Genomic DNA, 72,089 nt, shown 5'->3' with positions numbered 1-72,089 from the left:
CTGCTTTTCCATCCAAAGCCACAGGCTCACTCTCAACACTTTCCTTATGGCTTGGAGACAGGAAACCAACCAAGCATGTTTCTTTCTCTGTGTGCCAGGTCAGGTACTTCTTTCTGCTCTCCTTCGATGAATAAATAAAACAGAGCACAATGCTTTCTAGCACTCCTCCTGCCACATTCCTGTATATGAATATTCTGGTCCTGAAAACAGATCTGCTAAATATCAATATTAATTATCACAGCCACAAAATTCCTCCTCACGCCCTTTCTTCCTTTTGGGCTCAGCCCTGAAGTGGCATCCTGCTGTACCTGAAAAGGAAGGGCCTTGGGGGTTAGTAGACATAGATTCAGAACTCAGCTTTGTCACTTAACTAGAATCATTATTTCTGTTGTTACTGTAGGTAGACTCTCACTGTCTTCAATTATTAAAAAAAAAAAAAAAGATGCTTTGAGTATAAAGCAGATTTCTACTGATTGCTCATTCTATTACTTTTCCTATCACAATGAGGTAGAGGAACGGTCTTTGTTGTTCTTTTATGTGTTTCTTCATAGAAACTTGATTCTATGCCCTGACTGCTATCAGTACCATTTAGTAATTGAAAGAAGCTTTGAGTGAATAAGATCACTGGCCAAAGTGACAACATCTGAGCCAGGAATAATAGTTCAGAATCATATTATTAAGTGTTGCAGATCCCTTGCTTTATCTTGTAGGTAATAAATACACAGTTAGTAAAGGTGTTTAAGTATTTCTTAGTATCAATGATACATTAACATTGGAGAGGGAATAGATCTTTCATGTTCTTTTCTTTTGATCTTGGATACTGGAAGCATCAGGAGTAGAGGCCAAGGATGATTGGAAGGGCACTGAAGTGAGAGGTAGGCTGGAAAGCTGAAAGTACCATTTAGTTTGTCCTTGTATTTTCTCCTTTAATATTCCTCGGCAGGCTCCCCTGCTCAGAGGATCTGGTGTAGTAGTGCATGAACCGGGTACTCAAAAGTTTCATCATGCTTTCCATCCATGGCAGTGAGCACAGTCCCTCCTACAGAAGTTGCCTTTCAGTGAGCTGCTCTCTCACCTTCTGATAAAAACTTACTAATGCTTCTCTATAAATGATTGACACTTGACAGATAATAAATACCCTGTGTCAGTCACTACTCTAAGCACTGGGTCTAAATCAGTTGTTATTGTTGTTCAGTTGCTAAGTTGAGTCCAACTCTTTGCAACCTCATGGACTGAAGCATGCCAGGCTTCCCTGTTGTTCACTATCAGCCATTCAAATTCATGTCCATTGAGTCGGTGATGCCATCCAACAATCTCATCCTCTGTTGTCCCCTTCTCCTCTTGCCCTCTATCTTTCCCAGTGTCAGGTTCTTTTCCAATGAGCCAGCTCTTCACATCAGGTGGCAAAAGTATTGGAGATTCAGCTTTAGCATCAGTCCTTCTAATGAATATCCGGGTTGATTTCCCTTAGGATTGACTGGCTTAATCTCCTTGCAGTCCACAGGAATCTCTATAGAGTCTTAACAAGGTCATTAAGATTCCTGACCTTAGGGGGCTTTCATTCTAGTTAAAGGATAGTAGTATATAGACAAATAAATGAACAACATAATTCTAGAGAGTTGCTAAGTTGCTACTAAGAAATTAAGTAGTAGAATGAGTAGGTGAGATTGAGAGGCAATCAGGGACTGGGATTTACAGTCTTGTATGTGCGTGTGTGTGTGTGTGTGTGTGTGTGTGCACTCAGTTCTGTCCGACTCTTTCTGCCCCATGGACTGTAGCCTGCCAAGCTCCTCCGCCCATGGAATTTCCCAGGGATTGAACCCTCATTTACTACATCTCTTACATTCGTAGGTTGGGTTCTTTACCACTAGTGCCACCTAGGAAGCCCTCTAGTCTTGTGCTATTCTGTGCTTAGTCATGTCCAATTCTTTGCAACCCCATGGACTGTAACCTGCCAGGCTTCTCTGTCCATGGGGATTCTGCAGGCAAGAATACTGGAGTGGGTTGCCATGCTCTCCTCCAGGGGAACTTCCCAACCCAGAACTGAATCGGGGTCTCCTGCATTGCAGGCAGATTCTTTACTATCTAAGCTACCCAGGAAGCTCAGTCTTATAGTCTTGTAGTCCATAGCAATAATATTGATTATATTCTAAATGACATAGAAATCCATGGGAGGATATAAGCAGACTATTGGTGTCAACTGATTTGCATTTTTAAAAGATTACCTGAAGAGTGACTTTATGAAACACTGAGAATAAGGGGGTAGTATTATATATAACAAGAAGCAGGGCAGCTTTTTAACAAAGCACATTAATTCAGAGAAACACATTTCCTAACAGTGATATATATAATAAAGTGAGATATCTATGGATTAAACATTTGGAAGCAAAAAGGCCTCTTAGAGACACAGGAAGAGAATTGTTACTGAAAGCAGGGGTCCTGTTGCTTGCTGCTCAAAAGTCAATAAAGTGATGATGTTGATGGAAAGGAAAGTTTGCTTTATTTCAGAGGCCAGAAACTAGTGTGGGATGGGACAGGGAGGGCAGACTCCTGTCCAAAGGCTGACTTCCCCCCTCTGACAATCAGTGAGCAAGATCTTTTATAGGTGAAGGGAGGGGGTTACGTGCAGTAACAGTCAGCTCTGACACTCATCTTGAAATCGGTCATGCAGTAGTCTGATCAGCATCATCTTGATTATTTTAAGTACAATTAATCTTCAGTTCCAGGATCATTTTTTTCCTAATTTTTGAGGCCAGTTCTCAGAATTATAGCAGCTTATGTCATGGCTACAGTCTGGTCATCATGTAGTTAACTTCTTCCATTTGGTAGGGATTTTAGTATTTAAAAGTCAGCTCACAGGATATGGCTCAGAATGTTATCTATAAGCCCTTAAGGAGAAAATGGTCCTTGACTATGCTTAATGATTAAACTATTATTATTTAGTCTTGTTGGACTGTTTTCCTTTGTTTCTCCATTTCCTCACTTCTCTGATTAAATTTATTCTTTGGCTAAAGTTTTTCCACAGATAAAGGGCAGGCTGAGGACATAGCAGGGAAGGACTATAGGGCCTTGCTGTGTTTCAGTGTGAGACAGTCAAATGTCCCCTAAGCCCACTTCTCAGAGGAGCCCTACACAAAGAAGACGCAGAAATGTTTCCTTTCCTGAGACCACGCTGCTCACCTCTAGAGAAGGTCCTCTTCTCCAACTTCTACTACAGAGTTCTATCACACGACTGTCCCAAGGGAGCTGGTCCACTGGGATGCACAGCAGACGGTAGCAAACTATCATCTTCCTTTGGCTACTGTGTTTCCCTTCATTTGTTAACAGTGCGTATTTCATTTATGTATCAAGAGATAAGAAAAAGAAATTGGATGACTACTGAAGTAAGAGTAAGGGACATCTAGTTTTAGTAAATTCAGTTTGTCTTAGAAGGTGGTAGAGAGTACATTATAGAAAGATCTGAAGAGCTGTTAAAGGTTTCATTCATTTTTAAATTAACTGACTCATTCATTCATTCTGCAGTTATATACTGTGATTTTACTCTGGATTGAACACGCATCAACAATGAGGACTCAGAGATGAAAATGACACAGTCCTTACTCTTGCTGGGGTTGTACTTTAGTGGAAAGATGTGCAGTAAAGGTAAATCTCACCTGAAGAAAGGTTTGGGACTTTGTCCCTGGCTCCTGGGTGTTAACCTCTAGGCCTTAATAGTATTCTGCACAATAAGAGATTCTGTTTACATGGAGACCTTTGGCCATGACAGATAGCCTAGGACAACAGTGTGATTTATAGGTATCAGTTCTACCTTTGAAGAGACAAGAGACTAAAGTCAGTCATGCAGGTGGTCATCTTGGTCTATGCAGCTGACCTCCAGTAAAAAACTCTGGACCTCAAGGCTTGGCTAATCCTCTCTGGCAATACTCTGGGCTGGGGGAAGAAAATGCTGTCTATATGACTTGCCTGGGAAAGGACAACTGGAAGCTTATACCTGGAACTCTTCTGTACACTGTGCCATATGCTTTATCCCATTGCTTGTTTTAATTTGTATCCTTTTGTTGCAATAAACCATAACTCTGAATATAATGACTTTCCTTAGTTATGTAAATCCTTTTAGCAAATCATTGAGTCTGAGGGTGGTTTTGGAGAATGACTGAACTCTCAGAACAGACATAAGTGGTTGATTACAGGGCAGTTATTAATAGAGCAAAAGATACATACTGTAGGGTCTAGAGGAAAGTCACATAACCTATCCTTTGTGGTTCAAGAGAAATTTAGTAGAACAAAAATATTAAGTGAATCTTAAATATGGGTAAGAAAGGGGGAAAGTTATTCCAGGTAGGTGAAAAAGTCAAAATTGATGTGGGGGAAGGACATGGAAAATGAAGGAATTTCAAGTGGTTCAATATAATTTGTAAGTTGCTATTGGGTATAGAAAAGATGATTCAAGAATAAGAGAGAGCAATAGTAAGGATCTTAGACATATTTTGCCACATACCTATAGGAAGTTATTCTATGACATTAAGAATGGAAGTGGCATAATGATACTGCACTCTAGCTAGAGTATTACTAGCAGCATTGGAGGGTAAATGCTTGAGACAAGGAGATCATTCAAGAGGACATGACAATATTTTAGGCTAGAATGATGAAGTCTTGGATAAGGGTCATGGGTATAGAAGGGAGGCAAGGATTCAAGAAAGATTTAAGTTAAGGAAGCAACATATCTGAAATTCTGATGAATTAGAGTTGGAGAAGGCACGTTTATGGGCAAAAAGAAGTTCAGCTTTAGAAGTTTTGATTTTTTAGCACCAGTGGGACCCAAAGTGGAAATGTGTAATGGCCCCTGAACACAAGAATGAGGAAGCCAGACAAGTGGCCTAACGTGCAAAGGGATTTGGCTTCAAAAAGTATGAATTTTATTAAGTATTTCAAAGATACGATGAAATAATGGGCCTTCAGTATTACACATCCAACATCTCTGTCAAAAATGGCTGTGGAGTGAATAGAATGCAGTTATTTGAAAAGTGTGATATATTGTCATTGCTGGTGATGAGGTAGATCTCAACTACAACTAGCAATGAAACTAGCAGATTTTTTTTGGAATTCTGTTCACAAGGGACCAGATGATAAAACAAGAATGACTCGGGGAAGATTTATCCCCATAACTAGCAAAGTAAAATTCACACTGCAGTCTGTGCTGTTGCTGGTATATGGCTGTTATCTTATATCCTGATCTCTCTCTCTGATAACTAATGAGTTTACCCCTAATATTCTAACAAATTCCCAATTAAGGAGAGAGTGTACTATGGGGAAGAATGCTGTACTGGTGGGTCTTCAATGAACAACTCTTACTGATTGAATGATTTAATCTAAAAACCTTCTCATGCCATGAATTCTACTCTTTCAGTCTATGATTTGACTATGGGCATCATTGCTTTTGTTATCCAATTATGTTTTGTATACTTGTGATTCAGCTGAACTTAACATGTGACTCTATTTAATTCTTGCAATACAATGCCCAAACTCTTTCTTAAACCCCACTGTACAATCCCGAACCCAGTCTGGACAATTCACAGAAGCCTGAACCTTTATGTGGTCCAGTTAGGATGCTAGTCCTAGCACATACTTCCTTTTTGACCTGTACCCTTACTAAATATGAGGTTGGCCAAAAAGTTCATTCAGGTTTTTCTGTAAAACATTATGGAAAAACTTGAATGAACTTTTTGACTAACTCAATGCTTATCAGCTAAAAGAAATTCAAGCCAAATAATTACTGAGATCTCTTCTAATCTGTCATCCTATGACTCAAGGAAAAGAAGCGGTAACATTGGAGCCAATCCATGAAAGAGAAATTGAAGTTCATCAGAAAGAAAAGGGATACAATGATTTTGAAAGGAGGAGCATCAGGTTGATGGAATGTAAGCAACAATACATGAATTATAGGTGAGAGGCAGTGGGACTGGATGATTGAACCTAAATAAAGGGTGAGTGTGAGATGAATGGAGACATGAGGGACTTGGGACTTGGAACAATAATGCTGCCAAAGACACAAATAGGAACCAAAATTCCCACACCAAGGCATGGTCAACAGTCTAAGATGTCAATGCTGGGAACTGCACAAAAGACTAAAGAGAGGCCTCCCAAGATATTTCACATCAAGTAGTCTTGCAGTCAAATAAGCTCAGGAAACAGGCATTCATTATCTCCCTCCTGAAAATGTAGAATGTAGTTTAACATTTTAAAGACATAAAGAATTTCCGCCGTGAGAAAACCATCAACTTTGTTTAGCTCAGCATCTCTCCAATTATTCAGCCTTGGAATACTCTGTATTTGCATTCCATGAATGATCACACTCAGACTTGTGCTAGTTTAGTGCAGTGGAGAGCATTATCTAAGGCTGAGTCGAGGTCATCAGAAATGTTGAAAGGCAGAGTATGGGCTCAGGTGTGAGGGTGGAGAAGGGTCGTTGTCTAGCTGTTCGGGGTTTTCTCTCAAAGGCAAACCCTTTAAGAGGGGAGCCCATCTAAGTGGGTTTCTTCCAAAAAATAAAAAGATTTGATTCTAAACCCTCATTCCCTTTATCTTCTCAGGGAAGTAGTGACAGTTTAGGAGCCCATAGATAAAAAGAAAGTGGCATCAGCTGTTTAAAGAAAAGGCTTGTTGAGTTTAAAGCGGCAGGTGGAGTCCAGACAAACACACCTCAAGCCAACTTAGGTAGCCCAAGAAGAGAAGCTGTTTTTTTCAAAGTTATAAAGTTTGCTGGCCTTTCTCTGTGCCATGCGCTAACATAACAGGTTTGACTCACCAGGAGATGACGCATATAGCACAGGGAGTTTGAAAAAGCACTGCTTAAACTTGCTAAGAAATGCTGATTTTAAGAACAGCTGGAATATTGCTTTTTGATCCTCGACCATCAGCCCAGCAAGGACAAGAGATGTTTTGATGAAGAACAAAAAAATAAAATAAAATAAAAATAAAAATACTTCATGGGGCAAATAAATCTAGTGAATATTGACAGCACTGGGGAAAACTACTTGACTAAAAATAATTCTTTTGTGTGGAAGTAAAGGTGGCACCATCACCGCAGGAATCTGGAGATGCATATTGTATGAAGAGACCATTTCAAAGTGTCTTTTTCCATTGACATTTTAAAGAAATATTTTTAACCTGCTCTTGTAGAATCTAGTATTCATGCTTCATCATCAACCACTGCAACAACAGGTTGAAGTTGAACATTATCTATCTGGTGACTCAAACATGGATAGGGACTACTTCTGTTGGCTGCATGAAGCAAATGTGGTTAGAAACAAACAGATAATAATGACATTTGTGAGCAGATATTGAACTAATTACTGGGGAGGGGGAAGTGGAGCTTGAAAAAGATGCTGCCATAGATTTATTGAACCCCTACAATGTGTAAACTTCCTGGACAGACTCAAAGGTAATAATTTGGTAGGGAATTTAATTTCTATACTTCGAGTTCAAACAAGGGGTGGGGATTCATTGAATGAAGCACAGAAGAATCCCATATAACCCAAGGGCAGAAAACAAAGTATAAGTCAGCTTAAGAACTGGAAAATTACTAGGAACAAAATCAACAGCTCTATATAGCCTCAGTCTCTCGGTGCACTCAGTCTATAGTCTTTGTTCTATAACACTGGCTGGCACATAATTTGGCCTTGTAATGGTACTGATTCCAGCCTTGGCTTCACACAAATTGTTAGGTCAGGGGAGAATGTGTCACAGTCTCTCAGTTTAAATTCTCTCTTCAGAGAAAATCCAATGATTGGTGGACAAAAAATAGACTGGAGGACTTTGGTCTAGGAGTCTCTCCTCCAGAGGGCAAGGGCTTACTTGCTTGTGTGCCTATATAGGATACGGGTGCTTGGTCCTTCTTTGTACTATGGAAGGGCTAGGTTTTTAAGAAGAGATGTGGATGAGCTAGACCATTGAATATGTCTAGTCTACTTAACCTTGGAAAACATGTTTAGATGAGACAAGAAGGCGAAAAATGGCAAGGAGATATATGCTAATTGCTAAACAACAGATAACATCCTCTGGGATGCAGATGTGAATTTAATCTTGGATTTGGAAAGGAAAAATCAAATACAGATAGAAACAGTAATAGAGCATTTTGGACAGAAGAAATGGTATCTGGTCATATAGATGGTAGTGAATCAAGAATCTTAATGGAAGGGTGATTCATTTAATTAAAAATATTTTTGGAGAAGTTTCTTTGTTCTACACAATATATGAATATCACATTTGTTTGACATATTTATTGAGCATCTACTGTGTGTCAGGCATCATTCCAGGTGCTAGAAATGCAGGAGCAAAACAAAGCCTTTTTCTCCGAAGTCTTATATTTTAGTAAAGGAAGACAGAATGAAATAATTTTCCAGGTGCTACTGAGTGGTAGATAATGATTAGTTAATAAACAATTAACATAAGTGTGAATAAACAGTTTTACTTCCTCCATGAAGCTGAACCTTAATTACTTCTAGAAATCTGGGTTTGTATCTTCATTTTCTTTTTATAGATTAGAGAGGATGACATTTTCTGAAAATTCCAGTAAGAAAAAAAAAAAAAACTTTTAATAATCTTGTTAGGGTCATGACTATTCCTTCTCTCTCTCAAACCAAACACTGCAGTCAGAAGAATAAGGTTCAAGTACCTAACTCTCTGTAGTGTCTACAGTCATGTGCGTGTCTCTCAACTACTTGTTGTGGCCTGGGAGATTTTGCTAGCTCATCCAACTTTACTAAATCTTCTAAATGCTGGAGTACTCCATGATTCAGTCCTGGGGCCCACCTCTAATTTCCAGTTACATTTTCCCCATATGTAATGTCATTCAGTTTGAGGGTTTTTAATAATGTCTTGATGTTGCTGACTCCAGAGCTTCTTACCCATCCTTTTATGTCACGCTCGTGTATCCTTTAACTCTATTACTTTTGGGACATCTTAAACATGGGTCCAAAGTTGTACTCTTGGGATAACTACCACATCTGTTTCATCATTTTTTTCCTCCCAGCATAAATAAGCTGTCACAATTTCTACCCTAATAGCTTGGCAAAATTAAGGATATAGCCTTGGTTTCTACTCTATGTGATCTTTCTTCCCACCACCAATCCACTAGGAAGTCTTGTTTCCTATACCTTCAAAGTATACCTTGAATTCATCAACTGCTATCTAACACTAATGCCCCATCCTATGCAAAGCCACAGTCATTTCTAAAATGGGATATTGCTACAACTATCTAATTGTTCCCTCTGACTGATGACAGAAGAATCATCAGGTCATATCATTTCTGTATTTTCAATTTGCCATCATTTTCCTATGACACTCAGAATGAAATCCAAATCCTTTACCCAGGTTTACAAAGATTGACAGCATTTGTTAGGTACACAGTATTGATCAGGAAGGAACATTACTGTATTGGACAAGGAAAACTCATCAACATGAGTTAGTAGAAAAAACAAAAAGTAGATTCATAGGAAAATGGACTCTTCTACAACCTGTTGTAAAAGAGCTAAAAAATAATAAGAAATTGCAGAATGTTTACATTCCTCTCACCACAGAGTGCAGATTGACCAATTAAATCTGGGTTATCTGCAAAGGTTGAACTGCTCATGCTCCACATCTCGTTGCCTTGGTGATGGAGTACCTGCATAATGATATTTCTGCAAGAAAGAGAAAAGCCACATGCAAATTCAAGGTGGATCAAAACATGGTCTATTTAGCTACACTTTAGAGGAAGATATATGGAAAAGTTCATAGAGGTTCTGCATCCAAAAAAAAATAGATAAAGAGGGAAATAATGTAATTTATAGATTAACTGGGGCTTTAACAGCCCTACCACTGACCTTAGTCATAGGTACTACATACACACTAAAATTTTTGAGTATCTCTGTTGCAATTCTGTTCCTTTCTGATCTATTGCTAAATGAAATTAAACCTTGGGAAACAGTACCCAAGCTTGTATATCTTTGTTTATGAGCTTGTATATCTTTCAGATTCCATTGCTTACCCTTTTCAGGATAACAATATCATGTTTTCTTCAAAGCAGGCCACTACTGAATATAAAAAGGGCTGCTATTAAAATTACATTAAGACAACAGGTACAAAATTGGATCATCCTGGGGAAAAAAGGATACACATATGGTCCCCTGGTTATTCTTCGCTTTGGTTACTATGCTTCAAGCACACTTGCTTTCGTCTGATTCTTCAGACATATATTCATTCTTGTCTTGGGTACTTGCAGCAACGGTTCCATTCTCTTTGAACACTCTTCTTCCAGACTGTACACTGAAAGAAGCTTTTTGACATTTATGCCTCAGTTTAAAGTCACCTTTAAAGAAGGCCCTCACTTTAGTTTCCGTGGCTGCATGCTAAGTCCATTCACTCATCTGACTCTTTGCGACCCTATGAACTGTAGCCCACCAGGCTCCTCTGTCCATGGGATTCTCCAGACAAGAATACTGAGCTGGGTTGCCATGACCTCTTCCAGGGGATATCCCTGACCCAGGGATTAAATCTGCATATCCTGTAACTCCTGCATTGCAGCCAGATTCTTTACTGTTGGCCACTTGGAGAGCCCTCACTTTATCCCAAACTAAAATATATTGAGTCATTCTTCACATCAATTTTTCTGTGATAGGCTTATCATATATTGATTTTTTTCATATTTCTTTTCTAGTTTGGTGAATATATCTCCAAACTACAGAACAAATTCCTTAAGGGAACAGTCCCACAAGGGTAAGCTACCAGAATAGTAGGCTCTTAATTAATGTTTGTAGGATTAATGACAGAGAAGGCAATGGCACCCCACTCCAGTACTCTTGCCTGGAAAATCCCATGGATGGAGGAGCCTGGTAGGCTGCAGTCCATGGGGTCACTAAGAGTCGGACACGACTGAACGACTTCACTTTCACTTTTTCCGTTTCATGCACTGGAGAAGGAAATGGCAACCCACTCCAGTGTTCTTGCCTGGAGAATCCCAGGGGCAGGAGAGCCCGGTGGGCTGACGTCTATGGGGTCACACAGAGTCGGACACGACTGAAGTGACTTAGCAGCAGCAGCAGCAGGATTAATGAATGAATAAATAAAACCAAGTAGATATCATGTCGAGTTATATTTAAAATGATTATTTATAATTGGTTCATGGTTCTTAGGTTTAGTACTCATATATCAGTTTATGCTGCAAATCTCTATTCCTTTCCTGGTTTTTGATATTATGGCAGTATTTTGTTATTGTTGTTGTTTATATTTTCCCTGAATTTATCTTAAGTATTTGTTTCCAAGGAAGAACATGTTTTTCATCTTTTTCATACCTTGCATGTTTTTTATTTTCCTCCCAGAAGAAATAAAGCTTCGGTTCAATTCAGTTCAGTCGCTCAGTCATGTCCGACTCTGCAACCCCATGAAATTGCAGCACGCCAGGCCTCCCTGTCCATCACCAACTCCCACAGTTCACTCAGACTCACGTCCATCGAGTCAGTGAGGCCATCCAGCTATCTCATCCTCTGTCGTCCCCTTTTCCTCCTGCTCCCAATCCCTCCCAGCATCAGAGTCTTTTCCAATGAGTCAACTCTTCCCAAGAGGTGGCCAAAGTACTGGAGTTTCAGCTTTAGCATCATTCCTTCCAAAGAAATCCCAGGGCTGATCTCCTTCAGAATGGACTGGTTGGATCTCCTTGCAGTCCAAGGGACTCTCAAGAGTCTTCTCCAACACCACAGTTCAAAAGCATCAATTCTTCAGTGCTCAGCCTTCTTCACAGTCTAACTCTCACATCCATACATGACCACAGGAAAAACCATAGCCTTGACTAGACGGACCTTTGTTGGCAAAGTGATGTCTTTGCTTTTGAACATGCTATCTAGGTTGGACATAACTTTCCTTCCAAGGAGTAAGCGTCTTTTAATTTCATGGCTGCAGTCACCATCTTCAGTGATTTTGGAGCCCCCCAAAATAAAGTCTGACACTGTTTCCACTGTTTCCCCATCTATTTCCCATGAAGTGATGGGACCGGATGCCATGATCTTCATTTTCTGAATCTTAAGCTTTAAGCCAACTTTTTCACTCTCCACTTTCACCTTCATCAAGAGGCTTTTGAGTTCCTCTTCACTTTCTGCCATAAGGGTGGTGTCATCTGCATATCTGAGGTTATTTATATTTCTCCCGGCAATCTTGATTCCAGCTTGTGCTTCCTCCAGCCCAGCATTTCTCATGATGTACTCTGCATATAAGTTAAATGAACAGGGTGACAATATACAGCCTTGACATACTCCTTTTCCTATTTGGAACCAGTCTGTTGTTCCATGTCCAGTTCTAACTGTTGCTTCCTGACCTGCATAGAGATTTCTCAAGAGGCAGGTCAGGTGGTCTGGTATTCCCATCTCTTTCAGAATTTTCCACAGTTTATTGTGATCCACACAGTCAAAGGCTTTGGCATAGTCAATAAAGCAGAAATAAAGCTTAGTTGAGTATAAAAACTCAGTAGGGTTCATTGTCTTCTTTTCTCTACTTTTCTTGTTTTTATTAATTTTTAAATTAATTTTTACTGAAGTATAGTTGCTTTTCAAAGTGTTCCATTGTATTAGGAATTTAAATTTATGGAGATAAAGGCTTCATTATTTGGTAAACTCAGTTTTTCTTCCACAGTATATAATTCTCCCCATTCTCATTCTTGTTCCCCAATCTGAGTGGTTGCAGGTGAATGTCTTTTTTCTTGATTTTCAACATAATCTTGTGTAGACTCTTTCTAGGTGTTTGTCTTAGTTTTGGCTGCTGCAACAAGAAACCATCTAAGCCTGGGTGACTAATAAGCAACGCGATTTTACTTCTCAGAGTTCTGTAGGTTGGGAAGTCCAAGATCAAGGTGCCAGTAGGTTTGGTGTCTGATGAGGGCCTGCTTCCTGGTCCATATCTCCCATAGATGCGCCAATGGCAGAAAGGGTAAGGGAGCTCTCTGCACCTCTTGTAACAGGGCACCAATCCCACTTACGTGGGATCTGTCCTCATGATCTCCTTACCTTCCCCAAACCTCATCTCCTAAATCACACTGGGGGTTAGGATTTTGACATATCAATTGAGAGAAAGGAGCATAGCTATTCAGTCTACAGCAGTATTGCTTATTTTAAATTACTCTCTTGATGGGTACCTGTGATTTAGATAGTCCTTTTCAGCTCAAAAAAAAGTTTCATTCTATTATACTCTATCATTCAAGTTTTTTTGTGAATGTCTTCTATTCTCCTCTTTTGAAACACACATTTTTCATCTACTGAGAATCTATTCTTTGTTCCTCCATTACTACACCTTTGTTTTCTAGTGCCATTTTTCTTATATTCACTTATGTATTTAGTATTTGTCTCCTTTATTTTGTGGAAGCTCTGTAAGCTTGCTATTCACACCATTATTTTCCTGTAGTGTTGATTCTGGATGTTCCATTTCCAATGCTCATTTTAATCTTGGGAGTGAATTTCAATCTTTTTGTATTTCCTTTGTATAAAACTCTCTCCTGTGTTATTATCTCCTGTGTCTAAACTAGGTTCTTTACTATAAATCACATCATATTGTCCAAATCTTCATTCTTTTATTCAAATTTTGTTATTGTTAGCAGAAATACTTAAATATATATGATGATGCTTTGTACAGTAAATATTTTTCAAACTATGTCCTTTCTTTGCTTCTCAGTGCTACCATCACTTCTTTCAACACAGTGTATTCCAACCTGGAATATCAACCAAAAAGACTACAATGATAGTAACAGAAATTAGAGTAGGGAAACAGAGAAACTGGAATAAAGGAGAAAGAAGAAAGACCAATGATTTGGAAATCTCTGAATTTACAGATTTACTTTTAAGAGTTTAGAAGCACTGTGGAGACCTTTAAAACCCCTTTTCAAATGATGTCACTCTGGTTAAATATGACTGAAAGGCATGCAATGAAAGCAGGAAAAATGGAGCAGAAGCTCCACAGTTTCTGGAATTGTGGAGGGACACGAGAAATGAAAGCCATTGTAGACTCTTCCAAGAGTTATCCAAAATCAAGTTTATTGAGTTGGAGCAGAGTTCTTTGTTCCTGGTGGCCTCAACCATACCGGGAAAGAAGAAGATGAGGTCATATTCGAAACAGGGTGGGAGTGAGATGGATATTTAGGGATCAAGAAAGTCTCCTGCGGACTGCTGTTTCCAGGAAGTTCAGGTAAGGCGGCACTTTAATTTTCATTTCAAGGAAACATTCATTAATTGATAATCGATGCACTTTGTCCTGAATATTTTTTACTCCAGCTTAAAGTGCTTCACAATAGACATCATACCTTAATATCTATGGATGAGATTAAAAAGTAATTTTATCCATCTCCCCAATAGCTTTCCAATAGCTATGGGGAAGTTTAATATCTACTACATAATTTGTTATAACTCTTAGTGGTCATAATTTAGGTTATATAAACTCTCTTGTTTGTTTTGTTAAATAATTCATCCAAATGATGTTCATTCAACAAAAAAATGTGAAGTGATGAGTTGTTGCTCTCAGAGAACTTCTGTGCTAAGTGCCTTGGAAACACAAACAGAGATTCTTGTTTCCGAGAGTTCAGAGCCTATTAAAGAAAGTCATACAAGCGTAATCATACAGGACAATGTGTGGCTCTAAAATTACAAGTAACACATCCCATGCAACAATTGTACTCATCCTATATCCCATACAACAATTTATGAATTTTCCAGAATATAACTGGCCTTCTTTAAATAGTGGCAGACTTTTGCCTTTTTGTTTTTGCCTGAGGAATTCATGTCAGCTCTTTTAAGGTTAGAAGATAGATTTTGTATTAATATTTTTACTTTTTCCAAACTAGCAAAGGGTATGAACAGGATTGCTTATTAGGTATCTGCTTATGGATTTACTAATCTTGCAGCATATGGGGGACTTTCTAGAGGAGATCATTCCTACAGCACTGGAAGTCCTCTAAAAAGTCTGTGGGTTAATACACCAGTGAACATGAGCTAAAAATCTTGAAAATACGATTAAATATCTTGCCTTTGCTATTTTAAAATGTTAAGCTTCATGTGAAGGTTTTAATCATATGGTGGGAAAAGGAGAAAATATATGAACCAATTGCCTTAGATATGAGATCTAAACATCACATTTAGATAAAAGGCTTGATGTTTCTGCTATTGCTAATTATAAGGATGGTTACTGGGATGGTTTTGACAGCAGGGATGATGAATCAGGTGACGGCAACCATGATGATGTGATGTTAGTATGGTGCTAGTGCTATAATGGATGACTATGGTGCAGCAATGTGAACAGTGATGAGGTGCTGCTGATGGAAGATCCTGGTGAGGTGGCAAGGATGATTGTGATAAGGCTACTGATGAAGTGATTAAATAATGACAGAGACATTGTAAAGGGGACTTCAATAGCTGATGACAATGAGAATGAGGAGGGTGATGAATACTGTGAATGTGAAGCTCCAGAACTTATACATGGAGAGACAAAGTGAGCTCTCCATCTCATCTATGTGCTCTTTTTAACCAGTAGAAAAAAATAATGAATAGAGAAATATAATCAATGCATTGCGCACAAATAAATACTTGGGACTTTTGTATAGTTCTTGAATCCAAAAAGGAATAAAAGTGAATCACTTGCTAAACAAGAAGTTTGCACACTGAGAATTGAAATTAATTTGCGATGGAAAAAAAAACAAGCCATTTGTTTCACGTTTGCAATTTTGAACAATGATTCTTTGCACAAAGAATTTCAGACATTTAGAGAGGCCTGTAGTTAATTTAGCTATGTTAATTTAACTAACCCTCCAAATTTTTAGCTGAATTGAGAAACTGAAAAAAAGTGACATATTCTTGTTACCGAAAGTTGGGGTCTGCCTGCTCACAACCCCAAAGCAAATTAAGTGGTCAGGCTGGTGGAAAGGAAAGTTTGCTTTATTTAAGATGTCAGCAACTAGTGGGGAGGGCGGACAACTGTCCATATGTTGACTCCCCCCACTGACACCAGTGGAACAAGAGGTTTTATAGGCAGAAGGGGGTTCCTACATGCAGAAATAGCACAGTCATCTCTGACAGTCATCTTCAAATTGGTCATTGGTGGTCTGACCAGCTTCATCTTGATTGTTTCAAATGTAGTTAATCTTCAGTTCCAGGGTTGGTTTGTTTGCATTTCTTTGAAGCCAGTTCTCTCCTTATTCTGGTCATCATGTAGTTAACTTTTCCATCTAGGGTTTTAGTATCTGTAAGACAGCTCATGGGATACAGCTCAGAATATTATCTATAGTTCTTGAAAAAGAACTAAATGTCCTTGACTATGTTTAATAAGTACATTATTATTATTTGGTCTCCTTTGACTGTTTTCGTTTGGTTTTGCATGTTCTCACTTCTCTGATTAAACTTATCCTTTGACTAAAGTTTTTCACAGACAAAAGGCAGGCAGAGGACGTGAGGGGTGGCAAGGACCATAAGGCTTGCTCTGTTTCACATTTAGGTCTATTGTAATCTTAAGGCATTGTTTTTGTAAACTAAAGGAACTTATAGATAATTACCTTAAGAGTTCATTCAATGTGTAAAAAAAGATACCACAACTTCTTGAGCACCCAGCTGTCACTTGAAATTGTTCAAGGGCTATAAGAAATAAAAATGCATATTGAGAGAGACCAACAATGTAAGTACAGAGTCAACTTCTTCACTAAACTTGCTTTCTTCACTAAACTGGCATTACTGAATGAATCTTGACTGAATGACGACTCTGCCCCCAGCACTTCTGTAGACACTTAAGAAATAAAGACATGAGTGTAAAAGAATTCCTTAAAACAGGTGAGATAAATTTGAGGAAAAGAAACAAGACACATACTATATATCATAATGAAAGTGCTTTGGATTAAGAATCAAATAAAATTTTTTTTTTGTTCTTACCAATCATGAGGATGTTTATAACAATTCCTCAGTTTTCTTATTTAGACAATGCATATAAAAATTCTTGCCCTGCCTGGACATGAGGTTATATCAATTTCAAGTAAGATTACCTATGAGCAAGTTCTTTATGCATTTTAAAACACTGCAATCTTTAGGAACTACTGATTGAAAGTAGTCTGCCTGCAATGCAGGACACTCAGGTTCAAATGTGGGGTTGGGAGGATCCACTGGAGAAGGGAATGGCAACTCACTCCAGTATTCTTGCCTGGGAAATCCAATGGACAGAGGAATGTGGTGGGCTAGAGTTCATGAGGTTGCAAAGAGTTGGACACAATTGAGCGACTAACACACATGATGATAAAAAGTAATTTTCCCCAAACTTCAACCTTCTGAGGAATCATTTTCTTTTAAATCAAGTCTTTGTCTCCTTTTACCACTATATTCTTTCCTCCACTGGGAAGTTGTGGAAGTATGAATATGAGTATGAAGTTACTCATAAACTTGGGGGGAATAAGTTTGTCTGGTCAGATCAGGTCTGCCCTTTGTTTTTAGAGCAAATATTCACAAAGAACGTGAGTTTATCACTTCATGCCATGACTTCTCCCTGGGAAAGTTGGACATGTCTCCCTCAGTACAGCGCTAGCTCGGACTGGACACAGAGGTGTCCACTTCTTAGACTGAGTGCTAACAGGACTACTTGCCATCAGAGTAAAGACACATACTTGGGCTCAGCTTTCATCAGGTGTGAACATGCTACTTGGGCATTCATATTGAATTTTTGATGTTATCCTGATTTTTGATTGTAGAAAAATCCCAGAATTCACTATGAGTTACATTTTAATTAATATAAGCTATGTTTCTTAATCCAAATAATTCTGCTTATATTTTATCTAAAATATATTGTATAATTGTACAGTGTAAGTATCATCCCCTTCATAAGGAATTATCCAATAGATTCAGATGGTGCTCTTTTCTGTAGGAGATGAGTGGTAATGTTTGTGTCATGTATTAGCCAGTATAGCAGTTACACTAAGTTAGGGTACTAAATAAGAAATTGCTCTGAAATATATTTCCTTGACTCTATCTATGCAAATTAGCACATTATGCAAGACATGTATAGCCCAATTATCAAATTTGGAGATCTTTGAGCTTAATAGAAGTTCATTGTCCTTCTAAAAAGACTCTTCCTCCCCATCAGTTAAGGTCTAATCACTATCCTAAAGCAGGTTCCTGACCTCCCTATGTGTGTCCCAATGACCCTGATGATCTGCAAAGTGGGCTAGGATCCTGTGGAACGATGTTACTAGGGATACAAGTAAATTCAAAGCAATAAAACCAATTTAATTGCATTACTTCCATGTTTCAAGAATAGGCCTGGGGAAACAGAGATAAATAAGCCATGGAATTGACTCCAACGAATCCACCAGCCTAAAATATGAGGGCAAAGGGCAACAAATGATTATAGTCATTTTAATAAATACAATGATAACTATGCAGAAGCTACATGGGGTACATCAAAAAGAACGATTGATCCAAAAGGGTCCATATGTTGGACAGAAGAAAAAGAAGTCATTAGAAATCAATGTAATAATAAGTGCAGATTCTTGCACTGGATAAAACAATCTGCTATTTTTAGAGTCACATATAATTTGGTATTGCTAAAATATAAAGAGAAAGACAATGGATTTGGAAAGAAAATAAGGGTCCATGTTATGAAAGGTTTTTTCTGCGATACTAAAAAACTTGCAATTTATTCCATAATGGTGCAATGTCCATTGAGTAATTTTTAAAAATAGGATTGATGTTATATTTCCAGTGTAGAAAGATCATAGGTAAGGTAGCATAGTGAATGGCTTGACTGGGGTAGAGGCTCTCAGTGGTAGTGGTTTAGTCACTAAGTTATGTCTGACTCTTGCGACCCCATGGACTGTAGCCTGCCAGTCGCCTCTGTCCATGGATTTCCCAGGCAAGAATACTGTAGTGGGTTGCCATTTCCTTCTCCAGAGGATCTTCCCAACCCAGGGTTTGAACCTGGGTCTCCTGCATTGCAGTGGATTCTTTACCAACTAAGCCATGAGGAAAGCCCTGAGTAGGAATACCAGCTATATGACTGTTAAAATATACCAGGTGAGAACTGTCTATGATTCTTCTTAGAGAAGTTTAAATCAGGAGCCAAATAGTTGAAGCAAAGTTTGAACTGAGAAAAAAGTTATAATGAATTATGAGTAATGAATCTCTGCCCAAATGGCATCTCCATATGCCCCTATTTGTACTTAGTTTTAAATGAATAATAACTCTATTTTCCTTATTTGCATTTTTAAAATATGGATGAGAAGAGAAAAATGAAAAATCACCTAATGATTCTTTGTAATGGGTTTGAGGCTGGGCTTGGAAACCTAACTGAACAAGAAGAAAAAGTAGCTAATGGAATACGAATGGAGTTCCCCTGCAAAGACTCAATCAAGGAGCCAAATTATTGCAGTTCAAAAGCTGGTTTGTGATCATCTAACCCATGACTTATGGTCGTCTGACCTATAACTTGAGTTTATCGTAACAAGGAACCTTTAAACAAGAAACCCACCATACCATCAGCTTCTGGAAAGGACCTGAAAATGGTACTGTCTGTGCTGTATTGTCTATGCAGATGAGTTCCGAAAGACCTCATGCTACTTTCTGTCCTGAATCAGACTTCCTGCTAGGCAGCTCTACACTTCCTGCCTCAGCCTTGACATTCATTGCTACCTTTTGAAGTATTTGTCATCCTCTACTACTTATGCAGTCATCCTCACAGTGCCTGAGATGGCCTCTTATACCAATTAGAATTCACTCCCATAGTATTCTCCCACATAGTCATAACCCTACTCAGAGTCACTATCAGTCAGTTCAGTTCAGTTCAGTCACTCAGTTGTGTCCGACTCTCTGCGACCCCATGAATCGCAGCACGCCAGGCTTCCCTGTCCATCACCAACTCCCGGAGTTCACTCAGACTCACGTCCATTGAGTCAGTGATGCCATCCAGCCATCTCATCCTCTGTTGTCTCCTTCTCCTCCTGCCCCCAATCCCTCCCAGCATCAGAGTCTTTTCCAATGAGTCAGCTCTTCGCATGAGGTGGCCAAAGTACTGGAGTTTCAGCTTCAGCATCATTCTTTCCAATGAAATTGCATGGCTGATCTCCTTCAGAATGGACTGGTTGGATCTCCTTGCAGTCCAAGAGACTCTCACTATATTGCCACAATTCTATATAATACTATATGAGATTATTATAATAATTATTATAATGATACATCATATTTTACTGAAGACAATGTTTTGGGTTAGGCAACTCTGGTATAGATGAAAAAGCTCAAGTTTAGAATCAGAAAGCTGAGCACCAAAGAATTGATGCTTTTGAACTGTGGTGTTGGAGAAGACTCTTGAGAGTCCCTTGGACTGCAAGGAGATCCAACCAATACATTCCGAAGGAAACCAGTCCTGAATATTCACTGGAGAGACTGATGCTGAAGCTGAAGCTCCAGTGCTTTGGCCACTTGGTGCGAAGAGCTGACTCATTGGAGAGGACCCCGGTGCTGGGGAAGATTGAGGGCAGGAGGAGAGGGGGACGGCAGAGGATTCGATGATTGGATGGCATCACCAACTCCATGGACATGAATTTGAGAAAGCCCCAGGGGTTGGTGATGGACAGGGAAGCCTGGCATGCTACAGTCCATGGGGTCGCAGAGTCAAACATGACTGAGCGACTGAACTGAACTGAACTTAGAATCAGAGTTATCTGAGGTTAGGTGTGAAACTAAAAGTGTTAGTTGCTCAGTCATGTCTGACTCTTTGCCACCCCGCGGACTGTAGCCACCAGCCTCCTCTCTCCATGGAATTCCCCAGGTGAGAATACTGGTGTGGCTTGCCATTTCCTTCCTCAGGCGATCTTCCCAACCCAGGGACTGAACTAGAATCTCCTGCATTGCAGGAGGATTCTTTACCATGGTACCACACTAATTTTTTAAACTTTAGCTGTGTGATTTTGTACAGCCAATGCCACAGAGTCTATTTTTCACATGTGAAATAAGAATAGGAATATGTATCTCAGGGGAATGATGAGCGGGACATGGGGGTTTCCTGGGGAGTTTAGCATAGTATCTGGCATACTTTAGTCTTTTGTATGGTCATTTTACCTGAAACCTTTCTCCAGGGGGAATTTTTTTTTTTGTTTTTGCCATGGCCCAGGGCATGTGGGATCTTACTTCTCTGGCCAGGGGTCTAATTCATACCTCTTACACTGGAAGCATGAAGTTTTAACCACTGGATCACCATGAAAATCCCTCTCCAGAAGAATTTTTTAAAATATTGGAAGCACTATGTTGAATGATAGGAAAATAAAGCATCTGAATTACCACAGTGTTTAATGTTATGCTAGATATTGCTTTATATTTTAATAACTCACTCCCAGATATTTCCAAGATTTAAACAAAAACAGGAGTCTATTCCATGAATAGGATGACTGTGAAATTTAAATGTGATGAAAGAAAATATAATATGTGAAAAGTGTTCAATAAATATCAACTATAATTTTTGATATCTTCATTTTTTTCCAAGTCTCTACAAACAGTTCGCATGCTTAGAAATGTAATTGCTGACTGAAAACAGGTGGAGTCATTGGCTATAGGATTATGTCTTTCACATGATTCTTCATTTTTAGGACAATGGACACCTTCTTAAGGGAGTCACATCATCAAATCATATTTCAATGATGGGATTGGATTTTGAAAATATTTCTCTTTTTCCTCTAACTGCAGAGATAACTGGGAAAAAAGTAAGCACATCTATTTGTTCATAGAAATATACTTGAGTTTGTTATGATATTGCAACTGGCAATAAGGAAATGTGAATTTCAACCTAAAGAGCCCCTGAGAGACTATAAGAAAGGTAGGGATGACAGGGAAATGCAAGCAAAAGACGAACCCATCAGTTGCAAGCTCTTTTAAACCATTTTATGAACATGACATATTTCCCTCTTTTTTAAGATTGTGCTAATTTCCATTGTGCTAATTTCCAAAATTGTGCTATTTTGGAAACATTAGGTGTCTCTCTTTCTTTCTCCTTTGAGCTCCTTGCAAACTCTTCTTTTTGATATCAAGTCTGTCTCAACTTCCTGTTATAGGAAACTGAAAACCAATGTATGGAAAATTCTGGCTATCAAAAAAAAAAAAAAAAAAGAAGCTACTAATGGTCCCAGAACCTTCTCAACCCATAATGCTCAGAAAGATCATAAACAGGAAAGCGGCTTCAGTGACAGCAACTGACTCACCCTGTGCGCCTGGGACTTGTTTTGCAGTTCACCTAGCGGGTGCAATTATGTCGGTAAAGAAGGGGATGAAGAAATGACCTTTGAAGGCAGCTCTGGGGTGTAGGAGTTACGTGTGGAAACCTTATTAGAGATCGGAAGCAGAGCTTCTGAAAGAATAGTTCAAGTGTAAAATAGCACCTCTGGATAATTGTAGCACAATACAATAGTTTTGGCAGGGAAATTTGAAAAGAGGTACTAGATAAAATGTGAATTGAGACTCCACATTCATACAGGAAGTTCATTTAACTTCCTGAGAATTTTCCCATTTGAAAATCCAAGAAGTTTGGCTGAGTTTTAATGAACTGCATTTGCTAATTTTTCTGTTATTTGTATTACATCAAGAAACTAAAATATTAATTTGAATTAAACAGTAAATGTTGTATGTGTGCTACATAAAATACACTGTGTTAGGCAACCTGGTGGAATCAAGGTGATCAGTCAATTATTGGTAAGTATTACTTCACCTGCTTTTAACTTTATTTTGCAGGGTGTATAAGCATACAGTTTCCCTAATAAAATAAAAATATATTATCCAAATTATATCGAAAGAAAGGGAATTATTTTACCAATATCCGAGGAAATGTAACCATTTTTGTACATTAAATTTTACCTTGCTCTTTCTGGCACATTCAAGGTAAAGTGTGAAATAGAAAGGATGATATTATTCTCCAACATGATGAGAAAAACAGTTTTTCAGTAGATATGAGCTTTTCTAGGAAATTCTTTCTTAAAAGATTTTACTATGTGTGGCCCTTAAGTAAGAACAGCAACAGATTCTCTGTTCTCAAAGTGGACACGATATAGTAGCTGGATTGCATGGGAGCTAAAACAAGTCTCTACACTAACTCCTCCATCAGGGTCTAACTCTAGCTCTACAGCTTGTAGCCAAGTTACCTGTGGTAAATTCAAGTTTTAAAACCTTAACTTTATCCTCTGTAAAATGTGATACTGCTACTACTACTATCTAAAATTTTTATAGTACTTACAATGTGCTAAGTTCTTTTCTAAATGTTTTCCATTTATTTATTCATTTTATCCTCACAACAATCTATGTGATTGGAATTATTATTTTTTAAATGGGGAAATTGAGGTACAGACTGATCAATTAGCTAAGATGTATCACACAGCTAGCAAGAAATAGAATTGGGATTTAGTAACTACTTTATGGACTTACTGTGAAATTTAAATGTGATGAAAGAAAGTATAATATGTGAAAAGTGTTCAATAAATATCAACTACAATTTTGAATAGTATTGAAGAGAAAACTAAAAATAAATTAAACTATAACGTGACATAATACAATAATACAAATATACTATGTACTCTGGTTCCAAATGTATTGAAGCTAGTTGAGAAAGAGATTATACTGCTCATAATAATTCTTGAGAAAGTGATAGAACCTAAGATTCTTTAAAATTTGAGTTGAATTTTGAAAGGTAAGCCAAGGTGATCATTGTAAGGAAGGAGAACAGAAAAGATCCAGCCTCATGTTGCAAAATCACAGCAGGTTTTCCAGTGAAATAATGGCATAAAATATAAGGATAAGAATATATTTCATGAAAAAATAGATGACCTGGAACACCAGGGATCAGAGAAGGCAATGGCACCCAACTCCAGTACTCTTGCCTGGAAAATCCCATGGACGGAGGAGCCTGGTAGGCTGCAGTCCATGAGGTCGCTGAGAGTCGGACACCACTGAGCGACTTCCCTTTCACTTTTCACTTTCATGCATTGGAGAAGGAAATGGCAACCCACTCCAGTATTCTTGCCTGGAGAATCCCAGGGACGGGGGAGCCTGGTGGGCTGCCATCTATGGGGTCGCACAGAGTCAGACACGACTGAAGCAACTTAGCATCAGTAGCAGTGACACAGGGATAACCTAAGAATATTAATCTATTACAGCATATAACGATTTTTTTTAGCAGGAATTTGATAGATGTATATGTGGATAAAGAAGGGTAATACACGCTGAAGACTGAATTTCTCAAGGCCTAGCTTGGAGCCCTCTGATATTGTTTTCCTTTCTTTCTGTTTTGCTTTTTTATTCATGATATTCATTTACTTTTTCACTTGTATTAGTTAGAATTCCATAGAACATAGATGTTATACTAAAGTGAACAATGGGGGAGGATTTAATAAAAGGACTATTTATTAAGGTGTGGGGAGGGTTAAGAGAAATTAATAAGGAATTGTGCAGTACCCCAAGCCTAGCTACAACAGGAAGCGTGTGTTATATCTAGGCCTAAATAATCAAGAGTAATGAATGTTTCCCGAGCCTGGTACAAATCACTGGAGTTGAGGACTGTCAACAGGAACCATGGACATCCACGAAGACCACCTTTAATCTCTAGAAGGGCGGGAGCTGAGAGAACAAACAGCTCAACCTGGGTTCTCTCCCCCTCACCAAGCTCACTGAGCTGAGCCTGCAGGCAGACAACAAACAGCCTGTACACGGAGTCCATAAACATGAGTTTGGGGACACAAATCAAGGTAAAAAATAGGTGAGACATGGATTTGGCAAGGAAACCAGAAAATACCTAGCACAATGATAAACCTCAAAATCAAATTGATGTCCATTTTTGGGAATGGAAATGGCCATCAAGATCACAGCAGTTTTAAAGCTGGAATAGACCCTAAAAATGATCTACTTAACATTTTTCCCTGCTCTTTCTCTCATCTAAGAAAATCAAGGCACAGGTCCTTCTGAAGATTACATGGTCTATCAATCAAAATTCAATTCAAGGAACAAAAAGAACTGTAGGTATTTCCCGCTGAAAGTGATTTTGTATGGAGAATTGGGTTTTCAGTTAAATGGTTAGAGATGCTGGAGGAGAAGGAGTTCAGGAATCACTGTGGGACTGTGTGTGACATCAAGTATAGTCAGCTATGGATGGTGTCCAGAGCCACCTCCACCATTGACTCTCATCATTCATGAAGCAAACTGCGATCCTAGCTGCTAGAATTGCTTTCCAAGATTCCTATCTCTTTAATTCTGGTTCTAGATTGTAACTGAGAAGAATATTGCCCCTGTCTCACCATCATGTTCTAAATTTCAAGCAAGCATATATAACTAGTATAAACTCATTCCCATCCAGAACCATAATTACAAGAGAAACTTAGAAAGGCAGATTTTCCTTCTCCAGACTTAGACACCCAAGAGGAGACCTAGAAGGAGAATGGATCTGAATGCCATTCTACTATCCCCAGCAGTCACAGCTTGGACATGGTAGAGTTGAACTACATACAGTATCTCCACAAATGGAATTCCTAGATTCCAGAGAATGCAGAAATAAACCAATGTTGTTGTTGAGTCGCCAAGTCATGTCTGACTCTTCATGACCCCATGGACTGCAGCAAGCCAGGCTTCTCTCTCCCTCACCATCTCCCAGAGTTTGCCCAAGTTTGTGTCCATTGCCTTGGTGATGCCATCCAGCCTTCTTATCCTCTGTTGCTCTCTTCTCCTTCTGGCTTCAATCTTTCCCAACAACAGGGTATTTTCTAATGAGTGGGCTCTTTGCATCAGGTAGCCAAAATGTTGGAGCTTCAGCTTCAGCATCAGTCCTTCCAATGAGTATTCAAGGCTAACTTCCTTTATGACTGACTGGTTTGATCTCCTTTCTGTCTAAGGGACTCTCGAGAGTCTTCTCAGCACTACAGTTCAAAAGCATCAGTTCCTCAGTGCTCTGTTTTCTTTATGGTCTAGCTCTCACAACCATATGTGACTACTGGAAAAACCATAACTTTGACTATACAGAACTTTGTGGGCAAAATGATGTCTTTGCTTCTTAACACACTGTCTAGGTTGGTCATAGCTTTCCTGCCAAGAAGCAACTGTCTTCTAATTTCATGGCTGCAGTCAATTCCAGAAAAATATCTACTTCTGTTTCATTGACTATGCTAAAGCCTTTGACTGTGTGGATCATAACAAAAACTAAGCCAATATAAGCATTATTAAATGATATTTCAAAGGATAACTCTTTCAAGGGTATCTTAATTTATTAATAAAATGTTGAGTATTCTATAAAAGTCTAGAATAAAACTTTTTCAGAGAAGGCTGTCAGGAGATTATATTATACATCATGGAACTTTAGTTTCTGTGCCAGAAAACTCAATGCAGAGACAAAGGAATCATTAAGTGCTGTGAGAGTGTGGACCACAGCTAGGGTTAGACGTCCCAAGCTGAAATTTTAATGCAGTGCTAAGCACCTATGTTATCTAATTCTCATGAAAATTCTATCAAGCGTGTGTTATTATCCTCATTTTATCTATCAGGAAAGTGAAACTCAGAGAAATAAAGTAGTTTACCTCAACTAACACAGTTGATAAGGGATAGAGTTAGGAATGAAGCCTAGTTTTGTCTGATGCCACACGGAGCATTTTACAATTTTTTTCTAGTTTCTGAAGAACTTTGTTTTCTGTCAGTTTCTGCTATCCAAAAGGCATTGAGCAATTAAAAACCTGTGATAAGTGTTACATCAAAGATGTTCCAAGAATTTGACCAGCGTTCACATCATTAAAGTGCTCCTCTTTTCAAGCTGGTTTGCTAGGGAGACTTCATCCCCATTTTCACTCCCCTCCCACCTCAGCCAAAGCACTTCCATTTTAAATGAGATGGGATTTTTCTCTTTTACTTGTTCTTTCTCATAAGTTAATAATTAGATATTGGTTTCAACATTTAAATGAGAAGATTTTGAAATCCACCCACATGCTTCACTTTTAATTTTATTGTGAGGGGTTGTAGAATTGGAAAATGAAAGAAATTATATTTACAGATGTTATGTATAAGAGCCCCAAGCAGTCAGGCTGTCCCCTTTCGGGCAGAGTGGCAGGTTAGTGGGGGTGTTAAGTGAATGGGTAAAATTGAATTTGATAGAATTTCTGTTAACATTATAGGATTCAATCTCCAATGCCAAGCCAAGTAAACCACCCACACTACTTAATGTTTTGCATCTGTTCAACTCTACAACTTTGAAAACAGTGACACTCGATGTATAAAAAAGTGTTTAATATATTAATATGAGTTAGCAATAATCTAACAGTGGAGAGGAATCTTAAAGTCATGTTAGCAATACTCCTGACTACTTTAATTTTATAACTACTATACTAATGACAAATACTTTCCCCTAAACTTTAAATACTATATTTCTCTTTTATTACCTTTCTGTACAGTCTTGATATTTTGCTTTTATTTCTATGCTTTTATTGTTTATATTTCTTTTATTATAATCCTCTCAGATATTTTGAAAGAACCCTGAAAATTATAAATGATTTATAATGTATTTTAAATGGTGATAGTCTGTAAACAAAATTTGTAATAATAAAGGTAGGGCTGTAGTTAGAGAAATATTAACTACAAATTGTAAATAAAAGTTGTAATGGGATATTTTATAATTAGAAGCTGAACATATTATTTTGGCACATCTACTTCTCTGAATGAGCTTTTTATTTTAGAACAGTTTTTAGATTTACACACAAATTACAAAGATAGTATAAAGAGTTTCCATATAATAAAGTGAAAGTGAAAGTGGTAATCATTCAATTATGTCTGACTGTTTGTGACCCCACATACTGTAGCCGTCCAGGCTCCTCTGTCCATGGAATTTCCCAGGCTAGAATGCTGGAATGGGTAGCCATTCCCTTCTCCAGGGGATCTTACCAACCCAGGTACTGAACCAGAGTCTCTTTCATGGCAGGCAGATTCTTTACCCTCTGAGTTACCAGGGAAGCCCTTCCATATAATAAACTGTATCCAATTTCCTCTATTATTAATATCTTCCATTAGTATAGTACTTTTGTTATCATTAATGAATCAGTTGATGCACTGTTATTAACTAACATCTTTATTCAGATATTATTAGTTTTTACCTGGTATCTTTTTTTCTATTCCAAGGTTGATGGACCATGTTACATTAAATCTCATGTCTTTTTAGGCTCCCCTTGGCTGTGAGTTGGAGAAGGAAATGGAGAAGGAAATGACAACCCACTCCAGTACTTTGGTCTGGAAAATTCCATGTAAAGTATAGTCTATGGGGTCGCAAAGAGTCAGACATGACTGAATGACTTTCACACTGGCTATGAATTAGGACAGTTAATTTTCAGCCACAGATAAATGATTAGTTTCTTTTGAGACCACAGGGGAATCAAATAGCAAAGTATTCTCAAGAGTTATAAAGAAAAATGCAGCCTAGCTCTGATGCTTCTAGCTTTTGCTTTCACTGACTGAATCCAGATAAAGCTGGCCTCTACCTGTGTGGGTTCCTTTGATTTACAGTTGAGGCTTCAGGGCATTGGAACTCAACTCTGCTTGCACATTAATATTATCGAGGAAACTTTGAAAAACAGTAATGCCTAGGTTGCACCCCAGACAAATTAAATGAGAATCTTTTAATGAGTGACCCAGGAAATTCATCTGTGTATTTCACAGCTTCCCAGTTATGCCCCTGTGCAGTCAGGGTGGAGAACTGCTTTAGGGGTTGAGTCTTCTCAAGTTACAAAACTTCTCTGAGAATAAATATGAGTCAAACTGGCAGCTACTAGTTTGCTCTCTTACAGCATTGGCTCTAAGCCGTGGCAGAACTGGAAATCAATTTCTCTGGCATCTGTTAAGGGAGACAGAGTGTATGCTAGAAAAGCATTGATCTAGGAGTCTGGATGTGGTTTTTTCCATCTGGATGACTTGGAACCTCTCATAAACTCTCATGGTTACCGCCAAACATTGCAAGAGTGGTCTAAATAATGTTTTGGAGTATTACATGTTAATTGTAAATCTTAACATTTTAGCGTTATCATACTTAATGCTACTGTAACTCTGGAAAGTGCTAATAGTGGACAATAGTGACAATAATGGAACAAAAATGTGGACAAGGAAGGAGAATAATATATGCACTTCTAATTTACTGTTTTTCTTAGGCTAAAGAAAGGCTTCATTCATGGTAACCGCAAAGGCAACCAGCAGATATGTTTGCTAGATGAATATTTAAATTTCTAGGGATGAAATTCTATATGTAATTAAATCCCAAAGAATTTAGTTTGTTATCACTTCTTGTTAGTGTGTCCTCTTAGTAAATGGGGAATGAGAGTTAGTTATAAACATTCCAGTTGCTGATATTTACTATTTGATGTGTGTGTATTTGAAATATAAATGTGGCAGAAAGAAGGATTATTTATGTTCTCAGAGTTTGCTGTGGGGAGGCGAGATTTCAAACATAAATGCTACACATTCCAGATTTTTAACTATTAGGTAAGTTTCTCTGTAATATCTGCATTTTCAATGCTTTAATCAACTCAGTTTAATATAATATGCAATTATTGAGCAGCAAAGATCTATGTTACTCCAGCATAAGAAATGTTAACACTAGAGGAAATCTATATCTTCCCAAATACAAATAAGCCATGAGAAAATCAAACCATTGTCTAGAATACAGATGTAGGTTTCTAAACATGATAAAATTATATCATCCACATGGTATGATCCCCTTTGTTTGTTAGACATTGTTACATCAAGCATATATAATCACAGCATCACAGACTCTGTGCGTGTGTACTGATATACACACTCAATCACACACATTTACTTTAAGGAGCATTGAGATAACACTTTTTATAATTTCTTTGTACCAAAATAATAACATTATAAGGTAATTATGATTAGTTGTTTTCTAGATGAGGAAACTAAGCCTAGAGAAGTGATATAAACTTACCCTAGTTGTCAAAAGTAGTCTATAAAAGATAGTAGCTTAACATCCATATCTATCTGATGCCAAAGCCCAGACATTTAGTCACTATATATGTGTGTGTGCATACTCCGTAGCTAAGTTGTACCTGACTCTGCAACCCCATGGACTGTAGCCTGCTCAGCTCCTTCATCCTTGGAATTTTGCAGGCAAAAATACTGGAGAGTTGCCATTTCTTACTCCAGGGGATCTTCCTGATTCAGGCATTGAACCCGCGTCTCCTGCATCTCCTGCATTGGCAGGCGAATCCTTTACCACTGAGCCAGCTGGGAAGACTGTAATCGCTATATATACTATTTCACAAATTTTTTCAGGGAAAGGGTAAACAGTGTTCATTATTTTCCTATTAATTTAGAAACTAATACAGTTAGGTATTCTAAACTTAGGAAGATAGCTAAAGGTCTGGAATTGAGATGTTCTCTTTGAAATGGGCATGTTACAAGAGAAATATGATTAATTGGTGCTTGATTTACATTTTTGTTTTTTTAAATCATTTAAAGTTTTAGAAATTATTTATATAAAAATTGAAATAAGTATTAATCAAGATTAATAGTTTAAATTCTGGGTGGTAAAAATATGAATAATTGCCATACTTTATACTTTTCTGTTTCTCTAAGTATCAGAAAGTCATTTTAAAGTTTAGAATATCCAAAGATCAGTCATTTATAAAAAATTATATTAGAATTATGATTGTTAGTAACCAATCCTATTCAAGTTTTACACTTTTTTTTCTGAGGGAAACAGCCCAGAGAGTTCAAGAGTTCTTATTGAAGATGTTTATTCAGTGTCTTAACTCAGGAATAAAATGCAGTCAAATAAAGGTATAAAACTATTATTTGGCTCCTGGTTGCTACTCACTTTTATTTGAAAACTCAGGCTGCTATTTGTTCTGTTCTGTTGTTTGTTTTGATTTTTTTCATTCAATGTATTCAATGGAGGCTTTGGCTTTTATGGGACAGGAAAATCCACTCCAAATTTGAAATAAACTCATCCTTCCCAAAATAAAAATTCATATCTTGAAGAGTAAATCAGTTTGTCTATTGTTAATTATTTAAGCCCCCTAGTATGCAATTGCAAGTCAATGGGGCTTTTGGTGTGGATGGATAGATTTGAGTATGATGGAGAAGTTGATTAAGAAGATACAAGTTGGGGATGACAGGACTTCTCTGGCGGTCCAGTGGTTTAAACTCTATACTTCTATTGCCAGGGGCATGGGTTTGAAACCTGGTTGGGGAACTAAGATTCCACATGCTGCACAGTGAGGACAAAATTAAAAGTTGAGGATGGATGGGCAATGCTATGTGATTTCAACCAGGAGGGAGATCATTGCTGAGACAAGCCCTGTTGACTAGATGATACTAGGTGAGTGGGACAGAGGATAACTGTTTATGGGTCAGAGACATTTTGAACCAGAACTATCAAGAGGAACCTAGTTTTCATAAGAGGTGAAACATATCTTTGTACTTAGGATCTGTTGTGGTCCAGCTTTTCATGAAAAACTTTACAGTCTCTATGCCAAATTCCCACTTCAGCTGACCATTCAGAAAAAGACGCACCTAGTGGTGCTGCTGCTGCTGCTGCTGCTAAGTCGCTTCAGTCGTGTCGCACTCTGTGCGACCCCATAGACGGCAGCCCACCAGGCTCCCCCGTCCCTGGGATTCTCCAGGCAAGAACACTGGAGCGGGTTGCCATTTCCTTCTCCAGTACATGAAAGTGAAAAGTGAAAGTGAAGTCGCTCAGTCATGTCCGACTCTTAGCGACCCCATGGACTGCAGCCTACCAGGCTCCTCCATCCACGGGATTTTCCAGGCAAGAGTACCGAGTGGGTTGCCATTGCCTTCTCCAGTGGTGTTAATATTTATATTACAACTCTGAGGATGCTATCTGAAGGTTTTCATACTATACTATTAATAACATAACCAGAGAAAACTTCAGAGCACCTCTCTTAAGGTATGGCAATAAGTTTTAGCTTTTCTACTTTGTACTTAGAGGTCAGATTGAGCAAATTATTAAATTGTATGCTGAAATAATAAGATATAAATTCTCCTATGGCACATAAAAAGGAAGACCATTACTTTTTTTTGATAATGTGAACTTAAGCCTGCAATGAGTTTTTTCAGTAGTCATTTTTGAAAATAGGGTCTTTGACAGTAGTAAATAGGTATATTCACTCGATTTTCTCACCAATCTAGAAAGTAGAAACTTTAGACTTTTTGCTCATTGAAGGAAAATTTCCAAGTTAAATAACATTTCAAGTAATGATATAAAGAAATAAATTCATGAGTAAATATATGTGTATAATATGTGGACTGAGTACTATCCCAGCCAGGGTAAAAGCACTGGAGAGACCCACGCTCTTTCCCTTTCCTTCATCTGACTGTTGTCTGGCTCAATGCTTCCTCTCTACTTTCTCCTTCTGGATCCCTCCTCCTCCAGCCCAGTGGCTGTCTTTATCCAAGCTTCCTTCTCAACTAGATACGGACATACTTATGATATTTGATAGTGTTTTAATTGCTTATAATCTCTGAGAAGTAGTAACTGTATCAGACCCAAAAGCTGGTTCACTAAATATAAATTTCGTACTGTCTTATCCTTTTCTTTTCTCTACTCAGAAGCTACAAAGTCCAGTGCTTATTTTCAGTCTCCATTCTGTTAAGGCACATGTGACAGTGTATGTAGGTAAGGATAGTCTAGTTAGGGGGCTTCTGGGAAAGCTATCACTTTTCTAAGAAAAAAATGGGCAGAAATGTAGCTACTGCAGTATTTATTCTGTTTTTCTTTATCTTCCAGTCCAGGATATAGAGGTGATGCTTGGAGTTGTAAAGACATCTTGAAAGAAAAGTGAAAGTGAAAGTTGCTCATTCGTGTCCTACTCTTTGCGACCCCATGGACTATACAGTCCATGGAATTCTCCAGGCCAGAATACTAGAGTGGGTAGCCTTTTCCTTCCCCAAATTAGATAATGTGCTAAGGATGGGCCTTTTATGATGTAACTGAAAACTGGTAACATTGCTCTATGATTTTCAACCTGCCTATTATGTGAGAAAATAGGCCTCTATTTAACCTACTGACAGTAAAAGTGAACATGTTAGTTGCTCAGTCTTATCCAACTCTTTGCGACCCCATGGACTGTAGCCCACCAGGCTCCTCTGTCCATGCAATTCTCTAGGTAGGAATACTGCACTGGGTATCCATTCCCTTCTCCAGGGGATCTTCCCAACCCAGGGATCAAACCCAGGTCTCCTGCATTGCAGACAGATTCACTACTGTCTGAGCCATCAGGGAAACCATTTAGCCTATTAAGTAATGTTTTTTGATTGCTTGCAGCTTGACATTTTCTTAATATAGTGGCCATAGTACTACAAAATGTTAAAATTGATAAGGTACCTAAAATTACTTTAATGGCCTTTCAAGGCAAAATGGCAGGCTTTGTAAATATACTTCCTTCCTTCCCTCCTACATCCCACTGAACCACAATTAAAATACTCAAAAGGGAATAAATACATAAAAGTTCTAAGAATAGTAATGGTGAAAGTGGGCACCCTTGTCTTGTTCCTGACTTTAGAGGAAATGCTTTCAATTTTTCACCATTGAGGATAATGTTTGCTGTGGGTTTGTCATATATAGGTTTTATTATGTTGAGGTATGTTCCTTCTATTCCTGCTTTCTGGAGAGTTTTTATCATAAATGGGTGTTGAATTTTGTCAAAGGCTTTCTCTGCATCTATTGAGATAATCATATGGTTTTTGTTTTTCAATTTGTTAATGTGGTGTATTACATTGATTGATTTGCGGATATTGAAGAATCCTTGCATCCCTGGGATAAAGCCCACTTGGTCATGGTGTATGATCTTTTTAATGTGTTGTTGGATTCTGATTGCTAGAATTTTGTTTAGGATTTTTGCATCTATGTTCATCAGTGATATTGGCCTGTAGTTTTCTTTTTTTGTGGCATCTTTGTCAGGTTTTGGTATTAGGGTGATGGTGGCCTCATAGAATGAGTTTGGAAGTTTACCTTCCTCTGCAATTTTCTGGAAGAGTTTGAGCAGGATAGGTGTTAGCTCTTCTCTAAATTTTTGGTAGAATTCAGCTGTGAAGCCGTCTGGACCTGGGCTTTTGTTTGCTGGAAGATTTTTGATTACAGTTTCAATTTCCGTGCTTGTGATGGGTCTGTTAAGGTTTTCTATTTCTTCCTGGTCGAGTTTTGAAAAGTTGTACTTTTCTAAGAATTTGTCCATTTCTTCCTCGTTGTCCATTTTATTGGCATATAATTGTTGATAATAGTCTCTTATGATCCTTTGTATTTCTGTGTTGTCTGTTGTGATCTCTCCATTTTCGTTTCTAATTTTATTGATTTGATTTTTCTCCCTTTGTTTCTTGATGAGTCTGGCTAATGGTTTGTCAATTTTATTTATCCTTTCAAAGAACCAGCTTTTGGCTTTGTTGATTTTTGCTATGGTCTCTTTTGTTTCTTTTGCATTTATTTCTGCTCTAATTTTTAAGATTTCTTTCCTTCTACTAACCCTGGGGTTCTTCATTTCTTCCTTTTCTAGTTGCTTTAGGTGTAGAGTTAGGTTATTTATTTGACTTTTTTCTTGTTTCTTGAGGTGTGCCTGTATTGCTATGAACTTTCCCCTTAGGACTGCTTTTACTGTGTCCCACAGGTTTGGGTTGTTGTGTTTTCATTTTCATTCGTTTCTATGCAAATTTTGATTTCTTTTTTGATTTCTTCTGTGATTTGTTGGTTATTCAGCAGCGTGTTGTTCAGCCTCCATATGTTGGAATTTTTAATAGTTTTTCTCCTGTAATTGAGATCTAATCTTACTGAATTGTGGTCAGAAAAGATGCTTGGAATGATTTCTATTTTTCTGAATTTACCAAGGCTAGCTTTATGGCCCAGGATGTGATCTATCCTAGAGAAGGTTCCATGTGCGCTTGAGAAAAAGGTGAAATTCATTGTTTTGGGATGAAATATCCTATAGATATCAATTAGGTCTAACTGGTCTATTGTATCATTTAAAGTTTGTGTTTCCTTGTTAATTTTCTGTTTAGTTGATCTATCCATAGGTGTGAGTGGGGTATTAAAGTCTCCCACTATTATTGTGTTATTGTTAATTTCTCCTTTCATACTTGTTAGCATTTGTCTTACATACTGCGGTGCTCCCATGTTGGGTGCATATATATTTATAATTGTTATATCTTCTTCTTGGATTGATCCTTTGATCATTATGTAGTGACCTTCTTTGTCTCTTTTCACAGCCTTTGTTTTAAAGTCTATTTTATCTGATATGAGTATTGCTACTCCTGCTTTCTTTTGGTCCCTATTTGCATGGAAAATCTTTCTCCAGCCCTTCACTTTCAGTCTGTATGTGTCCCCTGTTTTGAGGTGGGTCTCCTGTAGACAACATATGTAGGGGTCTTGTTTTTGTATCCATTCAGCCAGTCTTTGTCTTTTGGTTGGGGCATTCAACCCATTTACGTTTAAGGTAATTACTGATAAGTATGATCCCGTTGCCATTTACTTTATTGTTTGGGGTTCGAATTTATACACCATTTTTGTGTTTCCTGTCTAGAGAATATCCTTTAGTATTTGTTGGAGAGCTGGTTTGGTGCTGCAGAATTCTCTCAGCTTTTGCTTGTCTGAGAAGCTTTTGATTTCTCCTTCATACTTGAATGAAATCCTTGCTGGGTACAATAACATTACTATTCAACATAGTTTTGGAAGTTTTGGCCACAGCAATCAGAGCAGAAAAAGAAATAAAAGGAATCCAAATTGGAAAAGAAGAAGTAAAACTCTCACTATTTGCAGATGACATGATCCTCTACATAGAAAACCCTAAAGACTCCACCAGAAAATTACTAGAACTAATCAATGATTATAGTAAAGTTGCAGGATATAAAATCAACACACAGAAATCCCTTGCATTCCTATACACTAATAATGAGAAAACAGAAAGAGAAATTAAGGAAACAATTCCATTCACCATTGCAACGAAAAGAATAAAATACTTAGGAATATATCTACCTAAAGAAACTAAAGACCTATATATAGAAAACTATAAAACACTGGTGAAAGAAATCAAAGAGGACACTAATAGATAGAGAAATATACCATGTTCATGGATTGGAAGAATCAATATAGTGAAAATGAGTATACTACCCAAAGCAATTTATAGATTCAATGCAATCCCTATCAAGCTACCAACAGTATTCTTCACAGAGCTAGAACAAGTAATTTCACAATTTGTATGGAAATACAAAAAACCTCGAATAGCCAAAGCGATGTTGAGAAAGAAGAATGGAACTGGAGGAATCAACCTACCTGACTTCAGGCTCTACTACAAAGCCACAGTTATCAAGACAGTATGGTACTGGCACAAAGACAGAAATATAGATCAATGGAACAAAATAGAAAGCCCAGAGATAAATCCACGCACATATGGACAGCTTATCTTTGACAAAGGAGGCAAGAATATACAGTGGATTAAAGACAATCTCTTTAACAAGTGGTGCTGGGAAAACTGGTCAACCACTTGTAAAAGAATGAAACTAGAACACTTTCTAACACCATATACAAAAATAAACTCAAAATGGATTAAAGATCTCAACGTAAGACCAGAAACTATAAAACTCCTAGAGGAGAACATAGGCAAAACACTCTCTGACATACATCACAGCAGGATCCTCTATGACCCACCTCCCAGAATACTGGAAATAAAAGCAAAAATAAACAAATGGGACCTAATTAAACTTAAAAGCTTCTGCACATCAAAGGAAACTATTAGCAAGGTGAAAAGACAGCCTTCAGAATGGGAGAAAATAATAGCAAATGAAGCAACCGACAAACAACTAATCTCAAAAATATACAAGCAACTCCTACAGCTCAACTCCAGAAAAATAAATGACCCAATCAAAAAATGGGCCAAAGATCTAAATAGACATTTCTCCAAAGAAGACATACAGATGGCTAACAAACACATGAAAAGATGCTCAACATCACTCCTTATCAGAGAAATGCAAATCAAAACCACTATGAGGTACCATTTCACACCAGTCAGAATGGCTGCGATCCAAAAGTCTACAAATAATAAATGCTGGAGAGGGTGTGGAGAAAAGGGAACCCTCTTACACTGTTGATGGGAATGCAAACTAGTACAGCCACTATGGAGAACAGTGTGGAGATTCCTTAAAAAACTGGAAATAGAACTGCCTTATGAGCCAGCAATCCCACTGCTTGGCATACACACTGAGGAAACCAGAAGGGAAAGAGACAGGTGTACCCCAATGTTCATCGCAGCACTGTTTATAATAGCCAGGACATGGAAGCAACCTAGATGTCCATCAGCAGATGAATGGATAAGAAAGCAGTGGTACATATACACAATGGAGTATTACTCAGCCATTAAAAAGAATACATTTGAATCAGTTCTAATGAGGTGGATGAAACTGGAGCCTATTATACAGAGTGAAGTAAGCCAGAAGGAAAAACATAAATACAGTATACTAACGCATATATATGGAATTTAGAAAGATGGTAACGATAACCCTGTATACGAGACAGCAAAAGAGACACTGATGTATAGAACAGTCTTATGGACTCTGTGGGAGAGGGAGAGGGTGGGAAGATTTGGGAGAATGGCATTGAAACATGTGAAATGTCATGTATGAAATGAGATGCCAGTCCAGGTTCAGTGCACGATGCTGGATGCTTGGGGCTGGTGCGCTGGGACGGCCCAGGGGGATGGTATGGGGAGGGGGAGGGAGGAGGGTTCAGGATGGGGAGCACGTGTATACCTGAAATTTTTTTAATTTTAAAAATAAAAAAATAATAAATAAAAAAAATATAAATAAATAATTAATTAAAAAAAAAAAGTGAGCATACTACCTATAGATACTACCTGGTGTTAAAAAAAAAAAAAAAAGTTCTAAGAATAGGAGTAAGGGGTAAAACTCCAGAAGACAAGAAAATTTGAATAATTTCTGCAAGAGAGAAAGTAACTTGTATCTCAGTGAAAAAATAAATCAGAATGGAGGAAACTGCATTTCCAAGAATCACAGAGATGGAAGCTATTTTTTTTTTTTTTTTTGCAGAACCTCATAAAGACTCCAGGCTTAAAGATAGCAGGCATAGATATCAAGAATTAATCCTTAAATGGCATTTAGTGTAATGAATTAAGAACAATATAGAAATTAGTTGAGTCAGATTGCCAACAACAGTCACTCTATGCAAACAGACGGTGAAAGAACAATCTCTCTAGATATCTGATATTTGGTTCATAATAAGCCATAGGTAGTTGTCTAGAAGGGAGCCCAAAGATTAGTGTATTTTTAAAATTCCCTGGGTCAGGTAGGTTAGGGGAAAGAACAGTTTGTCTAATGGTAAAGAGATACATAATCACATTTTCTCATATTTTATGATACATTACTGATGATGATAATTACCAGGTACTCTAGGGCTCTCTAAGAAACTGAGGGTAAAGGAAAGGATTCGCTAATCCTGAGCAGGCTCTAACTATGTTGATCTCTTCTCTTATTCTTCATAACTTTATGTATTATCCTCTTCTAAGTTGAAAAAGGGTTGAAGTTTGGCAGGAAGATGCTTCTGAAAAAACTGCATATTTAAAGTCATGCAAAATAAAAGAGAATGTGTTATAGATAGGTAACTGCAGGCACTGGATGTGGCTGGGGCACGTGGTATATAAATAACGTGACACGAGGAGTTACTAGAGCAGTTAATAGGTGTTATATGAGATATCTGGGGAACTATTGAAGGATTTTATTCATGGGAGTGACATGATGGGGTCTGAACTTTAGAGAGATCACAATGAGCACAGCCTAAAAGATGGCATGATCTGACATGACACAGTGTGGGGAGTTTTGCAAAGAGCCTTAAAAAATATAAAATGACCTAAAATATAACAATAAGAGGGCTTCCCCAGTGGTGCAGCAGGTAAAGAATTTGCTGCAATGCAGGAGACACAGGAGAAATGGGTTCAGTCCCTGTGGTTGGGAAGATCCCCTGAAGAAGGAAATGGCAACCCACTCTAGTATTCTTGTCTGAAAAATCCCATGGATAGGGGAGTCTGGTGGACTACAGTCCGTGGGGTTGCAAGAGCCAGACATGACTGAGCAACTAAGCACGCAGGAACATAACAATAGAAGTTGACTGAGAAGGTGCATTCCAAGGAATTTAAGAGAGAGACTTAACCAGGCTTGATAACACAATGAAATGAGATGGGGTGAGGTGATTGGAAGGAGCAGGGAAACCTATCAGAGAATATGAAAAGGAAAACATTTCAGTGAAGAGGATTTTGAGGTCAGCTTTTAAAATGCTGAATTTGAGATGACTAGAAAATTCATAGGAACTTAAGTTCTGAATTTCTCCCTTTCTCCTGTAAAAAAGACGAAAGAGCTGTCATCTTCAGTCTCTACTTACTATAGAGAAGGTAGGTAGTCACTTGTATAAAACAATCCATGGAAATTAACAGATATATTAGGAAATCTTTCAATTGCTCCATTTTTCTTTAGTATTAGGTCATTATTCGGAGAAGGCAATGGCACCCCACTCCAGTACTCTTGCCTGGAAAATCCCGTGGACGGAGGCCTGCAGTCCACGGGGTCGCTATGAGTCGGACATGACTGAGCGACTTCTCTTTCTTTTCACTTTCATGCATTGGAGAAGGAAATGGCACCCCACTCCAGTGTTCTTGCCTGGAGAATCCCAGGGACGGGGGAGCCTGGTGGGCTGCTGTCTATGGGGTTGCACAGAGTTGGACATGACTGAAGCAACTTAGCAGCAGCAGCAGCAGGTCATTATTGGACATGTGACTCTACCTGTCAATCATAAAGTAGAGAGATTCACTTTCATAAGTCACACAATGAATCTCTTCTCTTATCTAAACTGTCCTCAAACACAGGTCAGCAAAATTGTGCTTTATTTAAGGAGTAAGTCTTGGTCTTTCTCATGGGTTCAGCTCTTCCTTTATTGTCATACTCCATATTTTTTCTTAAGAATTTAAAGCCAGCTGTTGAAATATAAATGTCTCTTGAGATAACCATTAACCAGTAGTGCTTTGTGCATAAAATAACTTGCCAGTTTAGTCAGAGGGTGACTTCTGAAGCTTTGGGACTAGGGAAACAACCATCAAGTTAGTGTAGATGGAGGAAAAGTTATGTTTATCTGTTAGGAAAGCATTTTGGCCAAAGGTAATGGAATATCCTAATAATGATAGCTTAAACAACTGGGGTTTATTGATTTCACATAACAAGAAATCTGGAGGTAGGCGGTTGCTGGCCTTGACTCAGCAATTCATCAAGAACAACAATTTCATCAAGGACCCAGGCTCATTTCTACATTTTCCCTGCCACTTTTTGTGGGCTGGCTTTTCATCCTCAAGCTATCATTTCCACAGTCAGAAGATGACTGCCCACTCTAGGAAGAAAGTCCACAAGTCAACATGACGAAGTGAGGGGAGGAAGGGTCCAGGAGAAGCAGTCAGAAGGAGATGCAGCTATGATCATTTTAGGGAAGAAAATATTTCCCAGAAACATCTTTAAAAATTTCTTCTTCCATTTTCATACCCAGAAGTTGAAGTTGAATTTGAGTCTGTCTTCCCAAATATCCATGATTTTGGCCCAATATCTAAATAAAATCTGGGTCTATTGACAGGTAAATGGGACAGTACCATTTTCCTGTTGGGTAAAAATAGGAGGTTTTGTTTAGGTCTCCAGGTGTTCTGGAGACTAAGAAAAAAATAAAAACAGACAAAAAAAAAAAAAAAAAAACTTCCATCTTCATAGACTTTTGCTTTATTTTGCTTCACCGAAGGAGAAGGCTGTGTTTAGGTGGTGGGATCCCAGAATGTAGTGATTTTTCTACCTCATAGGATACGATCTGAGGATATAAAGGAAAAACAGCTTTCTAGTTTTCTAGTTGGTATCATTTTCTAAAATATATATTCTATATACATTCTAAAATATCATCACAAAATTCCGCTCATTTCTTGAAGCAATGGAAGATTAATTGGTTGATCAAAATATGATTATTAAAGGGTAGAAGGGAAGAATTGTCACTTGGAAAAGTAAAAGGTTTTACTATAAATGGTCAGGAACTAATGGTGACTGAAGAATACAAAGGGGGAGTACAGCTAAGAGCTTAGAAACATAGTGCAGCTCTTATTGAGGGGGCATTTGGGGTAGGGTAGCCACACAGTCCTCCTTGTACCTAATCCTAGAAATAAGAGGGCATAAAGTATGAGTGTTGCTGGAACAGTGGCCTCTTTTGCTATAATCAGTGTGAGAAACCAGGAAAGTCAGTGCAAAGTACAAGCTACCACTCAGACTCTTAAAGAAATGTGGCAGTCAACAGCTCTATTCTAAACCACAAAGCTGTGTCAAAGCATCTCATGTCTGACTCTTCCCCTCTGGCTTCATTGTTTCACTTTCTCTGTGTCCCTGTTCAGCTATAGCTATGCTTAGAGGAAAATATATAGCCTTAAATGCATGTATTAATAAAGAAAAACTGAAAAACAATGAAGTAGGCAACTATCTCAGAAACTGAAAGAACTGAAAATTAACTCAAAAAAATTAGAGCAAGGAAATGGCATGAATAAAAGCAGAAATTAAAAAAAAAAACCAGAAAATAACTATAAAATTGAAAAGCACAGAAAACTCATAGTTGAGTCTCTGAAAATACTTTAAAATTTACAAACCAATATTTATCTGGACAAAGAAACTGCTTCTGTACTGGGGCATATGAAGGATTCATAAGATTCAAAATTGTTTTTCATCATCATGGTCATGGGAATATTGACAATTGTTCATAATATTTCAATATAGCACAAGAAACAAAATATGGGCATGCTACCAAATAGCTGAGGTGTGTTTCTGGCATCTCAGTTCAGTTCAGTTCAGTCACTCCGTCGTCTCCGACTCCTTGTGACCCCATGAACCGCAGCACGCCAGGCCTCCCTGTCCATCACCAACTTCCGGAGTCCACCCAAACCTATGTCCATCAAGTCAGTGATGCCATCCAACCATCTCATCCTTTGTTGTCCCCTTCTTCTCCTGCCCTCAAAATTTCCCAGCATCAGGGTCTTTTCAAATGAGTCAGCTCTTCATATCAGGTGGCCAAAGTATTGGAGTTTCAGCTTCAATATCAATACTTCCAGTGAACACCCAGGACTGATCTCTTTTAGGATGGATTGGTTAGATCTCCTTGCAAGTGACTCTCAAGAGTCTTCTCCAACACTACAGTTCAAAAGCATCAATTCTTCCGTGCTCAGCTTTCTTTATAGTCCAACTCTCACATCCATACATGACCACTGGAAAAACCATAGCCTTGACTAGATGAACCTTTATTGGCAAAATAATGTCTCTGCTTTTTAATATGTTTAGGTTGGTCATAACTTTCCTTCTAAGGAATAAGTGTCTTTTAATTTCATGGCTGCAGTCACCATTTGCAGTGATTTTGGAGCCCAGAAAAATAAAGTCACCCACTGTTTCCACTCTTTCCCATCATTTGCCATGAAGTGATGGGACTGGATGCCATGATCTTCGTTTTCTGAATGTTGAGCTTTAAGCCAACTTTTTCACTCTCCACTTTCACTTTCATCAAGAGGCTTTTTAGTTCCTCTTGATTTTCTGCTATAAGAGTGGTGTCATCTGCATATCTGAGGTTATTTATATTTCTCCTGGCAATATTGATTGCAGCTTGTGCTTCTTCCAGCCCAGCGTTTCTCATGATGTACTCTGCATATAAGTTAAATAAGCATGGTGACAATATACAGCCTTGACGTACTCCTTTTCCTATTTGGAACCAGTCTGTTGTTCCATGTCAAGTTCCATGCCCAGTTCCATGCCCAGTTGTTTCCTGATCTGCATATAGGTTTCTCAAGAGGCAGGTCAGGTGGTCTGGTATTCCCATCTCTCTCAGAATTTTCCACAGTTTATTGTGATCCACACAGTCAAAGGCTTTGGCATAGTCAATAAAGCAGAAATAGATGTTTTTCTGGAACTCTCTTGCTTTTTCCATGATCCAGCAGATGTTGGCAATTTGATCTCTGATTCCTCTGCCTTTTCTAAAACCAGCTTGAATATCTGGAAGTTCACGGTTCACGTATTGCTGAAGCCTGGCTTGGAGAATTTTCAGCATTACTTTGCTAGTGTGTGGCATCTCAGTTTCCCTTATTTTTCTGATCTGTCTGTTGTGTTTATTGTTAAATCAATTTGGAATAGAATGAAGTCTTAGCCTAATGGAGTTGTTGCCTGCTCTTCACCTTACATGGTCAGAGTAGTGCAAAACTATTAGATATAAATGAACATATTACTTCATTGGAAAACAATGCCATCTGGGCAGAATGTATACCTACTTTATTAAGACTCAGGTCTCCCTCATGGCTATGGCATTTGGATTGTTAATATTCTAATACAAACAAAGGGAAGTGTTTAGCCTCCTAAATGAAGTTGGAGTGATAATGTCCTTAACAAAAGGTGGAAGTTCAGAGAAAAGAAGAAGAAAATAGTCTTGATGGAGGCTTCTGAGTTAGCCTCATGTAGACAGGCACTGGAGAAAGGAAACTTGCTCACAGAGCAAGGCCAGCTAAAGTTATATTCATTATTGCCTTGAAAAAAGTCCTTGACTCATATAGCTTTATTAAATGTTTGATAAAATTGAAAATTAGCCATTATTTTGAAGAGTTTTCCTTGTGAGTGCATTTTGCACATGAATGAATTTTCAGAGGCACCATTCTTGCCCTTTTGGGTCAGCTAGTCATCTTCAGATTTCTAGCTTGCTCAGGCTTGTTAGAGGTAAGATGGCGGCAGGATGAAGACTGAACCAAAACTCTAATTGTAAAGGGAGATTATCAGTGTCATGACCTAGGGTAGAAAAAGGAAAGGCTATAGGGCCCTTGATGCAGGATCTTGCCTTAATCATTTCTGTATCATATTGTAGAAGCCACATGATTTGTTTTTCTTTTAACTTAACTGAATGGAATTAAATTGGATTGAATTGAATGAGGCTCTGGATCATGAGAGAGAGCCTGAAAGTAAAGTCAAACCTTTGAAAATACACCAAGTGTGAAGTGAGTCCGAGGAAAAAGGGGTACTTAGAAGGGTAGTGACAAAAACTGGTCCATGACCAAACTGCCCCACTCCAAAAGCATAAAAATCAATGGAGGAAAAATGAAAGGGATGAAAAGAGAAAGACAATTTTCAGAAGTCACATACACAGAGAAAAATAAAAGGATAACTATCTTGTTCTCTAAACACAGTGACCCTATACGTAGTTAGGGGTCAGTTAATAATAACTGCTTGTTTTTCTTAGTTTTTTAAATCACTACTAGAAAATAGTTAAATAGTAATTATACTATGAGCCAGACTATGCTTATGATTTACATGCTATTAAATCTCACAAAAGCTTATATTTATTTTTAGTCTCTCTATTTGACAAAGGATTGGAGAGTCATAGAAATATTAGAGAAATGCTTCCAAAGTTGGCATGGGTAGGTGAAATGTTCTAAATGAATGAATTAATAATCAATAAATAATGAATGTACAAGGTCATAATCCAGGTAGCTTAATTGTTATTGTTCACATATTTAGCTTTTAGGAGAGATAAAGGAAGTAAAAAAAACACTGAAAAAACTTACAAGATTTTTGTTAAGTCCTAAGTTCTTATTAGAATATCAATAACCTGACCTTTCCTTTGTACTTTTCTCTTAGTATTACTTGTATACTTAACCTATTTTTCTAATTTAATTATAAATATCCATTTTGTATCTATTAAGAAGTCTATAAAAGACAAGAGATTTTTCTTTTCTACTTAATTAAGTGACAGGTAATCTAAGAATAGTGCTTAAGAGAATGATATATGTGTGTTATATGTGTGTAAGATAAATATATATGGAATAAACACACCCCTTCTTTCAAGTCCCAGTGGCTCTCTCATTAGCTAACTACATCCATTACCACAAACGTCTTTAGCAGCATTATTCTAATACTCAGAGAAAAATGCCAACTAACAAAAGCATCTCTATAAAGAAGCCACACAGCAGACACTCTGGAGCCAGCTTATTTGTTTGAATATTTGCCACACTACTTTATACCTTTGTGACCTTGGGGAATTTTCTTAGCTTCTTCATGCCTCAGTTTCCTTACTTGCAATATGAGGATAAAAATACTATTGAACTCATGTTGTTCTTATAAGGCATCCCTGGTGACTCAGGGTAAAGAATCTGCCTGCAAGGTAGGAGACCCAAGTTTGATCCAGTATTCTTGCCTGCAAGTTGTTCTTATGATGACTGAATGAATTACTTTAAGTAAATTACCTTAAAAAGTACATAGAACTACACTATATAAACGTTAGCTGTTTTTGTGATATTCCCAACTTTGTTGCCGTACAGAGTATGGCTGTCTCCACTTTTCCCCTGAAGACACTCAAAACATGTGCCTATGAAGAGGAAGATGCGGAAAAGAAGATGGGAAACAGATTAGGAAATCAATCCAAGAGGTAAGTTCTCTTTATTACAGTGACAGACTTGATATCTGACCCAGGATTCAGCTGAGACAGCCTTGACCCTCTCGGAGTGGGTTTCCCAAGGAATGAAATGTCCAGTTCTCTCTTTCTGAAAGTGATGTCCTGGCATGCAGGAGATCACTTTAAGCTTTTTAAAGCTTAAAGAAAGCTTTATGCTTTCTCAGTGACCTAGGTTTCATTCCCCTTGGCAGTAACATAAGACAAGAGCAATAGATGGGGAGACTAGACATGCATTCAGACCCATGACTTTATGTGACACTGTGTTTTCTGTCTCAGGGAAGAACTTTGGAATGCTCAGTGATTCTGTGATCCAAGGCAGCTTAGTTGCCCCATCCTGTGATACTATGTGGCAGTAGGAGTCTTGAGAAATGAGTCAGGAGGAGATATTGCTCTTGGTTCTGAAATATAAAAGCTTTGCTGACATCCACTGCCTGCAAAGCTGTTTCTCTCCCAGACAGATGTGAGATCCATGGATGCGGGGGAGGACACAGAATACGGCAAGGCACTGGTACTAATCTTATCAATTAATTCAATAAAGAGTGCCATCTGACTACGGAGCCGTCCGGCGGCAGGAAATGTGTAAAGGCCCCACAGTGAAAACAGGATTTCTGTTAATTGCCTGCTTTCATCATGCAGATCCCTTGAGGCAACCTAGCTGGTGTAAGAAAGGCCCAGTCACTGGCTAAACTGCTGCCTAATGTCCTTCATGGGAGAAATCTGGGCCTCAGATTTACCTTAGGTATGAACTACCTTTAACTGCTCTAGCCTCTTATTAATCTAGCGTATGGCTGGGGGCCAAGATTTTCCAATACCGTCCCCTTCTATTATCAGTCAGTCCTTGATTATTCAACATATATATCTGTCAGTCACTTGCTATAATAACAACCGTGGTTAAAAACCAGAGAAAGACCAATGTGACCCTGGGTATGGGCCACATTACTGCTCATTACTTGCTTGAAAAGGAAAAAAAAAATGCAAACAAAAATTATTCTTCATAAACTTGGTTTAATTCTTGCGAGCAAGTTTGTGAGTCATTTTATGAATGGCTCCCGCTTCAAATTAGGGCTCCTGTTTCCGTTTCCAATGAGCCTCTAGTATTACATCTAATATTGTTTCCTTTCAGCAATTGAAATGTACATCCCTGCTGGGTTGGTAAGAATAGAAATTTCTTTCCGGAATTCTTTCTTCTTTCTGAATTGCTTCATTTTACTTCCCCCCAAACTAAAATAAAGTAATTTGTACCTAAAACTAGACAAAATTAACCTCATGGCTTGTTCTCCTTACAGTTTGCATCCTGACTGCTTGGCATAGGAGGCTGCTTTCACGCATAGCCCCACTTCTTCACCTCTCCTCACCTCCTTTGGGTAGGGGAAAAAATGGCTTCCATGGATAGCAAATGGGTTCAGGCAAAAGAAACTGCTCAGAGGGTTTTAGGATTCACTAATGTGAAGGTTGATAAGGATGAAGACTACCCATTTCGGAGGCATCACCCTATCATTCTGTATCTGGGTGAGTATTCCCTGTACTTAGGTCTATCTGTCTGCAACAGACCAGAAACTATGTAAGTCAGGCTCCTGAAGGCTCCAAAGAACTATCTAATTTTGTTTCTGTGTTCTTGAGCATATAAGTCTTATCTAAAAGGCTCACCTCTCCTTCCTTTCTTCACAGGGACTGGTTTCATCATGATAATAAAAAATATTTGTTACAAATATTCCTTCCTGTGTTGGGCTTCCCAGGTAGCTCAGCTGGTAAATAATCTGCCTGCAATGCAGGAGACCCTGGTTAGATTCTTGGGTTGGGAAGATCCACTGGAAAAGGGATAGGCTACTCACTCCAGGATTCTTGGGCTTCCCTTGTTGCTCAGCTGGTAAAGAATCCGCCTGCAGGAGACCTGGGTTTGATCTGGGTTGGGAAGATCCCCTGGAGAAGGGAAAGGCTACCCACTCTAGTATTCTGGCCTGGAGAATTCAATGGCATGGGGTCACAAAGAGTCAGACAAGACTGAGCAATTTTCACTTCCTTCCGGTGTACATGGCAGACATTACTAATTGAGATAAACCTTCTTTCCTGGTGAGGGTTTACAGAATTTACGAATCCTTCGGCATGTAATGTTTAGGAATGGTAGCACCAGTTACAGAGAAGGCAATGGCACCCCACTCCAGTACTCTTGCCTGGAAAATCCCATGGATGGTGCAACCTAGTGGGCTGCAGTCCATGGGGTCCTAAGAGTCAGATATGACTGAGCCACTTCACTTTCACCTTTCACTTTCACCTTTCACTTTCATGCATTGGAGAAGGAAATGGCAACACACTCCAATATTCTTGCCTGGAGAATCCCAGGTACGGGGGAGCCTGGTGGACTGCCGTCTATGGGGTCGCACAGAGTCGGACACAACTGAAGTGACTTAGCAGCAGCAGTAGCAGCACCAGTTAATTAGTGTTGTCATCAATGAAAAAAAAAGTACCCTCATCCCTCAAAAAAAGCTCGCTGTATTTACTGGGCTGTAGGCTTGAGGAACTCAAGTCCTCCACCACTGTTATTTACATAGTAGATATAAGAGATAGAACAATGAGAAATTAAATAGGGTGAACCAACCATGAATGAGGGACCTTTTGTCTAAACCTCTGTTGAGCATTTTGCATAAGGAGGAGGAAACAAACACAAGTGCCATAAAAGTAACAATCAAGAATTATTACCACGTATTGAATTTACAGATTCACTAAACAGTGCCATACCCACACAATACTCATGTTGTCATTAAGCAACTATTATCACATGTACCAGACAGGAAGAAAAGAAAGAACACAGTAAGGAGAGACTATAATTAGCAAAGCAAAGCCTACCTAGAAATATCCAGCACCCTTCCACTCATATATCACTGGCCAGAGTTGTTACATGGCCACCCCAGGCTGCTAGGGAAACTGGGAGATAATGTTTTTTAAAAGCCAACACATAGATGCCCCAAACACAATGGGGTTTCCATTAGTAAGAAAGAAGAGATTTTGAATGAGTAACTAATCATGTCTGACACAGTCCCCTTTAAGGCATTTTCATAATATCAATAATAACAACCTTTTTTTCTTAGATTTTATTACAGACAAAATTATGTACTTGCTATCTTTGCCACCAGATTGTAAACTTTGAAAGGGCTGAGAATGTGTTTTTCACTGACCATTTTGTTTCCAGGAACCAGCTCAGGGTCTGTAATATAATAGGTACTCAAAACATCCTTGGTAAAATGTGAATAAATTCCCACCACACTTTCCTAGTTCACGGAAGTGGTATCTCCTACTGGTTTACTCCTTTCTCTCTAACATCTCAATTAGTCTTCTTGCTTTAGCTCTACTGCTGAGTCGTCCCTCTAAAATGATTTGTCACCAAGTTCAATCACTCAATAGCTCACCATTACCTTAAGGATAAAGTCTGGATTCTTGAACATGATTTATACAGACCTTTGTGACTCGATTCCCATATATCTTTCTTGCCTCATCATTTGTCTTCCCTGCTTCTCATTGTATTTCTCTAGTAACTATTTTTCAGTTCCTCAAGAAGACATACTCCTTTTTTTTTTTTAACATGGGATCTAATTTACACACAAAACATGCACCTTTTTTGTATACAGTTTTATGAGCTCTGATAAATGAAAAGAATTATGTGACTAACATCATACCCAATATATAGAACATTTCCATTACCTTCCAGATTTCCTGACAACCCTTTGTAGTCAACCTCTGTCCTGGCTTCCAGTTCCTGGTGACCAATGATCAGTTTTCCATCCTACAGTTTTCATTTTTCCAGAAAAACATATAAATAGAATCTTACAACATTGGAGCCTTTTGAGTCTGGATGCTTTTACTTAGCATAATGCTTTTGAGATGCATCCAAGCTGGAGCATGTATTTATAATGTGTTCCTATTTACTGCTGAGTAGTCTTTCATTGTATAGATATACCACAGTTTATCCATTTAACAAATAAAAGGCATTTGCATTGCTTCCAGTTTGATTTAATTATGAATAAAATCAGTATAATCATTCACATACAAGTTTTTATGAATAAAAATTATCACCTCAGAGAGTGATTACTCGATTGTAGCACAACTGTATGTTTAACTTTATGAGAAATTGCCTTTCAAAATTGTTTTCCAAAATGGCTTACTACTTTGCTTTCCCACAATATCTTCTCCTAATAGTGGCCATTTTGTCTTAGCTCCTTCACTCAACTTACTCATACCTGTATTTCAGATTTAAAAAAAAATTATTGGAGTATATTTGATATACTTTAGATTTTAGTCTGGTGATTGCTTTCTTTTGGCAAAGGATCTTTGCTGACCCCAGGTCTGCATGTGCGTTATGTTGTTCCAGTCATGTCTGACTCTTTGCAGCCCTATGGACTGTAGTCATCCATGGGATTCTCCAGGCAAGAGTACAGGAGTGGGTTGCCATTTCCTTCTTCAGGCTTTCTGCCTAACCCAGGGATTTAAACAGTGTCTTCAGGGATTCAAAGCAGTGCCTCCTGCTATGGAAGGCAGGCTCTTTACCACTAGCACCACTTAGGAAGCCTGATCCTAGGTCTAGAATATTGTATCTCCCACGTTCTCTCATATTATTTGTATCTTTTCAATTAATATATAATTTAAAAGAATGTAAAAATAAGATTATTTCTTTCTCATTTGAGCTGAGCTTGCAAGATTACAGAAGCCAATAACTCCAGCATAATGAGGGATGTGTTACACCACCCTGGTAGAACTTACAAGGAATTCTCTGGTGGCCCACTCATTAGGAGTCTGCACTTTCACTGCCATGGTCTGAGTTTAATCCCTGGTCAGGGAAGCAAGATTCCACAACCAAAAAGAAAGAAAAGAAAAGAATTTATTAAGGAGGTAGCCCCTATCTATTTTTTTTTTTAACCATGGCTTAGCACACATTCAAGGACATATAAGAGAATGGAAGTTTGGGAGAGAAAATTTCTTTGGAAAAACAATTAGGGGTAAGGCTACATACTCTGTTCTTCACAGGCAAGGAAACAGTACTTCCACTGCTGTTCAAGGCAAGTAAGAAGGGATTCCAGAAGGCCACTTGGACAGATTGATCTTTGTTCCCTAATGTCTATGGGAGCACAGCAACTGGTGCCACATTCTTTTCTGGAAAGGCCTAAAATTGCAAGATTTTAGACTAGATAGCTGCTGTGATGGTGGGAAGAGAAGAGGTGTCTTGCCCTTGAAAATCCTAGATATCCATGACATCTCATGACATTGGGGTATCATGGATATCTAGGATTTTCAGGGCAAGGGATGTATGATTATTTCTTGTGGACCAACTGGGGACTACCTACTAGAAAGCCTTCCTGTACCCATTATAAAAAGATTTGATGTGAGTACAGCATAGAAGGGTAATGAGACCTCTAATAGAGTGTGTCAAGTAGCTTCTCTAGTGAAGACATTGTCCATACCAAGGAAAGGAAAGATGCAGAATCCCCAGTAATGATGAGGATCACCCACAAATGCACTCCAGGAAGAGCAAATGCAGATATGGCTGCACCAGTAAAGAAACTTTGCTGGCATTTGCCTTATTATCCTCAGGGAAACACGATCAACTCAAAGAGATAGTAATACCTGGTGAAGAGGAAGAGCATAAATGCGGGGAAAGAAGGGATTCAAGGAGACAGAATACAAATTTAATGTTTTAATTTCAACCATTCATGGGATTTAATCTTGTTTAAGTTATATTTTCTCTGGATGACTTGGTTAATATATGTTGATATAATTTCTATTCAGAAGACTGTATTTTAACCTAGATAGGATGAATTAAGGCAAGGAATGTAGTTCTTGATCCTTCTAGGTTTTCTGATGTCCTATGGATTTATTTCTGAGAAAAACTGCATTTCCAAATGCAAACAATTACATGATCCTATCAATCTTTCTTTAATGCATATTTCCCTTCCTTGCTGGTCCAGAAAATCAATCCAACCAATTAATGTGTTGGAGAATGGAAAAAAAAAAAAAAGAGATGATGCTTCTGTATGGTAGCCCTTCCTGTCACTTACAAATGCCTCTTAAATGTTTCAGGGAACATTAGCATGAGTATGTGAGTATGTGAAAGGATGTCCCCAGGGAGCAAGGGGTGGAGGGAGGAAGAAGAATGAGGTTGTTCAGGTGGGTCCTGTTGAAGGTCTTCAGGATGTACAAGATGAAGTTGCTACTTCAAAGCTTCTTTTATTTTATTGTTATTATGGCATTAGGGGAGCAGAAAAGGAGGAAAACAAAGCCAAACTTCTCATTTCAGACACAACATGTTTTCTGAGATTGCTCATGAAAGTATACTGTAAAAAAATCTACAATTCCCTTTAGTTTGATTGAAAAAAGTAGTAAATATTTTTATTTTTTGGTGGGAGCTAGAAAGTGGGGTACAAAATAAGAAGGGGTATACTTCCCAGTAATAATTTTCTTTTTATAGGATATTGGTCAAATACGTCAATGCAACAAATTTGCTCTCAGCCAAGAGAGAATTAAGAAGAAAATACAAACAGTCATAACCACATTTTGGAGAAGGAAATGGCAACCCACTCCAGTATCCTTGCCTGGAAAATCCCATGGACAGAGAAGCCTGACAGGCTGGAGTCCTTGGGCCTCCTAAGAGTCGGACACAACTTAACGACTGAACACACAAACCACATTTACCCAGTGTTAACTATGTCTCAGACACAGGTAAACAATTGTTTCATACACACTGTCTTATTTAATCCTAAATTAAACTCATGAGGTTAATTATGATTATTGTGCTAGGTTTGTAGAAGAGGAAATTGAAGCTTAAAAATGGTGAGTTACTTGCTCAAAATCATACAATAAGTGGCTAAATCAGGCCTCCTAGGTGGCCCAGTGGTAAAGAATCTGCCTGCAATGCAGGAGTCGCAGGAGACTTGGGTTTGATCTCTGGGTCAAGAAGATCCTCTGGAGGAGGGCATGACAACCCACTCCAGTATTCTTGCCTGGAGAATCTCCTGGAGAAAGGAGCCTGGTGGTCTACAATCCATAGACTCACAAAGAGTCAGACACGACTGAATGGAATTAGCATCTGCACACGCTGGGATTGATATTGAGAACACTGAAAACTCCAGAGCTTGTGGTTCTAAACCTTGGACACACTCTTCCAGCCTGGGTCCCCTCAGGCTAAGGTAGCCTTGCATTGCCTTTGTCCTTTCCAAACACTTTAAACCAGCCCCCAGGCCCACCTTTGCAGGACTATTTTGTTATTCATTCTCATCAGAGGTAGCTACGTTATTTGAGGAACCAGTGTAAAATGAAAATGTTAGCTGGGGTTGGAGAGGTCAACTTTTCTTTCCATTGAGGTGCCACCTCAAACCAAAGCAGATGGGTGACTACCAGGAGATTGCAACTCCTGCTTCAGGAGTATCTGGAAATATGAAGAGGAAAAGGTCTCTGCCAAGTTACACATTAAATGAGCCAAGGCATTGTCACATAAGTTTGGAGATGACTGCCTTCTTGCTTTGCCCAGTGATATCACATGATGTACACACAAACTTAAGCTACCTGTAACCATACCCAGGCCCTTGTCAGGGGCAAAGTGATAGGGATATATAGTCCTCCTTATCCACTTCCCTGGTGGCTCAGATAGTAAAAAAGAAATCTGCCTGCAACGTGGGAGACCCAGGTTTGATCCCTAGGTTGAGAAGATCCCCTGGAGAAAGAAATGGCAACCCGATCCTGTATTCTTGCCTGGAGAATTCCATGGACAGAGGAGCCTGGCTGGAGCGGGGTTTGGATTCCCAGCCAGAGATGGGCTGGGTCACAGTGGCAAAGTGCGGAAAGTGCTAGATCCTAGCCACCAGACCAGTGGTCAGTGACAGGAACCTGACCCTTCAGTTTCGCAGAAAAGAATTCCAGAAAGACAGAAGGCAGTGAAACAAGTAAAGAATTTATTAAGAGGAAAGAGAGTACAATTCATGTAGATAGGCACATGGGCCGACTCAGAGAGAGTGTCACTTAGTCGTGCCCTTGTGGCAGTTTGAGTGACTTTTATGGGGTATTTCTTCTCAGCTTCCTTTGGCCAATCATCCTGATTTGCTTGGTTCACAGTGCATATGTGGTATATCTCAGGATCCTTGCAAGTGTGCACACACATCTCTTAGCCAAGATGGATTCTCTCACAAAGGCGTATGGGTGGAACATAACTTGACATAACTCCCCTTTGGCCTCCAAGGAGCATTTTTTGTGCATGTGTGGTTGGGGAGGTCTCCTGACTTCGGAAACGAGAAATATGTGGTCTGTGTAGGGTCCACCCTCGTCCCTTAATTACCCTGCTATTCTGGTCTTGGAGTTTCAGTCAATAGAGACTGAATCTCCAGTTGCTTTACCCTGGGGGGTGCCTGTCTGCCTCCTGCCTCAGAAGGAGCGGTAATGGGATGAGCATGTGGAAGGGGAGATCTTGATGATCCCAAGGCACCAGCCCACAGAGACTGGGTTACTGAGGACCCATCCCAGAAAGGCAGTGGGAAGCAGCACTGCATATAAGCTAAGCCTCCAAGTCCCCAGTGCATCCTCCGTGGCCCTATTAGATTTCACTTAAAAAACATAAATTTAAAGATAAAATTTTTAAGTATTTCAAGGCAGCAATTGCAAAGAGTGAAATCCCAAGAGTAGGGTTCTTCTGAGCACTGGGCTCTTTTGAGCTTGGTGCCCTGTGTAATTGTGGTGCGTGGTTACATACCTATGAAGCTGGTCCTGGTTTTTATTCTCTGAGTTTAGGAAAAGAGGGTGTGAGGAAGGGTGATTTGTTTAAAGAGATTGTAAACTGACACTGTACAGATTTGTTGTTTTGGTGGCAAAACAGTTTAATGTTTAAAAAAGTCTGAGTTTAGATAGGTTCAGACATGGAGTTGAGTCCCAACTCTTCATACCTGATGATCTGAGAAAAGATTTCATTCTCTCAAAATCGGTATCTTCCATTGTAAAATTGGACTAAGGCACATGGCAAAAATTTTGAGCTGGTTAAAAACATAATTTTTAAAAAAGATACAACATAGCATCTGGCACATACCATGCAGTTAATAAATGTTTGCAATTACTCTTATTGATAGCTGTAATTCATTTGAATTTAGAAACTTAAGTGAAATATTAGTAAAAATCCTTGCCTCCTGGCTTTTGTCTTACCATAGAGGTACATCTAAAAATCCTGAGAAATTTAATGATCACGCTAATAAAAATCATTGAGCAGTGACTAAGTACCAGGCACTGTCTAAGTATACTTACTTATCTTACTCCATTCTCATAACAACTTTTTATATAAATATTGACAAGTCATTTTATAGATGAAGAAACTGAGGGTGAAGAAAGTTTAATAAAGACCCAAAATTTAATCTCGGGCTTCCCATGGGGCTCAGTGGTAAAGAATCCACCTGCAAGCAGAAGACATGGGTTCAATTTCTGGGTTCGGACGATCCCCTGGAGGAGGAAATGGCAAACCACTCCAGTATTCTTGCCTTGGAAATCCCATGGAGAGAGGAGCCTAATGGGCTACAGTCTATGGGGCTGCAGAATCGGACACGACTTAGCAACTAAACAACAACAACAATAAAATTTAATAGCCGATGAAAGGGCTAAAGTCTAACCTTCAGTCCGTCCGACTGCAAAGTCTATGCTCTTCACGCCTAGGTCACATTGTTGAGATATGTGACCCTCAACCCTGGCTACTTACTTAAAATGTTAAAAAAAAAATGCACTTGCTGAGGACCCAACCTTGATTATTTTAAACAGAATACCGAGGGATGAGAACCAGAGAAAACAACAACAAAAAACCATGTATTAACGTGTTTCTGGTGATTCTCCTGTGCTGTTAAGATTAGGAACCAATTGGTCTAAGTGGCATGATGCACCCAGAAAACTCATACTTTAATATATTGTGTGTTTAGTCATATTAGCAGGCTGTTTTGAATTTGTGAAGGATAACAGCAACCCCAACCTATTGCTTTTATACTTTTTATCTGAAGAGTATTTTATTAAGGCAAACATCAATGAATATCCACTGGAAGAAAGCAAAGTTATTTCTTTTTGCACAGGAAGAAAGAGTTGTTATTGTCATGACCTTGAATAATCTTTTATAGATGGGTGTGGGAATATGATTTATTTTTTCAAACTCAGAGAAGTAAAAGCATCTGTGTATTGACCTGAAAGAATGTGTGGAAAACATAGGATGAGGAGAAGAATTACTACATAATTTGGATCAGGAAATGTCAGGGTGGGTGGATGTAGGATGATGGAAAAGGAGTGTGTCATGAATACTTCATAAGTGAGCCCCTGCCTCCTCATTTGTATGTGTCATTTATAATGGGATGAATAATAGTGCTAAGATGTGTGCTCTGCGGTATGTCCCTTTATCCAAACAAATCCATGACAGCCCAGATAAAACTATTACCCAAGGCCAGCACATGCAAACCAGAGGTGTGGTGTTGATGATTCCACCCCAGTGCCAACTGGAGGGTAATTTTCCAGATAACAGCCTAAATTCTCTCATTTTACTCAGAAGAAAGAGGATCATAACAAAGTAATGAGTCCCCCAGACGTCCTACTCATTAATTTTGTTTTCCAGCATAACTTCCTAGAGTAACGTACAATCAAGGGACTGAAGATATGTGTAGATACAGGTAACGGTACAGAGAGATGCTTCCATCCATTTAAAATATGCAATTACCTGAACAAATCATGTCCAAGGACACCAAGCCAAGTAAAACCCTACTCTAAAACTAGCACCATTATATATTGTGTTGGCCAAAAAGTTTGTTTGGGTTTTTCCACAAGCTGTTATGGGATGAATTTTTTGGCCAACATAATAATCTGTATATTCCTAAGTTGAGAAAACATGAGTTAGATCCCTGGGTTGCGAAGATCCCTGGAGAAGGAAATGACAACTCACTCCAATATTCTTGCCTGAAAAATCCTGTGGTCAGAGGAGCCTGTCACACTCCTACACTCCAAAGGGTCACAAAGAGTCAGACACAACTGAACGACTAAGCACAAGGAAGTCAAGGAAAAACCCTCAAATAATGAGTGTGATAAGGAAATAAGGACTGGTCTCCAAAGATGTTAACAAAGGGTATTAGGAAAATTTGACTACTGTGTTTCTGGAAAAGAATATCATCATTATGCTAAACAAAAGTATCAGGTACATTGGAATTCTGCTTTAATAGCATTAAAAACAGGGCCTAATTCATGACAATCTAGAAGGTATTTCTAAAAAGAGTATAGGTTTTTGAGTCAGGGTTGGTTGAATTCAATTTTGATTTTTCTACCACTAGCCACATGGCCTTGGACCACTGACTTTGTGTATTTGAAATTGATTTTCTTTATCTGTAAAATGGGAATAAGAATCAGCATTCAGGATTATTCTAATGTATACAGATGATATCAAGGCTTCCCCCACCATCTGGGTGGTAAAAAATCTGTCTGCAATGCAGGAGACGCAGGAGACGTGGGTTCAATAGCTGGGTCTGGAAGGTCCCCTAGAGGAGAACATGGCAACCCACTTCAGTATTCTTTCCTGGAGAATCCCATGGATTGGGGAGTCTGGTGGGCTACAGTCCATGGAGTTGCAAAGAGTCAGATATGACTGAGCGACTGAGCATACACACACACACACACACACACACACACACCAGGAAATGACATGTGCTGTGGAAACCAGCCAAACTACAGAAGTTAACAGAAATTCCCATTGGCAGGAAAAACCCAATGCCCCAAAATACGGTAATGACTAAGTATAATTCACATGTCCGCAACAATAGTCTTTGATCACTGAGGTAGGTAGGGAAGGTAATGCTCAGGAGCTCACCAGAGTTGTTGGCATCCTATCATTTGGTTAAGGTAAGACTTCCAAATTCTGGTTCAGTTTTTGGAGTCAAGTCCTAGGCAGATGAACAAAATAGCTTCATAAATATAAAGATCATGGGAGGAGTCCATTTATAAGAACTATAGTATGGCTTAAAATTTAAGAAGTGAAACAAATCCCAATTTTAATATTCAGGTAAAATAATGGCTTTATAATACAGCAAAGATAATTTGATGCAGAACTGCTGTTACTATTGCTATTCAGGCATGATATTTACTCTTTCTAACAAATTCACATGACAGACAAAGAAACTATAACTCAGTAAGTCCAAGTAAATTTCCCAAGACCAGATAAGTAGATAAGTGAATTCCAGATATGATATTCAAATCCAGGTCCATCTGGCTTTAAAAGAATGCATTGCACCTACACTGTTGGTGGGAATGTAAGTTGGTGCAGCCACTATGGAAAATAGTATGACGGTTTCTCAAAAAACTAAAAATACGGTTGCCATATGACCCAACAATCCTACTCCTGGGCAAATATCCAAACAATATAATTTAAAAGATAACACGCTCCCCTATGTTAACAGCATCACTATTTGCAATAGACAAGACAAGGAAATAACCTAATTGTCCACTGACAGATGGAGAGATAAAGAAGATGTGGTACATATATACAATGAAATACTACTCATGTGTATAAATGGACAAAATAAGGCCACTTGCAGAAACCTAGATATGGTTGCTAGGTATGGATGGTCCTAGATATGGATGGACCTAGATATTCTCATAGTAAGGCAGACAGAGAAAGACAAATATCATATGGTATCACTTCCATGTGGAATCTAAAAAATGACGCAAAAGTAAACTTTTATGAAATAGAAACAGACTCACAGACCTCGGGAACAGACCTGTGGTTGCCAAGGCTGAATGGGATGGGAAAGGGATGGAGTGGGAGTTTGGGATTAGCAGATGCAAACTGTTATATGCAGGATGGATAAACAACAAGGTCCTACTGTATAGCACAGGGAACTATATTCAATATTTTGTGGTTAAATCATAATGGAAAATAATATTTTTAAAGAATATATATATATAGGTAAACTCACTTTGCTATACATCAGAAATTAACACATGAAAAATCAACTATATTTCAATTTAAAAAAAAAATTGAAGAATGAGTTGAACTCATGTATAGTTTGCTAATCTTAAAAGAAAAAAAAATAAATAGCAAAAAACAACAACACTCCTATTTCGACTCAGAATGGTTTTGGCAGCAGGTGGCAAGTTTAAACAGGCAACCAATGATCAAATGGCTCTTGCCGCGGGAAACTGGATCCTAGGAGTCTAACATGGTATGACAGTTTGGTCCCTAACCTAAAGGACTTCAAAGTCATGCAGCTGCAACTTCTTTGTCCAATTGACAGGAGTTGTTTTCGTGATTTTCTGTTCTTCACCATTGTTAGTGGCCTCTGGAATCTCATGAACTCCAGTGCGGTTCATTATAAAGCATGTAACTTTATAATAGAATTATCCTGGTCACTGCATTTCTCACAATATTTAAGTCAAGGATTGTCCTTGCCTCCACGATTATGGAAGTTTCACATATTGGCATACCCACTAGATTAATTCCTTTTCAGCTCAAGTCATTTCCTGAAATCTGTAGGACTAAGGGTTTATTTTACTTAGCCTCACTGGGACTTCTCAGCTCTCTTTGGAAACACTTCCCTCCGTGCTTCACTGTAATTAACGTTCAATGGTGCCTCTGGCTCTTCTGTCTGAAACTTCAGAAGCATGTGCAAAGGTCCAAAGGAAGAAGGTTATTCTTATTATTCCACCCAGGAAATGTCAGGGAGGCACTTAATTCCCTTGTAGACTGGAAGAGGAGCAGGTCAGAAGAGTCTGACTTGCTTCATCCCTGTGAAGTTTGGCGGGGGTCAGGGTTTGAAGAGAAAGGGACATTCCTTTCCTCCTCTCCAGAATTCTTCTTTTTAAAAAATTCTTAATGGGATTCTGAAGAGGTGATAGAGTAGAAAAACAAAACATCTCACCTAGTAAGCAGAAAATCTGTTCAGTAGATACTAAAGAGAAACTCTCTGTAAATATTTTGTAACCATATTGTATGCCACAGGAATAATCACTTACTATACTTAACATTCTCTTGTCCATCTTTGTTTGTTCAGATCTATAATTCTCCTTCTACCTGAGACATTCTTGAAGGATTCATAATAAAATGCAATTATTAGAATTTAATTGGATATCGCTTTTCCCTGAGTAGCTCCCTCGACCTCTTCCTACTCGTCTAACATGCCTAAAGGACTTAAAGACATCTGCCACAATACTTAACTTTCAGTCTCAGAAAAATACCAGAATGACAAAGAACCTCGTTCAACAGAAAAACTAAAGAGCAATAAAGAATCTACTTTCAGTGGTATATTAAGGGAGGTACGATGACACTTCTCACCAAACAAATAGCTTACAGAGAAATTGAATCACAGTTTATTTCTTTTAGGAAACTATGTTTTCTCCATTTAAAAATATATTGAAGATAGCTATTCTCAGTGGTATCCAACATTAGCAGGTAGACAATTTACAGGAGATGAATTTCCCACTTTTGGATGCTGTAGTGCAGTAAATTGGTGAAGGCCTCTTGAAATTACTGAGCTCATCACATGCACAAATGCAGCGAATGCTGTTTGTGTCTTTGTAGCTTGTAAATTTAATGAGGCTGAGATCTGAAGAATAAAAATATTTCCACTACAAAAATGAAAAAAATGTTGGCATGAAATCTAGGTTCACTGCATGTCTAAGATCCCAAGACCCAAACAAAATTTTTCTTCCATAAGATCACATGGAGGGAAAATGAGTCAATGTTCATTAGAAGCTTTGTTTAAAAGACATAAAAGGGGTGTTGACAATCTTACCACTTCACTCCTTTCCCTATCATCTGTATAGACATAATATGCTCTACTTTCAGGAAACCTGAAGCATCTTTTAAATTGTTGGTACTCCTCATGGAATGTGGATTATGTAATTATTGGCCTCAAATGTATAAACTATGAATTAAGTGTCACTTGAATGGAAAATTATTTGAAGAAAGTACACCATGATTCATTTCTAATGAATGCTTTCATACATCTCTGCAAATGTATTCACCCAAAGAAGTTCTCATAGAAGCAGGCCAAGAAACTGTTCTTTCTCGTGATATTTTATCTAGCAATTTTTAAAGTCAAATAATTCACTAACACTAAGAAATTTCATTTTATTTTTAAGTAGCACACATAGAAATTTCCTGTGCCGGGTTAAACCTTACCGGATAGCCAACTGAAATTAAAATATTTTCCAGCTCACAAAAGCGTATTCCACAAAAGACAAAGAGATGTGATAGAGATAGCAAAACATAAACTATATGCTTTGTTATTAAAACCCCCCTCAAGCTAATAATATGCACCATACCTCCTTTTAGAAAATGAATGCCAACCGAGAGTTTCTCAAAAGTAAACTTTCAGAATCAGATTCATTGTTGTCATGGTTCAAGGTTATAGTATTTTTTTTTCTTATTTAAAATTTATTTTTAATTGAAGGATAATTGCTTTACAATGCTGTGCTGCTTTCTGCTGTAGAGTAATGTGAATCAGCTATAAGTATACATATACCCTGTCCCTCCTGAGCCTCCCTCCACTGACCCCCCATCCCACTCCTTTAGGTAGTCACAGAGCACAGAGCTGAGCTCCCTGTGTTACACAACTGCTTCCCAGTTATCTTACTAGTAATCTGTTTTACACATGGTAGTTAATATAGGTCAGTGCTACTCTTGCAATTTGTTCCACCCTCTCCTTCCCCTGCTGTGTCCATAAGCCCATTCTCTACATCTGTATCTCTATTCTTGTCCTGCAAATAAGCTCATCAGTACCATTTGTGAGAGCGATATAAAAGTATAAACTACATACTTTGTTATTAAACCCACCTTAACCCACTAATGTGGACTATATCTCCTTTTAGAAATGAGTACCAACCGCTAGGGGGTTCCCTGATAGCTCAGACAGCAAAGAATCTGCCTGGAATGCAAGAGGCCTGGGTTCAATTCCTGGGTCGAGAGGATCTCCTGGAGAAGGAAATGGCTACCCACTCCGGTATTCTTGCCTCGAGAATTCCAATGACAGAGGAGCCTGGTGGGCTACAGTCCATAGGGTTGCAAAGAGCCAGTCACAACTGAACTGAGCAACTAACACTTTCCAATGGATGGTTACTCAAAAATAAACTTTCAGAATAGGATTCATTGGTTTCATGGTACAAGGTTGTAGTGTTTTATGATTAAAGACAAACTATGGATCTTGTATATAATGAAGATAGAAAAACAGTCAAACAAAAATAATCTGTGCACTCTTGGTTTCTAGTATTCAGGAGTCAGCTCAGTGTTATTGGTTGATGATATATGATATTATCAAGGAGAAATTGTTGGGCTCTGCCAAATTGCAGAGGCCCTTTCCTGCTAATAAGAAAAGTGAGGACTAATTTAAAAGACAAAGAGCCAGTAGTAACTATTGACCAAAGGGTGCTGTGATCAGTATTGTGTTAAGGAAAAAAAATTGTGACAACTTTTTATCATTTGAAAAATGGAATGGTATCCAGAGCTTCTGGTTTAAATTTTAGTTTTTCAAGTGAGACATGATGAGGGAAATGCAGCAGTACTTGAGACATACAGAGGAAAAGGCATCTAAGAAATTTCTAGTTATATTTGACAATCTTCGGTTCCGTTCAGTCACTCAGTCATGTCCGACTCTTTGCGACCCCATGAACCACAGCATGCCAGGACTCCCTGTCCATCATCAACTCCTGGAGGTTGATGTTTACTCATGTTCATTGAGTTGGTGATGCCATCCAACTACCTCATCCTCTGTCGTCCCCTTCTCCTCCTGCCCTCAATCTTTCTTAGCATCAGGGTCTTTCCAAATGAGTCAGCTCTTCGCATAAGATGGCCAAAGTATTGGAATTTCAGCTTCAACATCAGTCCTTCCAATGAACATCCAGGACTGATCTCCTTTAGGATGGACTGGTTGGATCTCCTTGCAGTCCAAGGGACTCTCAAGAGTCTTCTCCAATACCACAGTTCAAAAGCATCAATTCTTCTGCGCTCAGCTTTCTTTGTAGTCCAACTCTCACATCCATACATGACTACTGGAAAAATCATAGCCTTGACTAGACGGACCTTTGTTGGCAAAGTGATGTCTCTGCTTTTTATTATGCTGTCTAGGTTAGTCATAACTTTCCTTTCAAGGAGTAAGAGCCTTTTTATTTCATGGCTGCAATCACCATCTACAGTGATTTTGGAGCCCCCAAAAATAAAGTCAGCCACTGTTTTCACTGTTTCCCCATCTATTTGCCATGAATTGATGGGACCAGATGACATGATCTTAGTTTTCTGAATGTTGAGCTTTAAGCCAACTTCTTCACTCTCCTCTTTCATGTTCATCAAGAGGCTCTTTAGTTCTTCTTCATTTTCTGCCATAAGGGTGGTGTATCTGCATATCTGAGGTTATTGATAGTTCTCCTGGCAATCTTGATTCCAGCTTGTGCTTCCTCCAGCCCAGCGTTTCTCATGATGTACTCTGCTTATAAGTTAAATAAGCAGGGTGACAATATACAGCCTTGATGTACTCCTTTTCCTATTTGGAACCAGTCTGTTGTTCCACATCCTGTTCTATCTGTTGCTTCCTGAGCTGCATACAGGTTTCTCAGGAGGCAGGTCAGGTGGTCTGCTATTTCCATCTCTTTCAGAATTTTCCACAGTTTATTGTAATCCACACAGTCAAAGGCTTTGGCATAGTCAATAAAGTAGAAATAGATGTTTTTTCTGGAACTCTCTCACTTTTTTGATGATCCAGTGTATGTTGACAATTTAATCTCTGGTTCCTCTGCCTTTTCTAAAACTGGCTTAAATATCTGGAAGTTCACGGTTCACATATTGTTGAAGCCTGGCTAGGTATTGCTTATATGGGGAGAAGGGATTATAGAGGAGGTGGACATCAAGAATGATATCAAATGCCCTAGTTTGGGAAGCTGAATCAATGATTTTAAGAGAGCAAGGGATATAGAGAATGGACTTTTAGACACAGAGGGGGAAGAAGAGGATGAGACAAATTGAGAGAGTAGCATTGATGTCAGTTATGTCCAACTCTTTGTGACCCCATGGACTGTAACCTGCCAGGCTCCTCTGTCCATAGGGATTCTTCAGGCAAGAATACTGGAGTGGGTTGCCATATCCTCATGCAGGGGATCTTCCCAACCAAGGGATGTAACCCAGGTGTCCCAAATTTCAGGTAGATTCTTTACCATCTCAGCCACCAGGGAAGACCTGATATTTTACTACCACATGTACAATAGATAGCTAGTGGGAAGCTGCTGTATAGTACAGGGAGCTCAAATCAGTGCTCTGTGATGATGGAAGAGGGTAGAATAGGGGGTGAGAGGGAAGTCCAAGAGGGAGGGGATATATGTACACTTACAGTTGATTCACAGTGACATACAGCAAAAACTAATACAACATTGTAAGGCAATTATCCTCCAAGTTAAAGAATTTTAAAGAAATAAGAGAGAGAGCAAGGAAGGTAGAGAACAATTAGAAGAAGAGATGTTCTATTTCAGAGGTGCCTACTTTCAGATGCCTGTAATTAAAGGTGATGTATAAAATGTGTATAAAACCATGTCCAGAATATAGGAAAAGACACTTTCCTTTCCCTTTCCCTCCCCTTTTTCCTTTGGGAAGTTAATGGGACAATCTCAGAGGATGAATATCCCTGAGGAAGGTGACCCTCTGGCCACAGCTGCACTATATGGGTGCCTAAGTGTCTGTATTATTGGTTCCAAGTAGTTCAGGGCCCGTAATTTGGATCCACCATACCCTGCCCATCCTCTGAGTTTTAAAAAGGAGGGAATGCTCTCTGATCATATTGCCTCAACCAATATTGCCAGAAGGTATGTCTTAAGAGTAGAAATTAAAAAAAATAAAATAAAAAACACACAGTAGAAACCAGAGAAAGATTAGAATACCTTGTAACCTTGAATTCTAAAAACCCAGCCACTTACTTTTATACGCTTATTGTCATAGTCTGGGAATTTTAAATGCTTTAATTCCAGTGTGGTTGAGTACTCTTTCCGAGTACTGAATTAGTACCGAACTATTTTTGTTCTCAGCAATTGGACTAATAAACTGTGCTATTAAAATTGTGTTTTAGCATTTTCTTTCACCCTTTAACATCTACTTGAACTGCTAGCCCATAACTTTCTTTATCCTAGTTAATTCTCACAACAGTATTGGTATCTAGCAATTTTTCTTTCTGTGCTTTCTCTGTTTAATTATCTACTTGTGGAATACTAGATAAAATCTAAGGTGGCTTCTAGCTTTAATGTCATTAATCCACAAGATGCAAAGCTGTAGAAGGAAACACTTCATGGAAAAGACTAATTATAAGGATATTTTTTATTAAGGGAAGTGTCCATGTTTGTGGTTCGTGGGATGGAAAATGTGAAAGTTACTTATCAACCCTGGGAAGAGAATTATCATGGGGCTTCATTTCTGGAAGTCTTCCCTGTTGGAGGTAAGATTTTAGAAAACCTTTGAAAATGAGGAGAGGAGGTAGACAAAGTAAAAGTTTATTCCAAGAATAACAAATCACATGAGTGAAACTATAAGTGAGAAAAGCATCATAGGGGACAGGGCAGGAGGTGAGAGTGGAGAGGGAGCAGTGTGTTCTTGGCTTGTCCGCACCTTCTGTGTGATAATCTAAAAAGCCTAAAGGTGGGGTGGGGATGGGAAGGCTGTGTGGGCAACTCCAGAGGCCATCCAGGGAAGCCCTTGAATTGGATCCTTAGAGTCTGGGCAAAGAAGCCCAAACGTTAAGGTCTTCACTAAGACAAGGGAATAGGTAGGTTCTCAAGGTAGACCATGCCCCCAAGATTTGGTCAGTTATCCAGGAGGAAGGAGCTATTACAGGAAATATATGAAATCTTAGCATTAGGACACACTCAGAGATTGATGTAGAGAAAACATGAAGTAGACTTTTCCCCTTCATAGTGCTAGAGTGTCATAGGGTACTGGGAAAAGGAATTCAGCTGTAGGAAAGGAACATTCTTTTTACAATGATGGGATAAAACTGGGCTAAATATAAGTAGTCTAGGGACTTCCCTGGAGGTCCAGTGGTTAAGACTCTGCCTTCCAATTCAGGGGGTAAGGAGGAGAACCAAGAACCCACATGCCACAAGGTGTGGGCAAAAAAAGTGGGGAAAAAAAGTAGGCTATATGTAGCAGCTTTGGACGAAAAAATTTTGATCAAGTCCTTTAATTTCTAAAGCCAAATCTAAACCTGGGAGTTTGTTAGAAATGCAAAACCTGAGGCCTCACCCCAGACTTACGGGTCTAAATATCTGTTTTGAGAAATACAGTGCTCAATCCTCGTATTTTCAGTTTTATCATCTGTGAAATAGGGGGAATGGTTGTTTTATAAGGATGTTGTCAAGATTAAATAAAATAACATTTCCAACATGTTTAGTACATATACTAAACACTTGGCAGAGTGCATATAAATAATTGGAGGTAAATGTGTTACTATTAGTAATATCAGGATATATAATTATATTTTTAAAAGAACAAGGATCTTAGCTTGGTGCTCTGTGTACCTAGATGGGTGGCTAGATGTGGTACCTTGAGGTGGGGAGGGAGGTCCAAGAGGGAGGGGATATATGTATATATATATATATATATATTAATAGCTGGTTCACTCTCAGAGGACACTAACACAACATTATGGAGCAATTATATGCCAAGAAAAAGACTAAAAGACATATGTTGAAAAGAATAGCTAAATCCCACATTAGAGTTGGGAATTTTGATTTCTAATCCATTACAAAAAAAAAACAAACAAACTTTGATCTTGCAAGCTACTGATTGTCTACAATTATACCTACTTTCAGTAGAGAATGACCAGGTGAATGGATTTATTTTGAGTGGCGCCTAAATTGGCTGAATTTTGCTGAGAGATTATTATTACATGAGGTTTCTGAATCATTTTCAGTATCAGTGACTAAGAAAAGGAATTGTAAGCAAAGAAACCAATTGTCAGATTAACACAGTTCTAATATGCAATGCAAATATTATGCCACTGAAATAAAAGTGCAAACCTGCCCTTAATTACTCAAACCATCTCTCCCTGGGACATAAAAGGGTTTGTTTTGTCACTTAGCTTTAATTTATTCCAACTATCCTTGATCAGGTTTGCAAATGGGTTCAAAAGACCTTTAGGCCTGACAATGTTTTAATCAACCTCCAAATTGTCTTTGCTCTTCCAGCTAGGTTTTAGAGAATTGCTGCACTCTCTGTCCCTAGTTCACTGCCATATCTGCTTTAAATAGAGAAAAAAACAATTATTTAAACACCACAACCTCTATAATAGACCAAATTTCCAAAGACAGCCTTGATTCTGATGTCCTCACACAGGAAAGTAGGGCGAACTTAATGATCATAATGATGACGATCACTACAGTAATAATAACCTCAATAGCTATGGAATGTTTCATTCTATCTTCTGGTCTGAAATGCCATCTTTTTTGATACACCCTTAATTTTACCTTTCTGGCTTCCTCAATGGCTCAGTGGGTAAAGAATCTACCTGCGGTGCAGGAGACACAGGAGATTCCGGTTTGATCCCTGGGTAGGGAAGATCCTGGAGGAGGAAATGGCAACCCACTCCAGTATTCTTGCATGAAGAATCCCATGGACAGAGGAGCCTGGTGGGCTGTAATCCATGGGGTCACTAGAGTTGGACACGACTGAGTAAATAAGCATGTAATTTTACCTTTAGTGGGAAACCACCCCATTGAACTTAAAAGATATGTATCAAACTGTCCACTCTACATCCATAACATGGATGGCTATGGAGTATCTCAAACCTAACCAGTCCAAAGAGTTGGTTTCCTGTAAAATACTGCCCTCCTACAGTCCATCTTCATAAATGGCACCTAATTTTCAGCACCATTAGGATGCTTCCCCACCCCACCCCACATCTCATCTTATTATCAGCAAATCCTGCTATTGCTATCTGTCTGGAATTAGCAATCATCTCCTTCCCTACTATGCAATTCTGTTTTTCAGGAAGAATTTTTACTATCATCTTTCATGCTATTGAGATAGCTAAAAAGTCTTATAATTTTGAAATGTATGAAGCCCTCTGAAGAACTGTAGTATCTACTAGTCACAATTCATAAAATAAAAAATGTAATATAGAATGTACAGTCAGCAACTAATGACAGGAGAAAGAGATGATAATTTAGGCTTTAAAAATTGACTTTAAAAGCCCAAATGATATCTGTATGTGTGTTCATGTGTAATAGTAGGAAAAAAGCACAGAAGTATATGGGAATTCAACAACAGCTTCCGATGACAAGCATTTATTAAATACTTAATGCTGGAGGATGTCTGGGGCTGTGCATTAAGAGAACAGTAATACAAAGATGAATAAGAAAAGGTGTACATCCTCAAGGAACTCTTATTCTAGGAAGAGAGTCAGGGAAATAATTTCAACAGTCATAGGCTCAGTTGTCCAAACTTACTGTGATAATTCAGAACACTGTTTACCTGGTGGAAGCAGCCCAAATGGATAAGGAAACAAATGAACTTTATATGGTAACTTAGCAAAACCAAACTCCATTAGTAAAGTCAAATATCACAGGGCTTATGATTTATCAAATCCCATAGCTATCCTTGGGTTTCCCTGGTGATTTAAACAGCAAAGAATCAGCTTACAGTGCTGGAGACCTGGGTTCGATCCCTGGGTTAAGAAGATATCCTGGAGAAGGAAATGGAAATCCACTCCAGTATTCTTGCCTGGGAAATCCCATGGACAGAGGAACCTGGCAGGCTATAGTCCATGGTGTCACAAAGAGTTGGACATGACTTTGCAACTAAACCAGAGCTATTCATATTTTTTAAAAAATAACAAAGAACAGAGTCTTGTAAAAGGCGAAGGAATCACTTTTTTTCAAATCTCCATATATCTGATATAATTATTCTGTGATACAAAATGCCTCCTCATGGTGAAAGGGTTTCCAGAACTGAGGTTAAAGTCTCTATTAGGTTTATTTCCCAAGAGAGTCTGTGTATTTGGGTGATCCATCCTTTAAAGACATGAACATTGCATTGGGTTATTCCAGTAAATCAAGTAAGCTACTGAGTGATACCGTGCTGGGAGCACTAAACTCCTTGTGAGCTTTAATTCAAGAATGACATAGAAAAGATGGAGCACCCGAACACAAGCCAAGCTTTGGAAGCTTTTCTCATGTACTCAGTTGTGTTTAAAATACATTTATTATCACTGACAAGAAAATGATTCTGCTAAAATGCAATCATTGTGGAAACTAAACACAGCCCTAAACCCAAAGCCACTGTTTATATTAAAGTACTGTTTATCCATCAAATGCTTCTGAGGACCTACTATGCCTTAGACACTCTGACAGAAAGAAAAAAATACATTTAAAAAAAACCTTGGTGCGAGTCTCCAAAAGTGAATAGATTAGTGGCAAACACTCTTGAACAATCAATTAACACATAAAATACTTACTTCGATGGATGTAGGTACAGAGTATTATAGATGAGAGTCTGTCTCAAAGATACAGTGAAGCTGAGTTTGAAAAGTGGAAAACAGTTAGGCTAGAGACAAGTGATAGAGTGGGTGATTTAGAGAAAGAGCAGAACTTTTAAAGGCATAGGTATTGGAAAATTTGCTGAGAGGGCACTTTCTCTGTTTTGTAACATCTGGCATTCCTTTTTAACTGTTGCTTAAACATGACATTTAGCAGAACTTTCAGCCACTGGACAATCAGAATGATTTGTCGTGGTAAACAGAATGGAATGGTTTCTTAGTCCCTATGTTAGATAAGACTACAGTCTAAGCAGTAATAATTTATTTTTTCTATTGCAGGTATTAAAAGAGGCAGTCTTTCTTAGAAACATGATTTTCATTATTTTTGTGGGTTGTTGACTATAAATGACATAAAAGAAAAATCCACATGCAAATGACACTTCTTAATAAATTATATATGTTGTATTAACTGATTTTTCATTTATTTATTAAGACCACAGATACCGGATATCCACCACTGAACTAGAGTCTAGAGATAACAGAAACAGATAACATATAGCCTTAAGCCTTCAAGTCTCAAAGTCTACTGGGATATTCAGATATATTTAAACAGATATTTATAAAATAGTGTGATCAATGTAACAAAAGCAGCAAATGGGTAACAGTAGCACAAACAAGAGTGATCTAACAAGAGTGGATAAATGTGGGGGAAACTAGTAAAATGTGACCTAGCTTTTGAGTAATGAGAAAGTGTTTCTAGGTTATGAAATAGCACAAATAATGAAAAAGAAGGTATAAGATAACATGGGTTAGTAGGGAAATTCCATAGAAAATTTGTTGTGCAGGAAGCCTGCTCTCACCCAAGATGCAGGTAATGACTTATAATGAATTTACACTTTCAATGTTTTGTGTTCTTTTTTGTCTTCACTCTCAGCCAAGCAGCATGATTGCATTGTGGCTTGCTTTATATGGCTCGGGGCTCTTTAACATGCAATAAAAGAAGCAATGCTTTCTGATACAGTTGAACAGCTGCTGTTAAGAACACGATTAACAAATGAGTCAAAACGTGCTGCTGAGCGTTAGTTAATGCATTATATCAGTGTTAATTAAAGTATTATTAAAAGGCTGACTGTTGCCTCTCATATTCCTGGAATTTACACACACACTTCATTAATCTTTGCCCTCCCTGTGGGGTAAGTCACTGCACCTGTTCATCTTCATAAGCAGAAGCATTGCCTGCCAGATAGCTGGTGTGTAGCTCGAGACATTCGAGGATGACGTGTGGCAGATCAAAGAGAAATACCCCTGTGTTTGATAGAGATTTTACTTTCACCTCATTTTGGTGACCACACCCTGGCCTTCTCTTGTTGCTTATCTGAACAATAAAATACTGCTTATCTGAATTTAGTGAGAGAGACTCAGTAAATTCCTTCTATCAAATGACATCTACATCAATTTCCAGCACTCGTGTTGTGTCACAGGCATATTCTCCACGATTCAGAAGTTAAAATACATGACTAAAGTGCAGGTATTGGGAGAACTCTCTCTGTAAAACAGAGGACTCTCTATTTCACTTGGTGGAAATATCGCTGAGCACAGAGGATAATGAAGAGATGTGAAATATTGATAGGGTACCCAAAGCACAGGCTCATGTGCAAAGGGTTATTTGGAGACATGAGAAACAGAATCTCTCTAGTGATGCCTGAAAGTAAGATTTTGGAGCTGTAAAGGGCAAAAGTAATAAAAATAGCAATAATAGTAGCTACCACTTATGGAAAACCCACTCCATTAGGTGCTATGTTTTGAACTTCGGATATTTTATTTACTTAACCTTTACTGGCATTCACTGGAGGCCAAAATTATTCCCAGCTTCAGGTGGTGGAAAAAACCCACCTGCCAAATCAAGAGACTGAAGAGACACAGGTTCAATCCCGGGGTCGAGAAGATTCCCTGGAGGAGGAAACAGCAACCCACTTCAGTATTCTTGCCTGGAGAATTCCATAAACAGAGGAGCCTGGCAGGCTACAGTCCATGGAGTCTCAAAGAGTTGGACATGACTGAGCGACTATCACTCATATAGATATACCTTCTAATTATATAGAATTATAGATTACAAATGATTAGGGTATAAGGCCTCTCTTAGATTAATGAGAAGCACACTGACAAAAATTTTGTTTTTAGCCTCTTCTTTCCTCTGGGCTCTATATTGGTCACTTAATCCTTCTGTGGCTTACAGAAACAGTCAAATTCCAGTGATATATTTCTGAAGTTACATACTAGTTTTGTGTGCTAACTCGTGCGTGCGTGCATGTTAAATCATTTCAGTCATGTCCGACCCTTTGTGAAACTATGGACTGAAGCCTGCTAGTCTCCTCTGTCCATGGGATTCTCCAGGCAAGAATACTGGAGTGGCTGGCTATGCCTTCCTCCAAGAGATCTTCCCAACCCAGGGACCGAACTTGCGTCTCATGTCTTCTGCATTGGCAGATGGCTTCTCTACCACTAATGCCACCTGCAAAGTCCCTGTTTACAACTCAGGTACTTCCAACGTATTAAGAAAAATGGCCATTCTATGTGCCAGCATTGCATGAAGTGATGCGAATACACAGTGATTCCTTCGATAGGCTCCTGATTGATTTGCACAGGTCCTGTCTTGGAATTCTGGTGTTTTCTACACAAGAGCCAGAGTGATTTTTCCAAAATAGTAATTCATACACATCAATTATCTGCTGTATTTTCTGAAATACATGGCTTCCCATTATGCTTCTTATAGTCTAAAAATCCTTAATGTGAGCTAGAGGCCTTGTAGTCTTTTTGCCCCTAGCAGCCTTGTCTCTTACCAAGGTCCCTTTGTTTTTTTGTGGTCCAACCACACTGACTGTTTCTCAGTCACTTGAATGTACCTATGTATTTGCCACCAGAAAGTCTCTTTACATGAAGTTTACCTAACCTAAGATTCTCCTTCCTCCCTCTTATTCATTCAGTTTCTACTTATCTTTTATACTTAGATAACATTTTATTCCTTAAAGAAAGACTTAATCTGAGTTAATGATCTAGCTAAAGTTGCCCTACTATGTACTCTAA

Source organism: Bos javanicus, chromosome 15 (assembly GCF_032452875.1).
Source record: "Bos javanicus breed banteng chromosome 15, ARS-OSU_banteng_1.0, whole genome shotgun sequence".
Classification (NCBI taxonomy): domain Eukaryota; kingdom Metazoa; phylum Chordata; class Mammalia; order Artiodactyla; family Bovidae; genus Bos; species Bos javanicus.
The sequence above is the reverse complement of the archived record's forward strand: the minus strand, read 5'-3'. Positions refer to the sequence as shown.